Source organism: Balaenoptera physalus (genome assembly GCF_965194825.1).
Source record: "Balaenoptera physalus genome assembly, chromosome: 6".
Taxonomy (NCBI): domain Eukaryota; kingdom Metazoa; phylum Chordata; class Mammalia; order Artiodactyla; family Balaenopteridae; genus Balaenoptera; species Balaenoptera physalus.
In genome coordinates this window covers 90,974,657-91,035,604 of record NC_138885.1, presented here as the reverse complement: position 1 = coordinate 91,035,604, position 60,948 = coordinate 90,974,657, and the positions used below count along the sequence as shown (strand labels likewise).

Below are 60,948 nucleotides of genomic sequence, written 5' to 3'. Positions count from 1 at the left end.
CCCATAACCCAGAAGAGATGTGTAGACGAATGCTACGGAAAAAGAAAAGAAATGAGTTCCAGCTGGAGGACTGAGCAACAAGTTAGTATGCCAGAGTCTTGTTTGTTATGAGAATTAACCAACTAAGAACTCTTACCTATTGGGGAATCAGGGTAGAACTATCAGTTTGTCTAACTGGTTTGCATGAAGAGAAATTAATGCACGTTTCCATGTAAAGCAGTCAATTTCTTCCTTCCACATTTACTTACTGTCCTATAGATATGCCCCAGAGAAGTGCATATTTTTGGCTGGTGAGAAGGTAATGAGTTACTTGTAAGTCATTATTATAAAGAAGCTATTACTCCAGAATCATATTCAGGAAGGATTCCTCATCTGCAATCAAGGCACACCATTGCCTGATTAAGCCTTGGGAGGAGTTGGTGCACCCTGATGTAGGAGGGAGGGTGCGGCTCGGATACGGCTTTAGACTGCAATGTATTTCTGACTGCAAAACAAAATGGCATGAGCTGTGAAGGACCAAGCGAAGCAGAGAGATCGGCTCTCTAGGGCTGACCCGTGAGCCCAGCCAACAACCAGCCATAAGCTCCCTTTTGCTTTGTCTTTGAACAACCTCATCGTTCCCTTAGCTGTGTGTCCAACAAAGGTGGTCCAGCTCTTGAACCTCTGGTGTGGAGGTGTGAGATCCGGGACGTTTCATGCGGGAAGAAGTGGCTTCTGTGGACGTGCTCTAGGGAGGCACCCAGGTAGAAGCCTCTTCGGGCATCCCACTGAGCCCCTAGAGGCTCTTACCGTGCCCCCTACCCGCCCTGCTCTCAGCCTGCTGCTGATTCTGCATTTGCCATCCATTCACTTCAACTCGTGGGAAGGCGGGCCCTTCAGAAGAGATGCCGAAAGTAGGAGAACAGCTGTGAGGGGAATCCCTCAATGTCGGGCATGCCCTTGCCCCAGAAGATGAATTCCTGGATGGGTGTCAGGCAAACAGGCAGAGACACATCTCATACTACACTCTTTCGAATAAAAATATCGTTTTATTTAAAATTTTATAAACCCAGCTGTGGTTAATTTTATGTGTCATCTTGACTGGGCCATGGGGTGCCTAAGACCCTGACTAACGTACCAGCCTTGTGATAGCATTGCTCATTTTGTTGAAATGTTCAGTATGACACAAATGGTACAGACACAAATGATAACCTGATTCATTCTCTTACTACATCCTTGGGAGTGTTATAAAGAGTCAGAGAGGATGACTTCGCCAAAGCAAAAAAAATCTGCGGTTGTAACTGGAAATAGATGATAAGACACGTGACTCACATGTTAATTTCTAGTAAACCATATTGCATCCTGAGAAACACTCACTTTCATGTAAAACAGAATCTTTTGCTTTCTGTATCTTTGTGGACATCTGAAAGAGTTTCTAGTTGTCATTTCGAGAATTTTTTGAGGCACATGAGGTAGGTGTCATTACTAAAATCTCACTAGATTTCTCATTTGAGTTTTGTCAGTGATACGTTATCATTCAGACAATATATATGCCATCAAAAGATACTATGGGGCTTCCCTGGTGGCGCAGTGGTTAAGAATCCACCTGCCAATGCAGGGGACAGGGGTTCAAGCCCTGGTCCGGGAAGACCCCACATGCCGCGTAGCAACTAAGCCCCGGGCACCACAACTACTGAAGCCCGCGCACCTAGAGCCCGTGCTCTGCAAAAAGAGAAGTCACCGCAATGAGAAGCCCACGCACCGCAGTGAAGAGTGGCCCCACCTCGCCGCAACGAGAGAAAGCCTGCGCACAGCAATGAAGACCCAACGCTGGCAAAAATAAATTAAAAAAAAAAAATACTATGGCCAGAGTGACTTAATAAAAACTACAGCATCCCGTGGCCCAATGTTACATAGTGTATTATCCAAAAAACCCCACAGCCTAGCATCCAAAGGTAATTAAAGAGCCATTCACATCTTTAATTGTGTTTTTCAAAGAACTTTTATCATCCACTTATTGAATGGTTTTACTTTATGATCTAGTTCACAACCTTTAGAAACCTTCCTGAGGGTCTTTCTTCCTCTCCAGTTTTCTCAAACACCAAGAAATGAGGAGATTCTCATTCTTTTAACTTACTCCTCACCTTCTCACCAGCTCTCTTCTCTGTCTGTGTCTCAGCCCCCATGGCCCTGGTCTCCTCCCCACTTCCTCGTACATTTCTGGTCCTATTTTTCTCCTGTTCATTTACCCAATTCTGACTCTTAGAACCTGGAACCTGGGCTGGCCAAGAAAGAAGACTATTTGTAAAGTAGGGGAGAGTAAGAAGTTGAGAGGACAAAACTGTAAGTCTTTTTCAAGATGAAATCTTAAAATGCTGATCTTTATTTTCTCTCATTATCACACTTAGAGGTAGCACTTCACGTCAGCCAGGGACAAGAGCCATATTAGCTGTCGCTTCAAGATCCTGGGTATGTTTCTTTTTTTCCTTTTTCTTCTTTAATTGAAGTATAGTTGACTTACAATGTTATATTAGTTTCAGGTGTACAACATAGTGATTCAATATTTTGATAGATTATACTCCATTTAAAGTTATTACAAAATAATGGCCACATTTCCCTGTTATACAATATATCCTTGTTGCTTATCTATTTTATACATAGTAGTTTGTATCTGCTAATCCCCTACCACTATCTTACCCCTCCCCCTTCCCTCTCCCCACTGGTAACCACTAGTTTGTTCTCTATATTTGTGAGTTTGTTTCTGTTTTGTTATATTCACTCATTTGTTTTACTTTTTAGATTTCACGTGTAAATAATAACATAAAGTATTTGTGTTTCTCTGTCTGACTTATTTCACTAAGTACAATAACCCTCTATGGTACATGTTGCTGCAAATGGCAGAATTTCATTCTTTTTTATGGCTGAGTAATAGTCCACTGTATATGTGTGTGTGTGTGTGTGTGTGTGTGTCTCCCCACATCCTCTTTATCCATTCATCTTTTGATGGGCACTTAGGTTGCTTCTATATCTTGGCTATTGTAAATAATGCTGCTCTGAACATTGAAACATTGAGGTGTGAGGTATGTTTCTTTTATCCATAGTTGCCTGCACAGTAGCCCTGGATTGCCCATCAGAAGAAAGCTGGCACATCTCTGAGACTTTGCCAAGCTCCATCCAAACTCTCTTGTGTGTTTGCTCATCCTTTTCAGTGATCCAAGACACTTGGACCCCTCCTCCTATATACAGATGGTGTCAGGCATTGACAACCAGAGGCTGTGTGACAGAATGGAAAAAAAGCCTCTATGCTGGTGCAGGGTTGGACCCCTGTTGTATATACTACTGGCTCATTTTATCTCCCAGGACAACCTTATGGTATGGGCAGGGGCAAGTATGAATATTACTCTTCTCATTTAATAGCCCAGCAGGCTTGGCATTTCTGTTAAATGTTGGTGAGTGCTTCAAAGCAGTAGGGAGAGTTGTTCAGACTAACTGTAATTTTATTAACTCACATTAAGCATCCTGGATAGTTTTTCCATTTTTATACTAAAAAAAGTCTATATTTAGATATGAAGTAAACATCTCTTTTTTTTCCACTAGAAATCACACACTGCATCTTTCACAAAGAAAAATATTGAATTTATAAGCATACTTATACTGTAATCATTTCCTGTGATTACTTTTCATTTTTATGCTAATATAACTAGAATTTATGTAGTGCATTATTTTTCCATAGTGCGTGTATTCTGATAGATACAGAAAAAGGAAAAGCACCCAAAAACATATTCTGAGAAGAGCCATAAATATACATTTTCATCATCCTTATTAGAAAAACATTCTTTATTCTCTCTTCTCTCTCTCGCCTCATTAGAAACAATCTGTAATATTTATATACATTACATAGATTTATAAATAGATGTATTTATAGAAATAAAGTAGATATGGACCTCAGTACACTAAAGAACAAGTCATTCATAGATTTCTGTGACTCTCCTACATTTACAGCCTGTTCAGATACATGACCTGACGTTTCCTTGGTCTGTGAGGTTTTGGGAGACCATTATGCAGATTATGAACTCACCTCTTGGTGAACTGATTGCTCTGATTGACACAAATTATCTTTGGGCAACAATACGTGTATAAGGGGGGTGCTTAAAGGCATGACCCTTGACAGCCCAAGGAATATACCTGAGATGAAAAAGGAAGAGACCTGGCCATAACAGCTCAGATGTCCATACTATGAACATTGGCCAAACAAGGTTTCTAGAGACACCCCATGTCTTATGAGATGGTGGCGGGGCGGGGGTAGGGGAAGGACAAACTAAATGGTAGGTCTGCGTCACACTGAGGAGGTGGGATTTAACACCCAGTTGCTTGACATTGTTTTCTCCACTTAAAGTTTTAATTTAATAATCAGCTTTGAGTTTCTTTTTCTGACCAGGAAAAACAAATCAAGCTTGAAATCTGTGGAAGTGTTTGCTTTCCTCATGACAGAAGCCCAGCAGCCTTCCTGTTCTAGGTACATTTATGGAGAGCAGCCACCTCAGGGAGCTGAGTTTGTCTCCATTTTTTAAGGGACTGAGTAAAGATAGATATGATAGAGAAAAAGAAAATGATTATTTTGGGTTATTAAAACCCAGTGAATTTTGAAAATTGTGTGTCAGTGGCTATCAGTCAGAATTTTTTTAAAAAATCTGAATTATGCAGAGCAATATTTCCTAAAATGTGTTCCCTAGGATAATGATCTGATAAAATATTCTGGGCAAATAAAACCTTCCATATTTTCTCCCTCTCTTAGAGATTCACAAAAAATTACATTAATACATTAAATGCTAAGAAAACTTCTTGGAAAAGAAGAACAAAGTTGGAGGTCTCATACTTCCTGAGTTCAAAACATACTACAAAGCAACAACAATCAAGACAGTTGTGGTACTAGCATAAAGACAGACGTCTGTACCAACAGAACAGAATAGAGAGCTCAGAAATAAACCCTTGCGTATAAATGGGCAAATAGTGTTTGACAGTGGTACCAGGACCATTCAGTGGGGGAAAGGACAGTCTTTTCAACATACGGTATTGGGAAAACTAGACATCCACATGTGAAGAATGAGGTTGGACTCTTAACTTACACCATACACAAAAATTAACTCAAAATACATTAATGATCTAAATAGAGAACCTAAAACTATAACACTCTTAGAAGAAAATATATGGGAAAATCTTCGTAACATTGGATTTGACAATGATTTCTGAGTTTGTCTCCATTTTTTAAGGGACTGAGTAAAGATAGATATGATAGATATGATAGAGAATCAGACCAAGACTGATAAGGATTTCTGAAAAGAGAACTCAGATTGTGCCGTGTTTGAGACACCAGCAGGGTCGCCCCTGCCATTGTTCCAGTCATGGGCGTTGGCCTTCCCTGGACTCTTCTGACCTCATGGGCCTGTGTCCATCCTGAAGCCCCCCAGGACAGAAGCCCATGCTGCAGAGCTGCTGCCTAATTGCTTGCTTTCTTGCATTGTTCCCCAAAGCTCATGCCAGTTTCCTTTCTTGAGGGGTCCATCCCCCTGCATCTCCCGGTCTTTGCACAGTGTTGATTCACAGCAAAGTGCTTCAGCATCTGGAAGGCGGATCATAGTACCTTGTACTCGCTGTAAAGTGATGGCACCGTGTGGCTGGGCAGAGGAAGACTGTGCTAGCATTGCGCTGCCTTTGTGCGGCGTTGCAGAGACCTGCATGGTCTGTCAGAGCACCTGGGGACTGAGAGTTTGGCTGGGCAACCTGCCAGAGCGAGTCACCACAGCAGGGACATGGTGACCTATACAGAGTGCCATCCAGGGTGGCCATCGAATGGAAGTCACAGCCAAACTTCAGGATGTCTTAATGCCAGGGAGATACTTGGGGCGTGTAGACAGCAGAGGAGTGGGTTATCCACTGATTGAGCCAAGGCAGCCACTGCCCATTCCCGAGTCCTAGATCAACACCCAATGCCAGCCGGGTGCCCCGCAGCCAGTGGACAAGGGCTAAGAGACCGGGCAGCAGGCAGACAGGTCTGAGCCCTTGACGCCCAGCTCTGAGGTCCTCCTTTCTCCTGCCACTCGGAGGTAACACACCCTCCTTCTGTTCTCCCGGACCAGGAGTAGGACATCTGAAAGAATAGCACTTGCCTGATAAAGATTGATTTATCTAAAGAGTCTAAATATTTAAATGATTGGATGAGACAGTGTTGACTAGGCTGGAATTTCATGTCGTCCTCCTTTTACAGTGGGACAGGGGCTTATAAGAGAGACTGAATCAGCTCTAGGAGATAAAAAAACCATTTTTTCCTTACCTGCATTTGTGGAATTGGTCCCAACTTCACCCTCATTCCATATCCTCCCTCTAGCCATCATGTAGCATGAGTGGAAACTGGAAAAGCTGAGGGTTGGGGGACTTGGCCGAGAGCAAACATCTGGTTGGTGGTGAAACTTGGACTTGAACCCAGTTCCTCTCATCCAAGTCTAGTCTCCGGAGGTTCCCTCAAAGGCCATGAACATGCTGACGCTGATCTGGGAAGAAATGTTCACCCAAGTGTCAAGTTCCTCAGAAGCTACCCTGCGGGTTTACAGGCAAGTGAAATATTAAGGAATGGCTCCCAGGAGAAAGCAGGAAAGGAACAGGGGAAGCAGGATGGGATGGGAGGGAAGCCAAGCAGGGCCATGACTTCAGAGGCAAGCCCAGCCTCAGCCTGATCATATGTAAATTACCCCTCAGACGTTGTCCACCTCTAAGGAAGGGATCTAGGCTTTCACACTCAAGCAGCAGTCAGGCATGCCCAGGCACTTCTGGTTTTCTGTACGTGAACCCAAAGAAACTCCAGAAGCCCAAGGGCAGTCCCCTGAAGAAGGCTGCTGGTGGACGTGGTCAGAAGCCAAGCCCAGAAGGGGTGGTGTTGGTAAAGAACAAATAAGAGGGGGCTGAGGAGATCTGGGATGACCATGGGAGCCCCCGACAGTGCTCTCTGTCTCTCTGTCTCTCTTTGTTGTTTAAGGCTACCAGCCATCCTTTCTTGGGAAGAATAGTCCTTTATTCCAAGGTTACATTCTTCCTGCTTTTTTGTTATTAGTGTTGCTCCTTTTAGGAAAACCTAGTGATTATGGATAATAAGACACTGTATTATTGTTTTAATGTCTTACTTGGGCAATAAAAGTTGGCCACTGTCTCTTGGTTTCCCAACTTATTTTTGACATATTACTGGTCCATGAAACCCCAGAGTCTGGGAACCACTGCAATAGTCCATGTCACTTTTCTTTTTCAGTTAGTTTCCAAAGTACTTCCTAATCATCTCTGTGTGATTCAAAACAGGCAACTAAAACAATAAAGAGTTTGGAATCCAGCTCAGTAATAATTGTGTAAACACTGCTTTTCCTCCCAGGAGGGCCTCTGCAATCATCAGCAGTATGCGCTTTCCCATGTAACTTGAAGGCAGGGGGGTGAGGGGAAAACTGACCCCAAAGGAGTGTCACAAAAGCCACCTTTGCCTCACCTCTCCATGAATCCTAGGCTGCACAAGTCTGGCTGAGGTCATAGGTGGGAGAGAATCCTGCAATCTCATCAAGAAATCCCTAGAAAATCCCCAGATGTGAGTGTGTGTGGGGGTAGCCATGTGCTGTAGGAGACCCGGAGAACGGTGAGGAAGGATAATTGTGATCAGAATGCAGTTAAATGTGAAAATTAGGAGTCAGTCGGTCTGTGCCTGTTCCTGCTCAAAGAAATAAGTTGCATCACCTAATATTCTTCCCAGTGACAAATTCTAAGAGCTGAAAGGTTTTTTTTTTTCTTTCCCTCTACTTTACCAAGAATGACTGAGTTTTCCATTTGGATAAAGCTTCATGCGTTTCTCATCTGCCAGCTGAAAATTGCAAACAAGAAAATTCTGTTCTTTGGAGCAGTTCCTGGAGCAGAGGAATAGTTTCAGTTGATCAAAAGAATTTATAGTGTCTGATGCTTTTTACTTTGAACTTTAAGAATCAAAGATTTATTTTTGTAAAAGAGTTTGGTTGATTTTTCAGTTCAATTATATACTACTGACTCTTGAAAAATGCATGACAATCAATAAAGGTATTCTAATGGTCTCATTTTAATGAGTAATAATCAATATTTCTATTTTGATTCCATATGATCTTATAAAAATTTTTATTTTAAAACTATGGTTTGGGATATAATTATATGTCTAAGATTGATTTAATGAATTATTATTATATTCAACTAATATTTATTTGTACCAAGTATGTGCTGGGCACAGTTCTAGGTGCTGGGATGCAGCAGTGAACAAAACCGTTAAAGCCGTAGTAATTGCCAAAGAGTTAAGCTAGCATTTCCTGTGAAATTGCCTTTGAAATAAAGTATTTTCATGGGGGCAATCCAATGTTATATGATGCAGGAATTGAAAGTTACCAACAAATATAGAATTGCTATTATTTTGTCCCTAGAGTAAAAAAGAAAGTTCCCCCCAAGGCAGAAAAGATCACATTTTAATACAGGTGAAATCTTCTCTCAAAATAAGTAATGCATGTAAATAGAAAATAATTTTTGAAGTTCAGAAGTTCCCACGTCTTTAAGATTTAAATATGTTAGGAGTCAGGAGAAAACCTGGATTTCATTAGCCAGATGAGGACAGGGAAATCATGTCGAGAAAAGCCCTGATTTCCTTCCTGGAGACCAAGGTGACTTGTGGATTATCTAGATAATTGTCTTAATTCTCAACCTTGAAAGATGACCTGAGAGATAAGCTAGATCACGTGAAACTTATTTAGTGTCATTCAGTTCTCTGGATTTGTTAACAATGTAAGGAGATTTACCGTTAACTGCATCAAATCACCAAACCAGGGGTTGTGAATCTGTTGAAGTATGTCGTGCTGAAATCTACAAAATCCCCAAAGAATTCCTTGTCAAGGATTCTGGGTGGACAAGTGATCAAGAGAGAACAGGCAGGCTCCTTTCAATGAATGACACTCTGGAATATGATCTATAGCTTGCTACGTCACACTGATGATGCCTCTTTTTCCTCTCTAAATATATATTTAATCTGTTGTACTATTTTGCCACATGATGCCAGTAAAGGGTCTTTCCATTAAATTTTGGAGAGGGCCAAATTCAGTCTATAGAGGCCTTTCTAAATAAATATGGAGTTCTATAAGAATAATAATGCTTCTCTAACCTAAAGGGATCTGCTCATGAGTGATTAAAAAAAAAGCCTCACAGTTATTTGTTATTTGTTAAATTCCTTCTTGGGTCCTAAAATTTAACTTAACAATAGTATTCGCTGTACATTTTCCATATACCAGACATTTCCCCAAGTACTTTACATGCATTATCTCATTTAATCTCCATAAAATCCTATAATGTAAGTACTCCTGTTTTACAGAAATAATGGAGGATTCGGAGAGGTTAAACAAATTCCCCAAAGTCACCTAGATAGTAAGGAGAAGAGTCAGGACTGGAACATGTCCACTTGATACCACACTGATGCTACCAGAAAATGATGTCAAATTCCAGGATCATAAGCCAATTCCTGGTAACTTGTAGAAAGTGATGGGAATCTCTTCTCCTAGAGTCGTTTCCCCCTTCCATCCCACCCATGTAGCATTACGATGCATTGTGCCTACAGTGTGAATTTCTCAGTTGAGTAAACACTCACCTAGCCAGCTGGATCCCACACCTAGCAGCTTCCTCAAAGGAATAAACACTCGCTATTTATAACATTAATTACCCTGTGCAGTACAATTCTTTGAGGAAAATGTATGATGTGTGCTCAAAAAAGCATTTTTTCCCCACACAATCTTGTTAATCAAAAGAGTTGGCAAGAGATCATAAGAACATCATAAGCCTTGCACAGAATGTAAGAAAAATAAAAATACAACTGAATTTAAAGAGGGTGTGTTCATTTCAGAGATTGTTTTCGCTTCTTAATGATCATTCTTCCTTCAAGATCAAGAGGCTGTGTGTCTGATGAGGATAGTCCTATTCTGTCTCCAAAGGTTACTCTTTAGTTCAACCTTCCAAGTGACCCTATAATTAGAAAATAACATTGTGAGACAAGAAAGAAGCACACATATCATTTTAAAGTTTTGCATACCTGTGTGTTTAGAAGGGTTTTTTTTTTTCTTTTAAGAGTAGAGATTCAGAAGTAAACTTAGAATTTCTGAGGCAAGTCGTTTTTAGAATTTAAATATTTTTGAGAGAAAATTGAGTTCAGTATTAAGACAGATTCATAAAAGAGAAAGCAAAATTGAATCCTTGTTTTTCAACTCACTCAAGATTCAAAATACCTAAATATTTATAAACTACAGCTGATATTTCTATAGGCAGTCATCTTCAAATTTTAAAAATATGTAGATTTAGAGAATAATACATTATTCAATAATAACTTGCAGGTAAGCACTGGCCTACTTCAAATACATTCAAATTTTCCAGCAAAGATACTTGTATCTAAAATTTAAACCAGTAAATGTATACTGTTTTAAAAAAATAATCCCTGGGCTAATGATTAGTGCTCACAAGTGTGAGCACAAAGTGGCTGCCAACTACCTGTGACCTCAACTGTATCACTTAACTCCTCAGAGCTTCATATGTGTCATTTCTAAAGTGACGAGCTAGATCTAGTGGGTCACAATCCACTATCAGGCTGAGAAATCAAGTTATGTGTCAAAAGTAGTGATAAAAAAACATTAAAATCAAAGAGTAGAAAGTATCTGCATCATGCAGAGGAGGAAAAAGTATTATTTTATGTAACTTTTGTTTCAGATACACACACATGTGTGGTGTACTGGGTTATGATGTAAAATGTAATTTATTCTGTATGTCACCGTCAAAAAAGTTTGAGAAATGCTGAGGGAGATAACTTCCAGGGTGCCCTCTAGTTCTGACATTCTTGACATTCTTTAGGCTTGTTGTGTAAGTGATAGGGTGGCAGAGATTGCAAACAAATTGTCAACCCTAATTAATGCTCCCTTCCATATCACAAAGTTGTGGCTGTGCACCCAGGGACTATAATTCCTAGCTCCTGTTCCAACCAGGTGAGACCACACGACTTGTTCTTGCCAGTGAAGTGTAAACAGAGTGATAACATCACTTCCAGGTTGAAGGCGAAGGAGCCCGTGAGTTTTCTCACGCTTTTCTTCCCTTTCTGCTTTGGCTCAACACAAACATATCAACCTTGGGAATGCTGTGTTGAATGAAGATGGTGGAGCCAGAAGATGGAAGGAGACTGGTGCTTCAAACACTGCTTGGAGAACAGCCCTTACCTTTCAGGGACACCTGTTTCAGTCTTCACATGAGCAAGGAATAAAATTCTATTGATTTGAGGGCCGTTATACATGTTGAGCGTCTGCTTGTCAGGAGAATGTTACTCTCACTAATCCAGAGACATCCAGCGGCTGGAGGTACTGAATTACTGGTATAGTTTCCTTATGCTGCATGTCAAAGGCCTAATAGAATATGTGTTCAGTCATTTTGTGTTTTCATAACCCTTTTGACCAAAACTGTCTGGACACAGTTTCCTCTAACCATCAGAAAGTTAGAGGATAGACAGAATAGCCTTCTTCTGCTGAGACAGCCTCTTAACAGCAATTAGAAAAATAATTAGGAAAATAAAAGATAATATATTCCATCATCTAAAGAAAATCATAGTAGGTTTAGTTGAAAACAACATTTCGTTTGTCTTTTTTTAAAGTAATGTTTTCTGTTTCTTTGATCCTTCATAGTTTACAAAGCACTTGTATGTATAAGATACATCACTTGATTCTGTCAACGATCCTGGTGGTAGGAAAGCAAGAACGAATTGCCCCATTTTACAGATGAGAAAATAAAGGCTTTGTGAAATTAAGTGATTTAAGGTTTGTACCAAGAGTAGCGGAGCCAGCACCTCAATGCCACAACTTTAAAGTCCAAATCCTTTTCTCCTCTGAGGTCATAAAGGGCTGGGTCTTGTTTGTTTCCTGCGCCAGCCTGGAACGTAATAAAGATCTCATACTGCTTCCCCTGGTTTGGTCTCAAATACCTCCTGTCTTTGCAGTAGGAAGAAGCCTCTTTTTTTTTTACATCCAACAAGGGGCATTGACAGCAGACCTGAGAGCTGAGTCATTTAAGGTCGTGTTAGAAAGCAAAAAGCGGAGTGGTGCACATTTTGCTGATTAATAAGAGTAGTTTTTGGATTTAATGACATTTAAACATTTTTGCACAGTTTTCCAGGGAATTCAAAACTCCTTTGGAATTACAAAATTTGTTTTAAGCCGCATAATGACAATATACACAGCATTGTTAAGCATTAAATGAAATAAAAAATATCCACAGCTATTTTTGCATGTTTAAATATAGGATGGTGTAAAACAGAACAAAATGCGCCCAGATTTTCTGGGGAAAAAAAAGTTCTTATCAATGAAGCGCCAAGTCGTAAGCAGATGAACGGGCTCTGTTTTACTTGCTTTCTGTAGCCTTGTTTACACTTACTGAGGTAGCTGTTGAGGAAAAACAGAAGAGCTTTTGATTTTACCAGTTGAAAGAACTTTTCCAGAAATCACAAAAATATTAAACACTCAGCCCCACATAACTATTTCAGAAATGGTATTTTTGTAGCTATGTATAAATAAAACCATTTCCAAAGAAGAGGTCTCTGTAGGAAATTTCAGACCAGTGTTTCCATTATTAAATATGTCTATGAGCTGAAAAGTTTCCTAGATCCAAACCTGGCCTGTCTAGTTATTTTTGGACCCAGTGGAGTCTCAAGCTTGCAGGGAAACGTCTGCAGTGTTCTGCTGTGTCACAGGGTGACTGTAGCACAACCCAGAGACCATCTTCTGAGGAGTGGGGAGCGGCACAACTGGGCTTCCACTTGGGGCACGTCTTGTTGGGGAAGAACCAGAACAGTCTCTGGATCCATTCTTGAGAGTGTGATCCGAAGTTCACCTGAAAATGTAACAGCTAGAGTTGGAGGTAACTCAGCCCACTGCCACAGGAGAGTCTGAGGCGTCTGAAAATGGTGGCTGGGAGCTTGGCACTTATTGCAAATGTTTTATAACTGGGACGTCTCTCAAACTGGTTCATAAGGAAACATGCCTTTCATTGTAGAGCAATCTAGTTTGGTGATCAGTGCAATACATGTAAAAACCAAATGTTCTGCTCTGTTTTTAGATTAGCTCAACTGATAAAGCATTCTAAAAATCAGTTATTTTGTGTGTGTGTCTGCGTGTATGCATGTCTGTGCACGTTAATAGTTTCTTCCAAAGATCAGGGTGGGAGAGGCACATTCTTTGGTTTAATGCCTTGATGTCTACAATGTTTCCATTTTGGAGACTGAGTTCATGTGGGCTGGGCATCCTCTAAGAGACTCCTTCTTGAATCCCGAATTAAAAGAAATTACCAATCCAATAAACATATGTTAATTACCTTCACATTCAATAATTAAGGAGGTGGAAAATACCACTACTCTGAAACCATCCTATACGCACCGATAAAAGATTCAGACTCCTGGTCATAGCACATGCAAAATACAGCTCCCAGCATGGTGCACAGTTTAATGAACACCTCGACTGGAGCTGACTACATCAGGAAAGGCTCACATCAGACAGCAGTGTTTACCAGAGTACATTACATGTTCATTGCAATGATTAGAGGAAAATGGTTTTCTAGACATGCATTTGCTACAGGAAAAAAAAAAAAGCCAACATTAGCTTCTCCCTCTGTACCAGTCTTTATATTTTCCTATTAACGTGAGCAGGAAAAAGAAGTCTTATCAGTAATTTTGAGGGGAGAAGGAAAAACATATTCTATTCAGCAAGGATTCTGAACTTAAGAGAACCATGATGGATGTAGTATGCAGATGGGTTGATTGTTCGTTCACTAAAAACAATTGTGGGATGCGTCCCAGGCCAAAGGCAACATGAGAGGGGCTAAAGAGATCTAAACATAAATTTCTAAATTCCTGCCTTTCAAGAATTTACAATTTAGAAAATGAAACAGAAGAGACCACGAACATCTCTAAAATCAGGCCCAATGTGAGATGCTTGGTGTTATAGGAGCAAAAAAAAGAGGGAGGAATAATTCTGGGGATGGGGGAGATTTTAAGACAGATGTAGCAGCTGAGCTGGGCTTGGAAGGATGAGTGGGATTTCAGCTGGAGAATTACAGGGAGGGCAGAAAGACGTTCTGTCTACAGAGGAAGAGGGAACAAAAGCACTGTAGGGGAGGAGGTGGGGTGTGCTGGGGACCGGTGGGTAACATCATGAATGGAATCTGTGCCTGGGGAGGTGCAGTGGGAGACAGGCGTGGCAGGGAACAGGAACAATGATAAAATTCCTTTAAAAGTACTTTATAGAGTCAGGGTGTTGCCACTGCCTCCAGGGAAATTGCATTCTGCACCTTACACACCAGCCGAATTAAGGACATAATTGGTTGTTTTAAGTCCAATTATATTTAACTCAGTTGAAGGTAAGGATTATGGATTTTGATATTACTTATGATGGGGTGTGCATAATAAGGCCTTTGATAGAGGCTAAAACAATGATGTAAAGCAGAGTGTTCTGCCCCTCGGCTAGGCAACAAGAAAGAGATGACAAAAAATGAGAAATGAGCCAATTAAATTACGCAAAAACATCATGCTTGCAAAGAAACCGAAAAAATAAAATCAGTCTTTGGGGTTGTACTTCAAAGTCTAATTTTCTTTCCCCTTTAACTTCCTCTTACTTCATTAGGATTTTTTTTTCTAAACCATTTAGTAATTGGATTATGCTCAGAAAAAAAAAAAAAGGGAAAAATGAATCCAGTGACTAATCTTAGGAAGGAATTGGGGTGACAGATTTGATTCAGTATTTGTTATTTCTAATATCAGTTTCTTTGCTGGGAGAGGGTGATTCTTGTGTCCCTCCCTCTCAGAAGATAATTCTAAAGATTACATTCTGTTCCTGATAAATAAAGATAACAAACACAGATCTAACCATATGCAGCCCAAGTGAAAGAAGAGAGGGGTAAATTATCTCATATTCTTAAGAGGTGTAAACAAATGTCTTAGAAGATTCAGTTTCAAGTGATACTTTTTTTTTAAAGGCAGGGTATTTTAACAAAGGGAGCAACCCCAGACTCATTGATTGAAACCTGTACACAAGAGTCAATCCTGTAAAAATTACTTTCCCAATTTTTCTTATGTGATACCTCGTTGAATATTATGTTGAAGGTGGTGGATACATGTTTGTTAAATAAATGAAGGGATTTCACTTAAAGAAATGGCATATAATTTGGATAAGTTATCTAAAGTTTAATTGGGTTTGACTTATGACCTAAAAATTGGAGGTCTTAGAGAGATCTTAGAAGGGGAAGAAGTACAAAATGAAAAGAAAACGGTGGTGGTGGTATTTTACCTGTCTTCTTCAGTCATTCTTATTTTACAAAATAGCTTTATTATTTATTTTCCTCATTATTTAAGTATGCATGCTCAATGCAGCCCTTCAATAAAGTTCATTCCATTCTAGAAGCATTTCACTCACCCTGCATTGCAAGAGCATCTTTTTCCACTTTGCAGGAGGCTTCTTAATGACACACAACCACCCATATAACGGAAATTTCAGTCCTTTGCTGTGACTCAATAAATTCACTGATGATTAATTTTAGCCCAGAGAGAGCTAATTTTTCATTGAAACAAAATTTCAAATCAATATATTAAATTTCTTTCTTAAGAACCACATGGATTAAAAATTAAAGGGCAAATTAATGATCTTTGTTGACCCACCTCCTAGAGTAACAGAAATAAAAACAAAAATAAACAAATGGAACTTAATTAAACTTAAAAGCTTTTGTGCAACAAAGGAAACCATAAATGAGACAAAAAGACAACCCTGAGAATGGGAGAAAATATTTGCAAATGAAACAACAGACAAAGGATTAATCTCCAAAATATACAAACAGTTCATGGAGCTCAGTATCAAAAAAACAAATAATCCAATTAAAAAATGGGTAGAAGACCTAAATAGACATTTCAGCAAGGTAGACATACAGGTGGCCAAGAGGCACATGAAAAGATGCTCAACATCACTAATTATTAGAGAAATGCAAATCAAAACTGTAACTGGGCATACACCCTGAGAAAACCATAATTCAAAAGGAGACATGCACCACAATGTTCATTGCAGCACTATTTACAATAGCCAGGACATGGAACCAACCTAAATGTCCATCGACAGATGAATGGATAAAGTAGATGTGGCACATATATACAATGGAATATTACTCAGCCGTAAAAAGAAAAGAAATTGAGTTATTTGTAGTGGATGGACTACTATAGTAGTGGATGGACCTAGAGTCTGTCATACAGAGTGAAGTAAGTCAGAAAGAGAAAAACAAATACCGTATGCTAACACATATATATGGAATCTAAAAAAAAAAAAAAGGTACTGATGAACCTAGTTGCAGGGCAGGAGTAAAGAGGTAGACGTAGAGAATGGACTTGATGACATGGGGTGGGAGGGGGAAGCTGGGGCGAAGTGAGAGTAGCATCAACATATATACGCTACCGAATGTAAAATAGTTGGCTGGTAGGAAGCAGCAGCATAGCACAGGGAGATCGGCTCGGTGCTTTGCGATGACCTAGCGGGGTGGGATAGGGAGGATGGGAGGGAGGCTCAAGAGGGAGGGGATATGGGGACATGGGTATGCATATGGCTGATTCGCTTTGTTGTGCAACAGAAACTAACACGGTATTGTGACGCAATTATACTCCAATAAAGATCTATTAAAAAAAAAAGCCCACTCCTTGCTAGCATGTATCAATCCTCAAGATTCTTAAATATTGAGGCATGCGATAAAACCAACTGAGTTTATCGAAACAGAAAATTAATAGCCTCTCAACCACAAGCATTTAAAATTTTCTGAGTGGTTTAAAATGATGTACACGTTTAAAAATTCTCATAATAAATATGTTCAGAGACCGTCACCTCATCTGGTCTCTGCCATCCCTCATGGTTGAAGGAGGCAGGTGACGGTGTCTTTGGAACTTTAGAATAGCGGAGAGCATGTGAATGGCAGTGGCACAGCCGCAGCAGGCAGCGTGCTTGTGAAGGTCTCTCTGTCTGAACCATCTGCCTAAGTGGTTTCCTACAGTCCACAAAATGCATACATGCGTGGTGTCTACATCAGATAATTTTATATCTTGTGGCTTACATGAGGTCTGGAAATGGTGGGCAATCTGGAAAAGCGACAAATCGTTCAAATGCTGGAAGAAAGATGGCAAAGGCAGAGCTATTGCACAGTCTGTTGGTTTTAGAAATGAGGGTGAGTGTCTCTACAGGGTGAGGTTGTAGGAGTGTCTGCTTAAAGGCTGGAGCCTCAGGAAATCCAAGTCACATTTCTTTCTCCTGCTCTTTTTAATCCCTTCCTGACCCTTCCTAGACAAACGTTCGTGATGTGAACATTTTCCCGTGACCATTATTTCACCCACATTTTGAGTGCTCTCCACTAAGAATTAGCTACCCTCTCTGCTAGGGAACAATGGAAGCCAATGAACTGTGGTCATATCCTTGTAAATCTCTGAGAAGATGCGGATGCCTGATGTGCAGAGAACTCTCATGTATAACATGTTCTTTTCTTCCTCTAGCAATCCTATGAAACAATTAGGGTAGGAATTCTTTTTCCTTGGTAATTACTTTGTTGGTAAATGTTGGAGCTGAGACCCAAACCCAGGTCTTCTGATTACAAACTCATTGGTATACTAACAGGGACCTCTGCTGCTCACACCCCCCTCCACCCTAGCGCCTACTATCATGTCAGGCACATCAGTAAACTTGTTCATTTATTTCAAGTTAATTCTTTAAAGGAAATTATCTTGTTTCTTCTCTTGAATAATAGTAAGAGATCTTGAGGATAGGTACTATTTTATTTAGATTCCCAGAAAGAACAAGAAGGTCCACTCAAGAGGCTTAAGGATAGATTTTAACAAAATTCTCTTTACAGAGATGTGGGCAGGGTAAAAAAACTCCAACAGGGGATGGTGAGGCACTCAGGAATTAGCAGGAATCCGCATCCTCCCCAAGCCTGAAGGGGAAGGGGCGTGCTCTTACTGGAGCAGAGTGCAAAGCGAGTCCTTGAGAAGGAACCATCTAAGAGAAGCTGAGGACATAAAGAAAGGAGCCTGGAGGAACCTGGGGGAAAGCAATCACTGCCTACACCCTTGGACTGACAGAGGCTTGGGAGTGTGGGGCAGGAAATAAATACTCTAGCATCTGTCTCCTCCTGCCCATTGACCTACTGTTATTGCCTCTAATTGGATGAATCTACCAAGGCCAGGGGCCGAGTGAAACTGTCCAAGAAGTCAGCCTCCTGGGACTCAGAACGGGGAAGAGATAGTAGACAGTAGATCTGGAGAGGCAAACAAAGAGCCCTAACACAGGAAGATAAATAAATACTTGGCAACTGGAATGTTTTCTTTATTCCCTTCACTTTTATACCATAATTTACCATAGACCTCCTTCCTCCTTCTTTTCCTTACAATCAAGATGCCCGTTACTTACTTTTGTGTTTTTCTGTAGGAAACACAACTCCGCACAATGTATATATGTACATGTACACGTGCGTGCACGCACACACAATTAAAAGGCATAAAGCATATTTTTCTCTTTTGCTCAGTAGAGCCAATTTAATGAATGAGTAGGGTCTGTGGAATGGTCTTGTGAGACAGCTTTATTTTCTTACACCACAATATTCTAAAACTGCTTTACTTGCTCTCCTTTTTCCATCACTCAAAAATACCTAAGGCAGACACCATCATTTTTTCCAGTCACTTCCACATGTTAATAAACAGTGCTATTCTCAGGTATTAAAAAGTCCAGCTTCATCTAGATCAAAATCTCTCATGTCTCATGCAATCTAAAGCTTTGCCTCTGCTGCCAATACCTTCACCTGATCCTTGGTTGAATCCCTGCAGAGGAATGGAGGACACAGGGGTCCTCTTTTGTCTTTTTGGTCTGAGTTATCTGGCTCTGTGTGGCAGAGGTCTAAGTGATGGTTTTCTGTCCTGGGGTTCTTTGGTGACCTTCTTCTCTCAGAGCCTTCCACTATACCCTTCCTGGTTGCCCATGGCTTACCCTCCAGCACCACCGTATCTCACATGGAGGGGCGCAGTGCAGTGACTCACAGTTTCTGCTTCTGGCAGTACACTTCTCACAGGTTCGGGGATGAGGTCATCCCAGGACAGACCATACTGGGCTACCTGTTGTGATGGCCACTCTTCTCCATGTGAAGCACCAGGAATATTTGCCTTGACACACTCTGGAAGTATAGACTACTTCTACTGTAGCCCTCTGTGCTCACAATCCTCACTTCAGACTTAAATTTAAGTGAAAAGGGGGTGTGGGTCTATGCCCTTCAAACCTCATGGACCCACATCAAGCCCCCTGAGAAGTATTCTTAAATCCCCTTCTCCTTTGAAGGTGGCTGGGGAAAGCACAGCCCTCTGACAAATCTCTCCTAAAATACTTCTTTACTAACTTTCTCCTCACTCTTACCTTTGAGACTGAGGCAGAAGAGCCTAGAAGTCATACACACATGGTTTGGAACCTTCATGAGGATATGTGAGCACTTAACAGCTATTGCTCTCAGCCTCAATTCATACACTAGAAAAGCTGAATTTAGATTCCTGTTACAATCTTAGTATTGTGTAAATAGGAGAAAGTAAATTCCATAATCTCGCCCCTACAGCAACGTTATCATCTTAAGTATTCTATTCCTACTCTTTTTCCTACTCCAGGCCTATTTTATGTAGTTGTAAACTCAATATTGCGACCTTTTCCCTAGGTTTTATTACCTTTTTGGTTACAAGCACTTTTCATATACCTATATGGCTCATCTAATAATTTAACAATCCTTAATTGAGTACCAATCATGTAAAGGCACTGTGCAACCACCAAGAATATGGTAGGGAAGAAAACAGACATTACAGGTTGGTTACATTCTATAAGGGCAGTTAGGCATTAAAGAGATAATCACAAAAAAGTATGATGAGTTGTATGATCATTTAACATGTATAACTAATATTTTATCAAGTGGATAGGCCATATTTACTTAATTATTTCCCTATTGTTTCATTTTCTGAGCAATGTCATAATAATGTAAATAGTATTTTCCATATTCTGAACCATTGTATTAGGCTAGATTCCAACAAAGATTAGGCACAGTGTATTTTTTACTTAGCTTGAATTGAAATGCTTGTGTTTTGAGGCTCCTCAAGCAATTTGACAACATCCATATAAAGCACTTAGAACAACGTTGGGCGTATGGTAATCACCCAATACACACTAGATACTATTACTATCATTACTATTCTTTGAGATAAGTAGAATTATCTTGAGACGTTGTGACTCTTTTTATGAAGAAAATATATCTCATGGTTCCCTTAAATATAGCATGGGATATATATGCACATATCCCATGAAAACAGAGCAAAAATTGCAGGAAATAGAAGTAAAATCAGACATTTCATTTAAATCTCTTTGGTATCCTTAGACTTCTAGGCTAGTGCTTTTCCCCCTGACTACTCTAATTTCTCTTTGCTCCAGAGCTAAGCTGATGGCATTCTAGAGTTCAAGATAAGGATCAGAAAATTAAGTTCTTCAGTTCATGATCATCATCTGAATTTCTACCAGTTCCTTCTATGTTATCTACCACTTCTTTTTTTTTTTTTTTTTTAATTAATTTATTTATTTTTGGCTGTGTTGGGTCTTCGTTTCTATGCGAGGGCTTTCTCTAGTTGCAGCAAGCGGGGGCCACTCTTCATCGCGGTGCGCGGGCCTCTCACTATCGCGGCCTCCCTTGTTGCGGAGCACAGGCTCCAGACGCGCAGGCTCAGTAGTTGTGGCTCACGGGCCCAGTTGCTCCGCGGCATGTGGGATCTTCCCAGACCAGGGATCGAACCCGTGTCCCCTGCATTGGCAGGCGGACTCTCAACCACTGCACCACCAGGGAAGCCCTCTACCACTTCTTTATGAGGTTTTTGAGAGAATATTTGTAAAGCACAAAATAGAAAAACATGCCTGCCACTGGAAGCAATATCCATATTTTTGCACATAACTCATTCACGCTTGCGTCATTTATTATTGAGTTTATACTCTGCATATGGATGATCTGAAAATGTGAGCTATAAAATATATCTCTCTCTTATCTCAGTTTCTCCACTGAAGCCACAGTGCTCTTTTAAAAATACAAATTTGACCATTTCAATCCCATGATTAAAGTGTGTCTTCAATGACACACTTCAGGTGAAATTCAAATGCAGTCCAAGATTTAATGTGCTAAGTTGTCTGATAAAAACCTAGGAACTGGGAATAGGAAGGCATAAGAGAGAAGTAAAAATATTCTAAAAGTCATATTCTACTGAAGCAGGAGAGAAACAGAAGGGAAAGAGAACTTATCAATGAGGAAACAGTGTACCATGTTGGTGAAAAGAGTATTTTGTTTTCAAATAATAAAAGAATTAGGTGAGTAATGATGAGAAAAGGATAAAAGAAGTAGCAATTAAATGGAGTAGAAAAATATTATGAACTCACCAGGGAAAAAATGTAATGAAAAGCAATTTGATCAAATCAGAAAAACAGGAGAAAAAGGAAAAGAGATAATATAAAATAAATATAAGATGGAATAAAATCAATTACATTAGTGATGACAGTAAATGGGCAATAAACCTAATTCTCCCATAAAAGACAGAGACTATTAAATTAGGGCTAAAACAAAACTCAGTGATGTACTGATTACAAGAGAATCACTTACAATGAAGGATAAAAATAAAGGACTAGGGGAAGAAATAGCAGGCAATTGAAAAAGAAAAGAAAAGAAAAAAAACCCCAGAAAAGATAAAAAGGAAAGCAAGAAAGTACAAGGATAATATTAATATCAGACGAGCTGGAATTTAAGGTTAAAAGTGCTAACTAGGACAAAGATGCAAATTATACAATGATAAAAGTCACAATCTGTGAAGAATTTAAAATACTTATAAACTCATATGCACCAAACAACCTAAAAAATAGATAAAGGAAAATCTATTGGGAATTCAATGAAAACAATAAAAATTATAATAGGAGATTTTAATACATTTCTTTCAAAATTGGGTGTATCTAGGACAAAGCCCTCAGATTTTGCTCATATTTCTTCTTCTGTCCAGAATGTCTTTATCCTAACTCATCACCGGGAGATTGATGCTCACCTTTAAATTTTATCTTGGAATCATATTTTCCATGAAACTTTTCAATTACTCCTCTCTCCTGATAGACTTTACCATTCTCCTTTGGATTCCAATGAATTCCTTACATACATGTACCTAATACAGTTCTCTGAGAGAATTCACTGGGGTATTGTTTTGATTTACTAATAAAGGGGTTTCCACCCCCACCATGGACTTCACTGAATTTCTTCTTCTGAACCCTGATCTTCCTCTGGCCAAGTCACCAAACATGGCCCCACCACACCCAAGGGGTGGGAAAGAGCAATTGGGAAAAATAATCCAATTTACCACAGTGTAGTACCAATAAAGTAGAAATGTTCATCATAGTATGTGTTCACTGAGAGGCTGAAGACTGCCTCCAAAGGCATAAGAGAGCTTCTGAAAGTTCTTCTGCTCCAAGAGGATCATGCAAGTGATTGACAGGCTTATAACACCTGGATGAGGAGGACCCAACAGAGTGTGGACTGAAGACATAACTTGTCTTATTAATGCCAGATGGAGGTGTGGCCATGCCTGAGAAACCAAGCAATTGATTAGTCACCTTGGCAGATGCTAGCACAGAGTAGAGAGTGGCTGCCAATCAGATCCCTCTTCCTCCTCTCACTATACCAGCTATGTTAGTTCATGAGAAATCAGAACTTCATGACCTGGAGAAGAAAAAGAGGGAAAGGGAAAATCTGGAAGTAGACCTCGAAACAACTGATTTTATCTGGAGATGACTAAATTAAGGAACATGCCATCAGACAGACAGAAGCTGAATGAAGTTAGCCAAAAATAAATTGCATTTGTTCTCATCCAAGTTAGTGACTTGAAAATATCACACCTGCCACACAAGTTTATACCCTTGGCATGGTGCCTGGTAGGTAGTAGATGCTCAAGGAATGATTATTTATTTGAATGAAAGATCAAATTATAATTGAATAATTAAATTCTAAAGGTTATTTGTTATTGGAATTTGGATAAATCATTTGTCTTTTTAGACTTTAAAGATTTGCTTTTATTTGTTTATTTTTTTGCTTTTCACTTTAAAGAGAATGGTTTGAGACAGTATATTCATCTAGATGTTTGACGTGATTGAGATATGGTTATTTTGAAACTAATGCATGTAAAAGAGAGACCAGAGGACTATTTCCTCAGTAAAATCCATATCCGTTGATGACCGTCTTAGATCTGTTCTCAAGACTCATTCATTGTTACTCGAGATAGAGCCTTAGTACCTTGGAATCCATTTTATTCTTCTCTATGAAGTTAAGAATGAAGTAAAATAGAAACAGTAAAACGATCTCCTACCACATCTTCAGAGGCTTAGTTATACACATGAGCAAACACAGAAGTACTTATCTTTGAAGTTGAACTAACAATTTAAATTTCCTGATGACTTGTGAGGTTGAACACCATTTCATATGTTTATTGGCCATTTGGATATCTTTGTTTGTGAAGTCAATAACCAGTGTTTATACTGAGTTTTCTGTTTTCTTTCTTCTTGATTTGTAGGAGGTTGTTTTTTCTTTGTCCTTTTAAATGTTCTAGATTCAAGTTCTTTATGTTAATGATACTTTCAGAAGTTCTATATCTTGTTCTATAAACAGAAGTTCTATATTTTAATAAAGTCTAATTTATCCATCTTTCTTTTATGCTCAGCACAATTTTTGTCCTGTTTAAGAAATTTTGCCTACTCCAAGGACACAAAGTGCTCTCCTATGTTTTTTGTACTCTCCTTTTAAAGTTAGTTTTCAAATACTTAATTTTCCACACTGGTCCTGTTGTCACCTTTTCTCCTTCTTGTACTCTTGTGGTGCAAGAAAGATGGCTCTATTACACTTCCAGTTTTATAAGCTTGGAATCTGTGTGTATTCTAAATCAACACCATCACTAATTATTGAATCTGTATGTGTAGAGTGTTGCACAAGAGTGACATTTGACTTTAAATTTTGGGTGTGAGTTTAAATTTTTCTCTTCTTTGAGAAAAACCCTTGAATTCTTAGCAATTCTCTTCCCTCCCAGTGTGCCGAGATTTTTATGTGCTTTTATAGTTTATTGTTCATCCAGAATGCCTATCCAAATCCAAAGAACACAAAACCACACTGAGCTGAAGCCATGTTTTCCTTAAGGTAACTGAGGAAGCAAAAGTACAGAAGGATACTAACTCCAACCCAATGAAACTAGGCTCCAGGCCGATTTTAGCTCTGAATGTGCCTTTCCTCATAACCATAAAAAAAAAAAAAAAAAAAAGTAACGATCTTGTTACTGTTAAAAAAGAACGGGAACATCAAATTTGTTATTGGGTAAGATATCACCTGGTATAAGCTCCATCAAGGGCTTAAAGTGTTACCTTTATTTCGACTTCATGGTTTTAGATATAAGCTATATTTTAGGGTTTTTACAAATTATTTTATACTTGGGAGAAGATATTATGAATGCTGGTCTCTGGGATGAATCATTATGGGGGACAAAAATAAGTAGTTTCTCTGTGAAACTCTTCCAGAATTTCATTTTGTTTCAACAATTTGACAAAATATTATATCAGAAAAATAAAGCCATTATTTAAGCATCATTTTGAAACTGCTATAAGATTAATGAACAAGTTTTATGTCCTCTGCCAAACTTCATTTTCTCTACAAAATGGAAAACTCTAGGAAACTAGAGTATAAAAAGAAATATAACTGGCATTAAACTTGAGAAGGCCTGCAAATCAAGCAAAGTCTGTTTAGAAAGCTTTTACTCTCTCATTTTGGTCTGTTATTATAGGAGCCCGACACTAGTTCCACAAATGGCATTACAGTCTCAGTGTACAGCCATAACTATGAAATATGCCTACTTAAAAAAAAACACACACACAACTAATGCTTTCTTCCTACTACAACATTCTGATTTAGAATGAATTTTGTTCTTTGAGGTCTAGGAATAAAAACCCAGATTCTCTTTTAAGATTCAGCATGTCACTTCTGTCAATCAATTATTTATCCTCTGCACATTGAGCGCTTACTTTGTGTCAGGAACTGTACTAAGTATTGAGATTATTAAGATGAATGAGCTATGGTCTCTGTCCTTCAGGATTTTACAGTGGGGAGAAAGATAAGTAAATTGACAACTATATTACATGATGCAAAGTATTATGGAGAGGAATCACAGGGTATAAGTACCATCAAAATTCAACATGGCATTCAGAGAAGACTTCTCAAAGGAGGTGGTATGTGTGCTGACAATTGGTAGATGAGTTTGATTTTGCTAATTGAAGATGAGAGTAAACTAAAAATAAAACACACAAAAAGAGCCACACATAAATGGTATTACACTTCAAATAATGATAAAGAAGAATCCTTGTGGGAAATGGTAGGAAGGAAGCTACAAAGTTAGGTGAGGAAGAGATCATAGGCTGTTTAAGCTTAAGGACTTAAACTTCTGGAAATAAAGTGCAGAGAATAAAACGCTGCAGAGAAGAAGAAAAGTGGAAGAGGACAAAAATGTTATTGGATTTGGCAGCACAGAGATCATTGGAGAGTAAATCAAGGTCATTTCAGTTGGATAATGGATAAGGTTAATGGATTGCCATGGGCAAGAATCAATGAGAAGTGCAGACACTGCAGGATACTTCCTTCTAGAACCTTGATTGGAGGACCAGAAATGAAATGAAGTTTGGTTGGCTTGTTGTGGTTGTTAGTTTGTTGCTTTTTTTTTTTTTTAACTTTAGATTGGACAGAATTTTAGACTTCAGAGAATTTCCAATAGTGCAAATAATTCCTGTATACTCCTCACCTATGTTTCCTAAATGCTAATATTTTATCACATTTTACACATTTGCTTTCTCTCTCTCTCTTCCTCCCTCTCATTATATTTTTTATTGAACTGGTTGGGAGTGAATCACAGACATGGTGCTACTTTACATCTCATTCTTCAGTGTATTTACTAAAAAACAAGGATATTCTTTTACCTAACTACAACACAGTGATCAAAATCAGGAAATTAATGTGTATGCAGTATTATTGCCTAATCTATAGACCTTATTTAGATTTTGACAATTGTTCTAATAATGTCCTCTATTGCTAAAGAAAATCACAGCTCATGTGTTGCATTTAGTTGTCATGTCTCTTAGTCTCCTTTAATCTGGAATAGTTCATCAGTCTTTCTTCATACTTCATGAAGAATTTGCATTTTTGGAGAGAATAGGCCAGTTATTTTGTAGGATGTCTCTTGATTTGGCTCAGTCTATGTTTCCTCCTGAATATATTCTGGTAATGCGTTTATGGCAGGAATTCTGTAGAAATGATGCTGTGTCTTTCTCAGTGCATCATATCTGGAGGTGTATGTTGTTGATTGGTCCTAGTACTTTTCAATCATTTGGCCAATTCAATCATTTGGTCAATGTGATGGTATTTGCTAGATTTCCTCACTGTAAACTTACTGTTTTTCTCTTGTAATTCTTGTAATTAATAAGAATCTTCTGGGCGATATTTTGAGACTATGTAAATGTCTCGTTTTTCTTCAATTTTTTTACCCCAGCTATAGCATCTGTTGGTGATTTCCTGACTCAATTATTGTTATATTGGTTGCAAGATGCTAATTTTCTAAATTCATCATTCCTTCTACATTCATTAACTGGCTTCATAGTCTAAGTAAGAACTTTCCCTTCTCCATTTTTTAAATTTCTTATTCATTCATGTCACTGTGGACCCGTGGATTCTTATTCATTCAAAGAGTTAAAATAATTTACTACGGTTTGTTTTTAAAGACACATGAGCATGTTTATAGGCATAGGAAAAAGAGCCAGGGGAGATATAGGAGAGAGAGTGCATGATTGATGTAGCAAAGCAACTAATTCACTTTTATTCTGCAACTCTGTTAGACTAGGCTGGGTACTAAGGATGCAAAGATGAGTAAAATAGGGCCACATCCCAAAAGGAGGTCATATATTGGAAGAGAGGGTTAGGGAGGGGCAGCCCACTGTGAAAGGGAACAGAATCATTTACCAGTGTGATTTGTAAGAGCTGCAGACATGAAAGCAGAGCTGTGCGTGTCACTAAGGGGAGAATAATTAATTTGGGTGGGTTGGTGAAGACTTCCCAAAGAAATGACCTTTGAGACAGATTTCAGCAGATCAGTTGGATGGGGGGAGCAGGGAAGGAATAATAAAGAAGAGTGGAAAAGACATTCCAGACAGAAGTGACAGCCATGGAAATGTGGAAATGGCTTGTTAATTTCATCTAAAAGTTTGAGAAAATAAAAATTTTACAGTGAGCTGACACCAAAGGCTGCAAGGTTATGTGGTCACTTCAGGTTTAGGCTAAACTTGTTCAATTTGTGGATTGAGAGTCAGAGGATGTAAACACTTTGGTTCAGAACAGATCTTGACTTTTAAGAGAAATCTCTCAAGGACCAAGCCTCAGAGATAAATACCTTCTGTCAACCTCCAACATGACCACAATTATCAAAACGAACTCTATGCCCACTTTGAGGAGTTAGTTGCCAGATCTGTGTTGGTTCATTCAGGGAATCCCATGGGAATGTAGTGTATTCCTTAAAACATTTGCTTTTAACTTCCGAAAATGTACTCACAAACCTTTTCCATGAGCAGAAAATGAATCTGACTGCGATGTTAATGATTTAGCTTTATTTATTTCATCCACACTAACAAGAAGCAAATGTAAATCAGAATGCCAAAAGTTTGGTTTATTTCAGATTTTACCTTAATTCCAAAAATGCAGAAATATCGTTAAATTTTTAATAGATTAATATTTGGTATCTGAAAAAGCCGCTGTGAGAGTTTTTGTGTTTTGTTTTTATTTTTGTTTTTAAATAATGCAGAGACAGATTAACATGGTTTTAAAAACCTGGAAGCAAAAAAAAAAAAAAAAAAAAGGAATGCATCCATTACCCCATTATCCAGGACACATAATACTCCCAAAGAAATTTAAACTAAAAGATTCTAAATCTTAGATTTCATTTTAGCAAAGGCCGTCTAGCTGCAAATGTAGGTCACATAGTTTTGGCGTCCTGTGTGGGTTTCCAGCTGTCTGCTGAACACAGAAAACAGAAGAATACGTGTTCCATTGCACAGCACACTTTAGAGAGGATTTCACGTTAAAGCCTAAAGTTACTCAGTTATTGAAATTTATTTTTCTTCAACATTCTCACTTCTGGTTTTTCCTTCTTTCTCAGGTCAGGATTTTTAGGTGGTAAAGAAAGTATAACATTTTCTTTCTTTCTTTGCCATCTGTGGACTTCAGTTTTCTACTACATTGAATTATAAATAAACTCAATCATGGTATTAACCTAATTAGCACAACAAAAACTGGTCTGTGATAGTTCAGGCTATTCCCAATGCAAATACAGAAAAGCTAACATGCCAATGGATTCATTCAACTTTTTGGGAAGGAGGATAAGTAAGGTAGAGCCATGCCCACTATGGTTTATGAGCTAGATTTATACGTGGAGACTGACCAAATATGGCAGAAAATGATAAATGTCAAGTGAGTGCCACAGACAACAAATATCACAGAAAGCCAAAAGAGGACACAATTTGGGACAAGGGCGAAAGAAAAAGAAGTGTGTGAAATTCTTAACCCATGTCATTGTTCCACCAAATTGCTATAGCTGAAGAGCTCCCTCGCTCTGTCAGTAAACAATCTGTGATCATCTATCAGGTCAGTGAAATAAAATGCCACCGATATATATTGACCTTTTTATTTTAAGGAACAAAATCTAGCTAGAATTAGCTTAAATTAAAAGTGGACAAGTTATAAAAATCAAAGGTGTCTCATAGAACTCAAGTGCCAGAATGCATCCTGATCTCTGGAAGGGTTGGGCCAAGCAGCTGGAAGGTCATCACAACCTCTCTCCGTCTCTCATCCATCTTTTTATCATACTGCAGACTGACATTTACCACTTCTCCAGGCTTTGTGGTAAAATATGGCTGCCCACAGCTCTCAAGGTTACATGCTGCCTTGGAATTCTACTTCCATTTCTCAGAAGAGAGACTCTGACTAGGTCAGCTAGGAGAAAGGTGTCCATCAGCCAGAGCCATGGGCAGTCACAGAGTAAGACAAGATGGTGGTGGCCATGGGAGTGGGTGTGGGGCAGTGGCAGTTCTCAAAGAAGGAAGAGTCTCTGTGAGCTGGAACAGTACCCAAAATGTGTCTCGACAAACACCTAGTCTGTGTATGTGTCTATCTGCCCTCACGTAGAAGAGGAAGGTGCTGGGGTAAGATTAGTTTAGAGATGACCCCTGTGAGGGAAGACACTGCAGAAGGGAATTAAAAGTGCTGGAGGAATCTAAGGAGTGGGAGAATCTAATGACTGGAGGTTTAGAAAAGTCCTCCTAGAGATGGAGATGGGCCTTGACATGGGTAGACTGCAAAGGCAGAGATACGCATAGCAGAGGGGGATGAGAACAAAAAGAGGTGGGTACCATGAGCAGAGGGAACACTGAGAACAGAGAGGCCTGGAGGCAAGAGCACCATGTTCTGCGAGAATGAGAGGGAAACCCTGGTAATCCTCATGGTTAGGTGTGCCTGCAAATGATGAAACAAAGCAAAAGAACAGACAGCAAAATAACCGTGGCTTAAGCAAGATAGAAGTTTATTTTTCTCTCATATAAAGGAGTCCAGGGACTTCCCTGGTGGCGCAGTGGTTAATAATCCGCCTGCCAATGCAGGGGACACGGGTTCGAGCCCTGGTCCGGGAAGATTCCACATGCCGCGGAGCAAGCAAGCCCATGTGCCACAACTACTGAGCCTGCACTCGAGAGCCCACGAGCCACAACTACTGAGCCCTCATGCCACAAGGAGTCCAAAGGTTGAGAGTTCAGGGTTGTTTGGATGACTCTGAGCATCAAAGACCCAAGCTCTTTCTATCATGTTGTGCTGCCATCCTTAGTATGTGGTTCCTATCTACAGTCCAAGAGGGTAGCCCAAGTTCCAGCCATCATATCTACATTCTGCCTAACTGTACGGAAGAAATGAAAAAGGGCAAACTCCCTACCATTTAAGGGTACTTCCCACACGATGCACACAACATTTCTGCTTATATCCCACTTGCCAGAACTTTGTCAAATGGATATGTCTAATGGCAAGCAAGCTGGCAAATGTAGTAGCCCTGTGCCCATATAAAAAAATAAGAGGGCTCTTTCTAAGGCAAAAGGTAAGAATAAATATTGGGAGATAAGCAGCCTCTTCCACTCTTACTTTGCCAAAAATGTAGGCTCTATATGAGGGATGAGATTAGAAAGTTAGGTTAGAAGTCCTTGAATGTTAGGCCAAGGAAGTTGTCTAATGTTGTTGACAATGGGCAACCATTAAAGATTTTAGAACAGGCAAGTGACATGATCAGATTTATACTTTAAGAAGATGCCTACTCAACTGATTATAAAACAAGGCAGGAACTATTAAGTGCCATTTGAGAGTTACTCCTGATTTAGGATCTATAGGCTACGTTGGAGGTGGAAGAGGCAAAAGGTGGGGGATTGGGTATGGGGAGAGAATGGTTAGGAGATTACATTAGTCTAGAGTCTAGACAAGAATTAATAGCATCAGGGCTTTCCTGGTGGTGCAGTGGTTAAGAATCCACCTGGCAACGCAGGGGACACGGGTTCGAACCCTGGTCTGGGAAGATCCCACATGCCGCAGAGCAACTAAGCCCATGTGCCACAACTACTGAAGCCCACGTGCCTAGAACCCCCTTGCCACAACTAGAGAAAGCCCGCGAACAGCAACGAAGATCCAACACAGCCAAAAATAAATAAAAATAAAATAAATAAATTTATTTTAAAAAAAATTAATAGCATCAGAATTGGGCCTGCAGCAATGAGAAGAGGGGATAACAGAGGGACAGGGAGAGGAAAAAGGCAATTCCAAAGTTTTGAGCCTCAGGGATTGAGGACTGATGGCGTCCTTAATAGAAACAAGGAAGTCAGGAGGAAGAGCTGGTTGGAATGCAAAAGGGGAAGACCATTGGTTTGGCACCATGTCCTGTGGTTAGGGCATCCATTCAAGGTTGTCCAGTGGGATGGTTGGAAAATGAAAAGATGTAACCGAGAGTCTCCAGGACAACTCTTGGTGATTCTAGGATTCTATGGTGTCACATCGCCAGCACTTAAATAGCAAAGTGTGGCCGAGGAGTTATGATGCCACTGATTCATAGCCTGTTCTTGCATCGCTCTGGGAAGCTAAGAAGGCAATAAACCTCCATCACTCTTTAGTATTGCAATCTCCAATTATTCCAGGTACTCTGGACACATTTAGCATGGGTAAATGAGACTTGGGTGTACTGATACTGCTATATTTCCAGAAAAATGTCAGTAAAACCTCAAATGTAATTTTTGACCTAGGTTTTAAGTGGAGGAGATTAATGTCGAGGTGAACACTAAAGGCTTTTCAGAGAAATTCTTATTTCAGGGTTTTTGAATTTGTTTATAAATCAACTATTCATTCATTCAATACATATTTACTGAGCACTGCTATGACATACTAAATGCAGGGTTTATAAGGGTGGTTAAGGCAGACACAGTCCCTGCCTTAGTCTAGATCAAAGGTTGGCAAAATATAGCCCATGGGCCAAATCTGGCCTGCCGCCCGTTTCTGTTTGCTCGCAAGCTAAGAATGGTTTTTGCATTTCTCAATGGTTTAAAAAAAAAAAATCAAAAGAAGTGCAGTAATTTGTGATACACGGAAATTACAAGAAATTCTAATTTTAGTGTTCATAAATGAAGTTTTATTTTGACAGCCATACCCATTCATTTACATATTGTTTCTGGTTGCTTTCACTCTAGAAGGGCAGAACTCAATAGAGACTGCTTGGATCGCAAAGCCTAAAATATTTACTATCTGGAGCAAAATATTTACTATTACACAAAAAGTTTGCCAACCCCTGGTCTAGAGAGAATTAATCAAACACATGATCATACAAGTAAATATATATTTAAACAAAGTGGGTAGGTTTTCCTAATGTCTGGTTTTACCCTGGTACTTTTTCTCACTACCATTCACTCCTTGAATATCAAGGCCCATGGTACATAGTCTCCAAAAGATGGCCCTCACTGAATTGTGCTTCCCAGGATTCAGAGTCTTGTATCATCCTCTCACCTTAAACCTGGCTAACCTGTAACTTGCCTGTAACCAGGAGGATATGGCAGAAGTTACATGATGTGGCTTCTAAACTAGGTCCGAAGAAGCCTTACATTTTGTCTCTTGGAAGGCTCATTCTGAGATAAACCAGCCATTGACCTGAGTCCATCATGCTGTAGGAAGCCTGAGCTAGCCATGTGTAGAGGCCATGTGGGGAGAGAAATGCCTGGACAATCTCCAGTGTTCCAGGCAGCCCCAGCCAGGAAATAGACATGCGGGTGAAGAAGCCCTTTTGGATGTCCCACCCAGTCAAGTCTTCGATGATCAGCCCCAGCTGACATTCTACTGCAACCCCATGAAGGACCCCAAATGAGAACTATCCTGCTGAGACCCATCAACCCTGAGAACCATTGGAGGTAATAATAAATTTGTTTTAAGCCATAGGTTTGGGGATGACTTGTTATACAGCAGCAGAAACAAGGCCCTGACCTTTACTTCTGAAGGGACATTGGAAGGGGCAAGGTGGGTGAATTCCACGTGTTGATGTTTAGATGGGACTTGACAAAGCCTTAGGGACGGACAGGTGATCTTCTGGCTTATCCTCTGGGCTATGCAGGCTTATCCTGGAATGGAGATAAAAGTCTGCAGGTGAGACTGATCACCTGTAGTTTCATTGGTCTGACTGCACTAGTTATTAATATATGGAAATATTTTCATACCAGTTGGGAAATAATATGAGTAACTGCAGTATATACAGTAAAACTAAATAAATAATATGCATCTCAGCACGTGTGGTTTAATCATTGAAATCCCATGCACTGTAGAAGTGAGACTTGTTTTTCTGGTTTTGGCACTCAGAATGCAGATCAGTGGAACTTGCTACGCACATTAGGTTGTTTATTTCAGGTGTTGAAAGGTTGCCTCCAGTTTCTAAAGTTGTTGTTGCTGATTTTATGTTAGCTTTATTGAAGTGTAATTGACATACAAAACTGTAAGATGCTTACAATGTACATTGTGATGATTTGATATACACATATATTGTGAAAGGACTCCCCCCATCTAGTTAATGAGCACATCCCTCACTCCAGTTCCTAAAGTCTTGATGGGGGAGGCAGCACCACAGAGCTGAGCTGAGGCGGACCTATTCTGCAAGCCCCCAAAGGAATGTCTAACTCTGCCCAAGGGGAAAAGCAGGGTCCAGGTTCAGGTAGAGGTTGAAGAGGCTTCTGGGGGTGGTTGCACAGACTGGAATTTGTGTGGGCAATCCCTCTGGTGGTTTTCATAACCTTTGTTTTCTTTGGCATCATATCCTTTGGTTGGGGGCAGCTACCCCTGAACAGGTCTGCCTAGAACCCTATTTAATGGCCAGGAAACTGTGTACCCCAATATGTGACAGTGTGAGTCATCTCTGTCACCTCCTCTTCCCTGCACCTGGTCTCTGAGCAGAGGAACCAGCCCATTCCCTTATTCCTTCTATGGATGCCACTCTCTCATGCACCAGGGCAGACGTGCAGAGCCAGTCCCAGCATAAGCCCTACCCACCTCTGGGTAATGTGAGTGGCAAGCTTTTGCCTACTTGTCAATTAACTGCCATTTGTGTGTTCTTTTCGTTTATCTCTTCTATTCATTTTGTTCTCCTTTCTCTGTGTGTTGCATCTTCTAACTGCTCCCCTCTTCCTCTCCTCCTCCTATCTACCCCTCCATCTGACTTGTCTACCCCTGGTAGCATGAGAGAGGCTGGAAAGAGGCCTGGAGAGCAATGGACACAGCTAAGCTGAGATGGGGGCAGCTGCACGAACCATCGCTCAGGTGCTCACAGGCTCTCTAGTCACCTAATGCTTACCACCGCAATGGGGAAGTCGTTGAAAGAGTTTGATGCAATTACCGATGTCAAACCATGACTCATTCCAGGATATAATTCAGAGAGCATCTTAATTTGGGTTTCTCTCCAAAGCAGAGCCTATGACGAGGACTTGGGTACAGGTAGGCTGTTTGGAAGGTGATCCCAGAAAGCAGGAAGGAAGGAGTGGGAAGAATGAGATGGGGAAGGAAGAGAAGCCAGCAAATGGGATGTTATTGTGCTGGTTTTCACTCTGGACAACTGAGACCTGATCCTGCTGGGGGACGCTTTGAGAAACCACATAGAACACACCTCAGAGTTGTCTTCCCTAAGGATGGGCATCTGGAGCACTGATTACCATTGACACCTGTTTAACCATTGTCTGAGTTTGTCTCTGGGGTGTTCACTCCTGGGCACTTCCAGGGCAAGGGCTGGGTGAGCCCTTGTGGCTTCAGGGAAAGCTCCGAGGCAGACAAAAGGAGGAGATGAGCAGGCTCCTGTGACGGGGCGCTGACAGTGTGCACGGGAAGCAGCCACCTCAGCTGCAGCTGAAATCAGAGAGGGGCCCGGGGAGGTGGCACGCGGAGCACAGAGACTCTTCCTTAGATAGCGACAGCTGCGGCAAACACATACGCGCGCCATCACTTGCTGTAACCCAACAAATGCTTTGGGAATTGTTAGAATGGTTTAACAAATGGGTTTTGCTACAACTTAGGTTTCATGGTAAATAGTTTTATACTCCAGTTTAGATAATGTAGGCAATAAAAGAGAATCTGTTCTTCATTTTTTTAAAAAATTTATTTATTTTGGCTGTGTTGGGTCTTCGTTTCTGTGCGCGGGCTTTCTCTAGTTGTGGCAAGCGGGGGCCACTCTTGATCGCGATGCGCGATGCGTGGGCCTCTCACTATCGTGGCCTCTCTTGTTGCAGAGCACAGGCTCCAGACGCGCAGGCTCAGTAGTTGTGGCTCACGGGCCTAGTTGCTCCGCGGCATGTGGGATCTTCCCAGACCAGGGCTCGAACCCATGTCCCCTGCATTGGCAGGCAGATTCTCAACCACTGTGCCACCAGGGAAGCCCTGTTCTTAATTTTTGACTTATATATCAGTTTATATACTAGTGAATACTAGCATCGGATTGTCAAATATTTGTTGTACCAGCCCTGTCTGTGTGTTGCTGTTCCCTCCCAGGGCTCCCTGGTGCTAGTCAAGTATGGTACTTAGCTGTCTCCTGATGCTGACTCCAGATTTCTTCTTTACTTGGTCCCCAGCATCTCTCCTTAGGTGACAGCATCACCTCTGCTCTCCACCCCCATCCTCACAACCTGCCCTTTTAATTCACACAAGCCTCTATTGGAAGTCGAAAAACTGAACATTAAATGATTCTTGCTCTTGTCACTCCCTTTATAAAAGTTCTACTTGTCCTTGAGTAAGTGGATGTGTCTGATTAGGAAAAAGGTCATATATAAGTTGTGGAGGGAAGAAAACACATTTCAAGTTATTACCGTACTGCGCTGAAACTTATGATAAGTGCCGTGTAGGAAAAGTAGTGACTATTATGAAGAAGTATAATGAGGACGATGCGGTGGGAAATCAAGGAATGCCTCTGAAGAAGTGACTTTTAAACTCAAATCTAAGGGATGAGAAGAGAAAACAGACAAGAGATTTGAGGAAGAGAAAACAGCATGTGTGAAGGCCCTGTGGCATGTAATAAAGGATCTGAAAGAAAGCCAGGAAGTGTGGGTAAATATCGCAAATGTGACACACGCACTTACTTTGCTTGCTCCTGAGATTCCACTAAATGATAATAAAGGGACATCCCAGCATGACAGCTGCTCATCAGATGTAGAAGTCTGGGCAAGGGAAGGGAAATGTCTTTAAGAAGATAAAAATTGACATGCATTTCATTGTTCGGAAGTATGGAGAAGATGTTCACACACCTGAGGGGGAGTTTAGGGTTGATGTAGTGATAAGAAAATCAAGCCAATGGAAAAAAAAAAAAAACAATTATCTAGGAAAAGTAAAAGTTATTCAGGAAAGGAAGAATAATCTTTGATACTGTATGGCTTAGCAAAAATGTTTACATAGCCCAAATAATGTAAACACAGGGTATTGATCTAGCCACAGTGATCAAGTAACTATGTTGGAAAGACAAGCAATGGGGAGGGTGGTGTCGAGGGAGGGTCTGGAGGGGAGGGTAAGAGAACTAATTCTCATCTTGCATAGTAAGAACTCAACAGGATATGTTAAAAACAAAAATAAAAAGTAGCCTAAAAAGCATGGTATTTAGGGCTTCCCTGGTGGCGCAGTGGTTAAGAATCTGCCTGCCAATGCAGGGGACGTGGGTTCGAGCCCTGGTCTGGGAAGATCCCCATGTGCCGCGGAGCAACTAAGCCCGTGCACCACAACTACTGAGCCTGCGTGCCACAACTACTGAGCCTGCGTGCCACAACTACTGAAGCTTGCATGCCACAACTACTGAAGCTCGTGCGCCTAGAGCCCGTGCTCCACAACAAGAGAAGCCACCGCCATGAGAAGCCCGTGCACCGCAACAAAGAGGAGCCCCCACTCGCCACAACTAGAGAAAGCCCACACGTAGCAACGAAGACCCAACGCAGCCAAAAATAAATTAAAAAAAAAAAAAGCATGGTATTTCGAGATGTGGGGACAAAATCCCAGAGAATCAGCTGAAATTATTGCAAGCATGTGCCTTGGGGAAGTGGAAGCTGGGGTGACGGGGTGCTCTGTGACATCTCCTCAAATGGGGGCGTAACTGTAAGCAAGCAACTTCAAAATCACAGGTAGTAACTCTAAAATTATTCCACTGAAAATCCATTCAGATTAACGTTGAACGTAATGTTGCAGATTGGCAAGGACATTCATTTCAGGCTGAGTGCCTGTGGAAACTATGCCGGCAAGCCCCATCGTGGCCTTGCATCCAACGATCCCATTTTCTTCAACTAAGTGTCTATTTCAAACGCATGTCATCTGTTTACTGTTAATACATACTAATACAGCCATCCATGGATCAACAGCCAAGCCCATCTAGAAAGGATACATTATACTTGTACAATTTGTATATGCTTTTTCAGATGCAGATACGTTTCAGTTCCAAAACATCTTCTGAGCGACATATCACAGTGAAAATAAAATGACAGTAAATTTAACTCTGCTGGGGGAAAAACGTATCAAACCTTACATTACTTAAAAATCAATGCTCTTTTTCTGTCTCTTGCTTTATTCATGTTTCAAGTGAAGACATTTGCAGTGATCCTAGCTCCCATCCCCTACATAGACACTACCATGTACTTTCAGGTCATCTGGCAATTTTTCCTTGCTGGGGTTGAAAATTTTCCTAATATTTGCTAACAAAATTTGGGTGTCATTTTCTTTCCATAACAGTCCTTTTCATTTCCCTAGGGATGGAAAGAGACTCTGAGATGTTCTGATAACAGTTTAAAAAGAAAAAAAAAGTGAGTGAAATAACTCCCTCCAAGCTCCGTCCTCTCTGTCCTTGATTCTGCATCCTAGTAACTTGATTTGCTGACTCATAAAGCAGCCAAACATGTTACAAAAACAAGCAGTAGTTTGTGTGTCTGGGATTTAAAATCAAAGCCCACAAGTGATCAGAATAAGATGAATGGAGTTTGCTCATGCTTGGTAATCATTTTTGGTTTAATTTACTTTGCATTCATATCTGGAGCAGTTTCCAAATGTTGACAGGGGGTGGGGCAGGCAGAGAGAGTGGATGGTTGGAATCTCCTGGTGTTTTGTAACGGACAATCCTTTCTATTCCAGGGGCCCAAAACTATTTGCTTGGCTCTTTGTAACCCTTTCCTCACCAAACCTCCAGACTAATATGAGACACATCTATCTCATTCAGCATTCGGATTTAGCAGGTGTTAATATCCCACATTTGCTTCATATCCCACATTTGCTTAATATTTGCACAGGTGTTAATATCCCACATTTGCTTATATCTTTTATATTAGAATATCAGAGATATTGCTGAAGCCCACTTTGTCTCCCTCCATGGTCCCATTTGGTCTCTGTTTTTTCTCCAGAGGTAAATCACTGTCCTGAGGCTTAAGTATAGCTTTCTCATCCATGTTTTACATGTTTACTATATATGTACGTATCTATAAAAAACATGTGGGCTTCCCTGGTGGCGCAGTGGTTGAGAATCTGCCTGTCAATGCAGGGGACACGGGTTCGAGCCCTGGTCTGGGAAGATCCCACATGCCACGGAGCAACTGGGCCCGTGAGCCACAACTACTGAGACTGCGCGTCTGGAGCCTGTGCTCCGCAACAAGAGAGGCCGCGATAGTGAGAGGCCCACGCACCGCGATGAAGAGTGGCCCCCACTCGCCGCAACTGGAGAAAGCCCTCACACAGAAACGAAGACCCAACACAGCCAAAAATAAACATAATAAATAAATAATAAATAAAAAAATTAAAAAAAAAATGTACTATAGTCTGGAGCATATGAAAACGTGTCATAAATGGTTTTATGCTCTACATTTCATTCTGCAATTTGCTTTTTGTAAATCAACATTTCGTTTTTGATGTTTATACACATTGATACTGGTAGCCCTGGTTTATTCATTTTCATTACTATACAGTCCTCTGATGGATGGAAACACCACAATCTATTTACCCATTCCCTTTTAGATGAACATTTAGGTTCTTTTTGTCTTGTAACAAACACTTCTGCAGTGAAAGTGATAGATCCCTTTAATAGACCAATTCTTCACTGATCCCTGCAACCGAATCCTTTGTCAGGTGAATTTGCAGTTACTCCCCCAGGGTGTATTTTTCTGTTTGGCCATGTGACTTGCACTGGCCAGTGGAACGTTAGCAGGCACGAGTGACCAGAGGCTTGGGAGGTACCTATGCGACTGGGTTGGTGCTCTTGGGTCCCTGCTGTAGCCGTGAGAATAACATGCCTTGATTACTCACGAGACCCAGGAGGCGGATCCACGTGGGTCAGAGCTGGGCTTCCTGGCTGAGCCCAGCCTATAGCAGCTGACCCCAGGATGGGTGGGTACTACCCCAGCTAACACAAATAGAGCCACCTAGCTCAGCTAACATCCGGCCAACCTATAGATCCACGAGCTCAAGAAATGTTTTTTCTTGAGTGCCATTGAAATGCTGTGGTTGTTTGTTATGCTATAATATCTAACTAATATGATAAATATCCTTGTAAGTGAAAGGAAAGTTCCAAGATTTTACCTAGAAATGGAATTGCTCTGTTACAAGGAATGTGAATTTTCTTTCCTTTTTATTTTATTTTATTTTATTTATTTATTTTTGGCTGTGTTGGGTCTTCGTTTCTGTGTGAGGGGTTTCTCTAGTTGCAGCAAGCGGGGGCCACTCTTCATCGCGGTGCACAGGCCTCTCACTGTCGCGGCCTCTCTTGTTGCGGAGCACAAGCTCCAGACGCGCAGTCTCAGTAGTTGTGGCTCACGGGCCTAGTTGCTCCGCGGCATGTGGGATCTTCCCAGACCAGGGCTCGAACCCATGTCCCCTGCATTAGCAGGCAGATTCTCAACCACTGCGCCACCAGGGAAGCCCGTGAATTTTCTTTTTCTCTCTTTTTTTTTAACATCTTTATTGGAGTATAATTGCTTTACAATGGTGTGCTAGTTTCTGCTTTATAGTGAGTTTTCAATTGCACTAGATGTTCTTAAATTCCAAGGGATTAGACTCATTTACACTGGTGAACCAGTGGTATATCCTGTTTTCCTACATTCTTACTAGCACTGGCTATTTTGTGTATCTTTTCCATTTCTTTCCACATTTCCCTACTTTCTAGGGAGGTTTACGGTCCCACCTGAGCCTGCTCTTCCGTCATCCCAGCTCAGGCTCCAGACAGGTGAGTCTGGAAGCCACCTTGGAAGTGGATTCCAAGCTGCTCCATCCACCAGCCGCTCTAGTCACTCCCTGTCGAGCGAGCTGGCCCAGCTGAGGCCCCAGATACTGTGGAGCAGGGAAGAGCTCTCTCTCCTTTGCCCTGTCTGAATTCCCAATGCAGAGAATCCATGAGCAGAATAAAATGGTTGTTGCTTCACACCGTTAAGTTTTGGGGTGGCTTGTTATGCTGCAGTACGTATAAGGAACACTGGTTCATCTTTCCTGGTGTGGGACCCTTTTAGCCCCATGACAGGGGAGGGGTTGACCGCTCCCCCCACCCCCCAGGCCCCCGCTGCCTCTGGCTGCATGTGTACGGGGATCGTAGCTCCTGACTCACTGTTCTGAATTGCTGTTTCATTTCTCATCCAAGAAAAGTTATGGTTTTGGTTTGAACCATGTCTTTTAAATATTCTTTTCTCTCTTTGCTGTATGCCTGCAGTAGAGGTGCCAGGTTTCAATCCAAACTTCCAATGCTGTCTTGCCTGGTTTGCACTTCTAGTAAAAGATCTCATCAAACATGTATCCAATTCAAGATCCTGGATCACAGTCATACTTAGCTCGTTCATTTATTCCAGAGGTTAGTTAGCACCTACTGTGTGTAAGCACTTTTCTAGACACACTAGAGGATACCAAGAAAAGTTAGACATGATCCCTGCTCTCAAAGAGCTTATAGTCTGGTAGGGAGGACAAGATAAACATAAATAACTATAATAGCATGTAGACCCCTAAACTGTATGAGTAAAATGATGGAGTTACAGGAAAAGTCCTATGACTCAAAGATGACAAATAAACCAAAATAAACCAAGTTGGTGGTAGCAGAGGAGCCAGACTCAGCCATCTGCTGCCATGCGTCTGTGTTTCCTTGAGAGCACCACCAGCCATGCATTCGCCTCCACTCTGTCTATTACCAGCCCATAGATGACCCTTACATTGGTATCTCTGGTCTGGACTCCACACAAATCTCTCTCTTGCAACTTTGCTGCCTCTGGGTGAACTCCCGACCTTCTCCCAGGTGTGTGGATGTGAACTCTCGGGTTTGACTTTCACCTTTCCTCTTGCTTTCTCCTCCATCTAGGAAGTTCTCGCAGCCTATCAAATGTTCTCTCAGACTGTCTCTGGTGTGTATTTATCTACTTATGACCACCATCCCAGTGCAGGCTCTTAACAGCTTGCACGTGTATTACTGCACAATTTATATTTAGCATCTCTAAGGCTAAGCGTTCACATTTCCCATCCATACTTCACTCTCGGGCTAGATTCGTCTTCTTAAATGACACTTTTATTATGTTCCTTCTCTGGCTTCCAACCCTTCAAAACTTCCCTATTTTCTATTGTATCTCATTTAAACTCCTTGGCTGGACCCCAATACCTTCCTTAAATCAGCCACACTTTCAGTAGGGCATTTCCTTAGTAATATTGGACCATCTCCTCTTTGTCCTGAGTACTTATTCTCATATTCACAACTTTTTCCAATGCTGCCCATTGTTTGGAAGGCCCTTGCTCACTATTATTACTTCTTGAGCATTTTGCTTCAATCAGTTCATATTATAACATACTCCTGATCCTTTAAAATTTTCAAATGAAAAACTTCTAAAAGAAGTGAGGGTGCTGTCATGTGGGGAAATGTTGAAGGGTGGCCAGCGAGGAGGAGCATGAGGGAACTGTCAGGGACTGTCCAACAGAACCTTGGAAGGAGGTCGGGCTGGTGTTATTGTCTCCAATTCCTAGAGCAATTGAGATTCAGGGAAATTGATATTTTCAAGGTCACAAAGCTGTCCAGTGTCCAGATGAGGCTTAAAGCCCACATCTTCTCACTCTGAACCCAGAAAGATTTCTATACCATAGCAGAGTTAGACACTGTGTGTATAGCCAATGGATAGAAGTTTCCTAAAGATAGACCTCTGCTCAAATGAGAAATAACTTTAACAATAAAAGTTATATAAAGGCAAATGAGCGACTTCATTTTAAAAATGAGTTCTGCACATTAGAAGCAAAGATAGGATGATGGAGAGTGGTCCTGTTTGGAAGAGAGGAGATGAGACTTCTGGCACCCCTTTGAAGGATGAAAGTCTGTCATTCCCAGCTTGTTTGTAAGTGCTGCTTTTATCTGGCTCAGTGAAGTGGAAAAGGAAGGGAAGAGGGATGGGAGCTATTGTTTACCTAATAAGTATTATAGGTAACTTCCTAAGGGATTTACATTTTTGTTTAGTCATTGCAGCAGCCTAGTGGATTAGGTTTTTATCATCATTCCAAATTTGAAAAAAAAACTTCAGGGTTAAGAGAGGCTAATAAATCTACCCAAGACCACATAACTGATCAGTGGAGAAAATGGGATTCAAGTCAAGTAGAGGGATGGAGGGGAGTGAGGTCAGGTATTTATCTCTCCAGTTCCCTCTGTGTGGGGTGTCTCCAAGGCCAGCTGCTTCTCCGGGCCAAAGGGTTCCTGTCAGGCACTTTCCCCAAGGTTCATTTTCTGTTTATCACATTGTGCTGCACATGGCGGGACCTAGAAATGCTTATTATCTGATTACCTAATGAAAGGATCAAATGAATAGACAAAGAAAAAGATGCTTTGAGAATTAAGCCAGTGTACTAGCAGGTCAAAATTGTATTGCTTTTGATCAAAGTTTGCTGCATGACTTATAGAGCAAGAGTAGATGTCAACGAATATTTAACACAACATATAGGATTTAACAACAACAAAGTATAATCATAAGAGACATTTAGATTCATTATTGTAAAAATATTCTTGACCCAACATGGAGATATCTAAAGTAGCTTTAACTCTAAGTACAATGTAACTGGAGTTTGCAGTGACACAGATACATGTATATCTGTGTTAAAGAGCCAGCAACTCCTCTTTCCTGGTATTATTGTGGACTAGATAGTTCTTAAATTACTTTCAAGAAACTCTGGTTTGAGTACAGATATGTGGAACAAATTAAGAGATAATGTCAAACGTCTGCTCTTCAAGTGTCTCCATGTATTTATGTTCACTCATCTGGAGGCGTCCGGAGGCGTCTGGAGGCATCCGCAGGCATCTGCCTTCAATCATGGCAGTGGGCCGCTTTGGATGTGGAGTGCTGGAGAGGTGCGCCTGGCCAGGTGGTTTGATCTACCACGATTGCTTTTCCACTTGGAAAATACGGTATCCAAAATAGCGAGCCTGAGGGACGTGGTGTTTTGATTGAAAATCCACTCATCGAAACTGATGCGTGCTTGAAAAACGACCCATGTGTGACTTGAAGTTATTTTGTGCTTAAAACCAGTTCTTATGATTCTCTGGCTGGATATCATCAACTGATGGTTCTCCTAGGAGACCCAAACTGGGGGGAATTTTGTTATGGTCATATGAGGGGGAGATGGGGTGGAGGGGAGAAGAATCTCTGCCTGTGTTATGGTGTTGGAGCAGAAAGAGTGGTGGCCAACGTAATAACTTCGCAAGTAAAATGTTCTTTATGGTTTCCAAGTTTGAATTCCATGTATCAAGCCAGATTCAAGTCCCTGTTCCGTAAAGAATATAAGCTACTCTAGATGAATTTTAGCACAAAATTGATTATGTGGTTAACTTTAAGAGAACTAGCATTTCAGTCTGACTTCTGACTGAGGGATTTTAGTTTTTACTCTTTTAGTGTAGGTGCCAGGAAAAGTGTGTGTGTGTATTGTGTGTTAATGTAACCCTAGATATTTAAAATCCTAATAGTGAATATTTGAATACCCATCACTGTCTGCTGATAATAAGTACCAGACTGGTTTTCTAAATAATCCCTTTGGTTTGTGACTTTTGAAATAATCATGGAATTTGGAAAGTAGGCAATCAAAGTCTATGAAATTAAAACAAAATAGGCCATATAGTCAGCAGACAGAAGAATAAAGTTTCCTTGAAATCTAATTGAGGGAGGGAAAAATTGGGCTCAAAGACATCTTAAGTATGTCATTAAGCTAGAAATTAAATGTGGGGGCTGGGGTTGTAGTGCTATGCTGATACCTTCTGTTTACCCCTCCAGATCCACTCTCTATCCCTTTCTGCCCTGCTCTGTGCCTCAGGAGTCTGACCTGCTTTGAACATATTAACAGCTTCCGTTGCCTCTGGCTTCCGTTTGGGTGAGGTCGATGGGAAGTACTGGAAGGAGGTATTTATTCTGCTAGTTCTCTCTTTGTGGGGCCCCCCAAACTGATGGGAGGTCTAAGCTCCCGTCAGGAGGCCCTCTCCACACAGCCCACCCTGTATCACTAATCTTTTCCTCCCCTGCCTCTTCAGGCCTAGGCGTGGTGACTCCCAAAGATGCTAGCCTGGGTACAAATGAGGCACTATCCCTTGTGCTTTTGCTACCCTTGTTAATAGCCCCTTTCTTAAACTCTCCTCAAATTATCTATTTCTTTTTGCTTATGTCCTCTGCTGCTTGCATAGTTTTAACCCTTGAACCATCAAAATAAACAGAAAGGAAAGGAGGAAGGAAGGAAGGAAGGAAGGAGGGAAGGAAGGAGGGAGAAACCTGTGATTTGTGGTGTCTTTGTGAAGTTGCTAAAGGAAGAGACAACTGTGAATGTCAGTGCCTTTGACAATTTCAAAGGGCAGAGGAAAAGCTATGGAAGAGCCACTGAGGAAGTGTCAGCGTGTCTTAGAGGTGCTTGTAGACTTGATTGCAGTAAACAATGGAGTGGTAAGTGCTGGTCACTTGATAATTGTCCTCCCCAAAATCAGCTTGTTCTGGAGGTGGATGCTATTGGATTTCTCTCAGGCTCTGTGCTTGTTCAATACCTGTTTGTCACACAACTTGGAGGTTTATTGGTCAGTAGGGTCCTGGGTTTAGTTTTTTGCCCTTTTAATTATTGAGACAATAGTTTTTCTTTTCTGGCTAAATTGGATGTCCAGGATTTGAACCCAACAGAGCAGAGATTTACTAAATAATCCTGGAGGCAATGCATCCTTCTGGAAGGCCTTACCTAAGAGAAAAGATCTTTTTGTTTCTTTCCTGTTGGAACAGAAGATCTGTGAGGTCAATTGGGTATGTCCATTAAAACATGGACAAAGCTGAGGAAAACAAAATCCATTTAATAAGCCATCTGTTTGGAGGTCAAATCTTAGTAACAACATACTTCAAATCTGTGTTTTTGACAACCGTTTCATAGGCAATTTATAGAATGGTGTAGGCTAGGTAATTCGGTCTTTAAAGCATTCAACAAACTATCTAGGGCCCATTTGGTGCAAGGCCTCATACCAGGCAAAAGAGACCCAGTGTTGGCCAAGGTAGGCAAGATTCCTGCCCTCAAAGGGATTGTATGCTGGCTGCACATGCATGGCTGAGCAAAAGTCATTGCCCCTACATGTCATGTGACGTGAATAACAAAGTCTTTTATTATATCTTACCCTCAAGTTCAACAGGTCATAGAGGATTGATCAAATACAGTTTTTTCAATATTCTTCCATATGAGAGGCTTCAACATGTCCCTTCTTGCTTCCTGAGCTTTATATTTTTGCCATGAAGCACTTTCACCTTTTAAACGGTTTCTGCACCAATAGCAACCTCAGGGAAACCCAGTTGTACACTCAGCATCAGATACTTTTTACCCCTCTCTGGACTTCATGCTTGGGGCATGAGGATGTTTGAGGCTTCTTTTCTCTAGGTGAATATTTGGTTTGTGAATCCTTTTGACTACAATACTAGGTAGCTAAGTAGCCAGGAAGGGCAATAACTTTCCAGTTTTCAACGAACAAGATGAGCCCACAAGCCATATCTTGTAGGAGTTCTCCAGTATAGCTTTTCTTTGACCAGAGAGGCATTCTGCTTTGCCTTCAAAGGACTTTTATAAGCCAGATGTTCAACCCATATTGTATTTTGTGACTTTGGAAGGAAATCTGAGCACCTGGACAAATGCTAGGAGGAGGGAAAAGTTTCAAGAATGACAACAAAATGCCCAACTTACACAGTCTATTGTAAGCACAGGGGGCCCCAGTGTCTGATGAGTCCTCCACTGTGAGATCAAACAAAGCAGGAAAAACTTCCTTTGTTTTTGTCGCTAACGAGATATTTCTGTACAGCTGGAGTCTTTTAAAAGATCTCAAAGAAACCGCACTTTATGAAAATGCTATATGTGCAATATCTGTACTTAAAACAAAAATAAAAACAAAAACCAAGCAAGATCCCATTATCTTAAAGACACTGAAAATACATCTTCTAATTTAGGAGTGAATCACAGTCTGGATGAAGCCCTAGTATTGTTCTGAACAGTTCAATCTAACTGTTTTGTGAATATAACCAAACCTTATGGTCACCATCAGCTGGAAGAGAAAATTTTAAGCATGCACAGTGTTTTGTCCACTCCACACTTCTCTTTTCTTTCCCCTTTATGACCTTGTTTTCTGTAAGTCTATATTGTTTTTTTTTTTTTTGGTTGCATTGGGTCTTTGTTGCTGCACGGGGCTTTCTCTAGTTGCGGTGAGCGGGGGCTACTCTTCGTTAAGGCGCGCAGGCTTCTCATTGCAGTGGCTTCTCTTGTTGCGGAGCATGGGCTCTAAGCGCGTGGGCTTCAATAACTGTGGCACTCAGGCTCAGTAGTTGTGGCACACAGACTTAGCTGCTCTGCGGCATGTGGGATCTTCCTGGACCAGGGAACCCATGTCCCCTGCATTGGCAGGTGGATATTTATTTATTGGGTTGCGTTGGGTCTTCATTGCTGCGCGGGCTTTCTCTAGTTGCGGCAAGCAGGGGCTACTCTTCGTTGCGGTGCGCGGGCTTCTCATTGCGGTGGCTTCTCTTGTTGTGGAGTACGGGCCCTAGAGTGCACGGGCCTCCATAGTTGTGGCACACGGGCTTAGCTGCTCCGCAGCATGTGGGATCTTCCCCGACCAGGGCTTGAACCCATGTCCCCTGCATTGGCAGGCGGATTCTTAACCACTGCGCCACCAGCTAAGTTCCAACTGTAAGTCTTTCTATTAAAAATTGAATTCAGGAAAAACTTGCACAATGAGATGTAAATGACTGGGTAGTTAGACTTCCACAGAGTATGTTCACTTTAGCTGGATGCAAAGGAATAAATCTCTACCCGGGATGTAGGATGTCACGAAAGCAGGAGGAGGGAAATGAGGGGACATTGATTCTTTCTCACCATCTGGCAGACTCACAGGATTGATAGATGTTACACCCAACTAGCACGGCCCACATATGTGGGTGGGGATAATGGCGATGGTGGGAAGAGTGGAGTGAAGCTGCAGTTGTCATATACGGTAGTTTTTTTAAAAAAAGTGTGCTTCCCAGTCCTTGTGGGATGGAACACCAAGTCTTATGTCTGACCTAGCTATTTTAGAAAAAAGAAAAATGGAGTTGAGAACTTCCCAACTCTGCTTCCTATTTCCAGGCTGTGTCTGCGTGTATATATACCATAATTTAGCAAGTCTGGCTCATTTGTTTCTCCTTTTGAGTAGAAAAGAATGTCTGTCCACGGATGTCAGAGAAAAAGATGCTGAGAGACAGATGAAAACAGATGGCATATAGTTACAATCACGGATTCTACAGCCAGACTGTCTGGGTTCAAATCTTAACTCTTCAGTTATTAGCTGTGTGACCTTGGGCAAGTTAATTAACTTTTCTGTGCTTTAGTTTCTTCACCTGTAAAATGGGGAAAATACTAGCACTGGCCTCATGCCGATGTTGTGAGTTATTTATGTGAAGTATTTAGAACATTGCCTGACACATAGGAAGCCTTGTATAAGTGGTAATAATAATAATAATAGTTTTTAAGTTATTATAATAATATTATTAATGATGACCTCTTAGATTTCAGACCCCAACATTTCAATCACTCTTTCTCTTAGATCCCCAACCCCCCAGCCCCAGTCTCCTTCTGCTGTATTCCCCTGGCAAAACCCCTGGCAACACTGGAGGAACCTAGCTACCCCACTCCTGATGCTATAGCCAGGAGTCTGGGCTACCGAGCACTGCCAAAGAAAGTGTCACAGTGCAGCAGACTGCTGTCACCACACAGTTATGGGCACCAATCTCAACGGGGCTCCTGACACCACCCAGAAATTCTATTTCTCATCCTCATTTTCCACAAGAACTATATTAAACCTTGCCCGGTCCCTTCCAGTCTCCAGCTCTCCATCTCCTTCATTCACTCTCAACTGATAACCTTGCTTCCCATTTCATAGGAAAAGAGATGTGAGAATGAAATTCCCCTCTGTCTCCAAATCTACAGAAATGCCCTTCTCCTCCAGTGTGCTTTGCAGCCCCTCTCCACCACTTTCTAGGGCTCGCTCCCTCTCTCATCCTTCTTTCCCTCATATTTTCAGTATGTCTTTCTCAACTAGTTTCTTCTACCCACATCTAGATAAGCTCAAGGCTCTTACTACATATACACAGACACACCCCTTTTCTTAATTCTGACTACCCTTCAGTCAAGACCCAAGCAACCACACCCTTCTTGTTCATAACCAAACTTCTGCTCTTCCATTATCCATAAAGATGTACCTTATCTTTGGGCTTCCAGGTCACTGAAACTTCTCTTGCCTAAGTTCCTGACGTCCTACATGTCGTGAGATCTTCAGGATATTTTTCAGTAGTTGTTTTGCTCTCTTCTTGCAAAAATTCCCTCCTCTTGCCTTCTAGTTACAATCGTCTGATTCTTCTTCTACGTCACTGACTGCTTCTTCTTACATGTCTTTACAATGTTTCCCTTTCTACTCATTCCTTCAATATCTCTAGTCCCAAGGGATCTTCTCTTGACTGTCTGATCTTCTTCCTTCAAACTCAATGGATAATGTTCTCTCCCTTTAGTTTTAGGTACCAGCTAAATGCTGATGGCCCCAAAAGCTACGACACTAGTGCAAGCTCTCCTCTTAAGTTCATAGCCCGTACACCCAATTGCCTGTTAGAGGTCTCTGTTTGGATGTTTGGATGTCTCTAATGCCATACATTTAACACACCAAAACAGAACAGATCAACTTTTCTCCTAAATCCACTTTCTCTCTTTCTTTTTTTCCAGATCAGAATTTATTATCTCAGGGAATGGCACCATCATTCACCCAGTGCCCATATCAGAAATTTGAGGAAGTTAACTTTAAATCCTCCATCTCCTTCATTCTTTACTTATCGATTACCTTTTATCTTCCTTCCCGTCTCCTAGATGTCCCTTGAATCCATTCACTTCTCTCAATTCACTTCTTTCTGCCTTACCTGGCCTTTCTTTCTCACCTGAATTACAACACTGCCTCATACTTGGTCTTCCCTTCTGTGTCCTATACTCTAACCTTGAGATCTTTGAATATTCAAACTTGATCATGGGAGTTGCTTAAAATCCTTCATTAATTTTTCATGGCCTTTAGGATGAGTTCAAACTCCTCTAAAGGGCCTCTGCTTGGGGCCCTCCAGGCTCTGGCCCCTCACAGTTACTCTAGCCTCCTCTCTTCAATTTCCCCTTGGCCTCTGCCATCCAGGTGTATAGACTTTCTTGGGCTCTGCAGAGACGCCTTGTTCACTCTTACCTCTGGGTTTCCCTGGATGCTGTTCCTTCTGCCTTGAACACACTCCTTTACCCTATGAATTTTTTCTGGCATGTATTTTTATAATCCTTCGAGAGTCTAACCACTAGACCATTTCTCCCCCTCACATCTGTACCAATTTTTAAACCGGTGCCTGGTATATAGGAGGTACTCAAAAACCATTGATTGCCTGAGAAATGAATAAACAAACTTAAGAATTCTGGTATTGCATCTTTTCAATTGTCTCTGATATCTCACAGCTTATCAGAAGTCCCATCTATTCCCCTATTCCCATCTCAAAATCCAACTTCTCTACCAACCCTCCACGATTTTCTACACTTTTAAATTTACTTAAATTTTTTTTAATCCTCCTTGTAGCCCAGAATTTGCAAATTACCAGTTTATGGATCAAATATGGCAGATCATATGTTTTGTTTTGGTCTACACAGTATCGTAAAACTTGAATTAGTTGCCAACCTTTAAAATTCAGGAGGTTTACATAACAATTCAGCTTCTCTTGAAAACAAATTGGAAAAATCAAGATCTCACACTATACCAGCATTCCCACATGGTCATAACTAGTTCGAGTTGGGTAACAGTCACTCTAAAAAGTGGGGAGTTTCCAGTTTACCTTAATCATACCAAGCCCACTTCATCACTAGATTCCTTTGTGGTGCCTGCAGTACCTGTAGGCATCTAGTTTGCAACACCTGGTATGAATTTGCTCCCTAACAGTAGATTTCCCAGGCAAGAAACTCAATCTCAGTCATGTTTGTAGAGTTCCCCAAAGTGCGCAGGAATGCATAGGATTTCTGTGCTGGAGTGGTTCCCAGAGAATGGGGTCAACATTGTCATCATTTCTTGCCCAGTGTGGGTCCCCTGCTGTCTGGGTGTGCTGCTGCCATGCCGGGGGGGTGAGGGGTAGGCTCAGAGATGTTGTCTCACAGGGGTCCTTTCCATGGCACTGAAGACTCAGTGATAGAGGCCCTAGTCATAGCACTTAGATTTCCAGTTTCCATAAGCATCCCATAGCCTCCCACCATCCGGCCCATCACTCTCTCCTGGGTCCTACATATAAGTAGGGTGCATCTCTGCCTCTCTTGAGAAGCTCTCAACTACTATCCTCTTTCAGTTTTGAGGAAGCTGCCTCCTGGGTTTGGGCCAGGCCCCCAGTCTAACCCAGAACACCAGCCCCAACTCTTCCACCGCTGGCATCATCTGGTTTCACCCCTTTCATTCCTGCCAAGAACACGAAGGATGTTTTCTGCCCCTGTGGAAGTTCTGGAAGGGAAATCCAAGCCTTTCAGAGACACAATAATGGCACTGTGCTAGCATATGTTTTACTCTTCCCTGGTGAACTTATCACGGCAAAACAGTAACAAAAGAAGACACCCATCAGCATTTTTCTCAACATCTCACCCTCTTCTATCAGTTATTTCAGGTTCCTTGTATTATCTTCCCCACTGGACTGCCAGTTGCTCAAGGATGAGACTTCTTTTATTCATCATTTTTATCCCTAATACTTAGCATAGGTTCTGCCATATACTATTTGCTCAATAAATATTATTTCAATAAATGAATGAATTATAGGTCAGTATACCGAGCCTCTGAGTCTGATAAGTAAGCGATCAATATTTAAGGGAATACAAACCCTAAAGCAGTTATCTTCAAAGACCACTTGTCAAAAATAGCCTGGCTCTGTAGAAATCAGAGGATCTACGGAGACAAACAGTTCAATTTATCCCATTCAAAGTAAATCCCCCCTTCAAACATTCATTGGTGATAACTAGAGATTCCATTTCTGAGTAATTATTTCTCTTTCAGGGAGTCAAGGTCAGGATATTTTCAAAGCTATAATCCTGACTTAGCCACACTGATTTCTGTCATTTAAGATTATCCTTGAAATAGTGAACGCACGTTTCTTACCCTGGGGTTAAAATTCATTTGAAAGTCTAGCCATTCTTTGTTTGCTCCGGATGAAAGTTCACATTTCTCTGTAACACAAGTTACATGAACAGGTAAATTAAAACAAGTTTTGCACTGTGGTTTCCCATTAATCATGATTATCAATTCATGAATTCCTGATAAGCCTGTTTGGTTAAATCTGATCTTTCACCTCCATGTTTAGAAGTTGAATTAAGGATAATTGCATGCATTATGCCACTTGTGACAGTATTTGAGCTGATTAGCTCGTGGAGGACTGATTAGGTGAAGGCTATAGTAGTATAAAAGTGTGCATTATAATAGGCTATGTAGATGAGCTCATAGTGATATTGTATATGACATGAAACCAAAAGAACAGATTTTTATTCAAATTAGAGACGCATCAGGGTGCATGACAGTCATTGAATGACTATGCAAATTCAGCCCCACATTTTTATCAACTGCCCATCATGACTCCTTTGCTCTCTGCTGAAGAAAAGGAGAAAGCATAAATAGAAAGTTCTGGCAGGTGGCATAAAAATGCACAACAAAGAACACAGCCCAAAGCGCTCTCGTGTGAATCCACAACAAGGGATACACTTGTTTCTACTGCCGAGCCCATGTATTTTGATAAAGGTCTTTGAGAACCCCACCAGACCATCCCACAGCAGGTAAAGCTTCTTGTCTCATTTTCAAGCAACACCTCCCACTCCCACACGCTTTCCTTCTTATTAGCTTTTGAAGTGTGGCGAGATCTTGCTCAGTGCTGGTGTTCCAGTTTGCTTTATGCTTTTCCTTTTGACTTGTTCATCATTGATAATTTCATCATAGTTGCTTCTGGCAGCCTCCGTGTGCGTATCCTTCTTCGTTTCTGCATGGTGCAATTACCTGATGTGATCTGGGATTCTAATTTTCCTAGAGAGCATAAAGCATCAGCAGTAGCTACTCTGAAAAGTAATAAAACAAACACGAATATTCCCTACCCCACCTCCTCTTGACAAGCCTTCCATTTGGCTGCATATTTTAAAATGTCTCTTCTTCAGCACAGGAAAGAAAGCAAAATGTAATGTTCTGCTGTGATGGTGACTGGGGACTTTTGAATTATCTCAACTAGCCAACTCATGACGTTTAGAAAGGATGTGATTTTCTTGGAAAATCATTGTGAGAACTTTCAGCAAAAAATTACCAAATCTTACAGAAAGGTGGCCTAATAAAAATATTAACTGGGCTTTCTCTTTTTTGACCACATATACTTATTTTTTAGTTGTTTTTTTCTAAAAACATGTATTTTCTAACTTGTATCTTTTCTTATGCTACAAGTGAAAACATTATGAAAATATGCAGCTTAATAAAAACATTTGGGAGACAGGTCAAAAAGTGTAGTTATCATGTGACTTTCAAAGGTGGCCCTTTGATTTTTCTACAGGGATCATATATGGGCTGAGGGTACAGCCTAGGTTGAGAGGTGAATGATGTAGTTTAGCCCGACTGTTGGTTTAGCTCATATTATAGTGGGACATCCAGTTCAGTGCAATGCCCTGTGACCTCAGCTTTTCCATCTATAAAATAACAATAACACTTATCATGTGTATTAGGTAGAATAATGGCCCTCCCAAAGATGTCCATGCTCTAATCCCAGGAACCTGTGTATATCTTACCTTACAGGACAAAGGGGAATTTACAGATGTGATTAAGGATATGGACCTGGAGATGGAGAGAATACCCTGGATTATCTGGGCAGATCCAATCTAATCACATGAAAAAAAACCAGAAAATCTTTCCCAGATGGGTTAGATAGAGAGGTGAGTTGGAAGAAGAAGGAAGGATTCAGAGCATGACAAAGGCTCGAACTACCAGTTCCTGACTTTGAAGATGGAAGAAAGGGGCCAGGATCCAAGTAATGTGGGAGGCCCCTGGAAGCAGGGAATGGCTATTAGCTGACAGCCAGCAAGAAAACAGGGATCTCAATCCCCATTTCTTAGTCCCTGTTGCTGAGTTCTGCCTATCACACCAATAAGCAAGGAAATAGTTTCTCCTCTAGAACCTCCAGAAAGAGGTGTCAGCCTGCTGACACCTAGATTTCAACTCAGTAAAACCCTTGTTGGACTTCTGACTTACAGAGCTGTAAGAGAATACATCTGTGTTGTTTAAACCAGGGGTCCCCAACCCCTGTTCCCTGTTAGGAGCTGGGCCGCACAGCAGGAGGTGAGCGGTGGCCTGAGCGAGCGAAGCTTCATCTGCCGCTCTCCATCGCTCCCCATCGCTCACATTACTGCCCGAACCATCCCCCGCCACTGCCCCCCACCCCCTGTGGAAAAATTGTCTTCCATGAAACAGGTCCCTGGTGCCAAAAAGTTGGGGACTGCTGGTTTAAACCACTAAATGTGTGGTATTTGTTACAGCAGCAATTAGAAACGAACATACCATGTGATGAGGGATTAGGAAGGTCTCAGCCTTTTTATTTTTTCTTCCCCAGACTATTTCCCAGAGATGGAATATTCTGGGATTGCTCACTTAGCTACCCCCTGCCTGCTGAAGAGCATTCTGGGTCAGTTCGGGTTTTGGACCTTTGTGAGGAGGAAGTGAGTGAAAGGAGAGGAAAGAGGGAGGGTTAGAATACACCAAAGCCTCAGAAGAGGTTCTTGACCAAAAGACTCTTATAAAGAAAAGAGGCACTAAGTTCTCTATGGGGCTGGGTAGGCTACGTGTCAGCAAGTGCCTGGGGGCACTGTAGGAATGTGGAGGGGGTAGAGCTTGTCTAGGGAATGGCAGGGCCCAGGCCTGATAAGCTGCGAAGGAGAGGGGCAGGAGGGAAGAAGGGAGACAGAGAGAGAGACAGAGAGAGAGAGAGAGAGAGATGCAAGCGGAATTTTCCAGGGTGGAGAGTAAGAGACTGCCAGGAGATATAGGATTTTTAAGAGCTGTTAAGGATTTTGTGCTCATATCCCATACTATATTTTTCAGAAATATTGGTGAAGATTGGAATTCTGATTTGGACTATGTTTCCTCAAAAACAACTCCATTCTGGCCTGAGCCAAAAGTCCATGATGAACACGTTATAAGGACACAGGAAACAAGCGAAGTAAAAATTAACGAAATGTTCAGGCAAAGGAAGATACATAAAATCTAGATCAAACTGGCACTTCCCTTAACTTTTGATAGATTTCAACAGATGGATAAATAAGATAACTGAGACCAGCTTATTAGAAGGTTCTTCTTCTGTACCAGTAGCTTAATCTCCATGGATAGAACATTTTTATTTCAACAACTAAACCTCCAGCTTAAACTGATGTTTACTCAACATTAAACAGAATTAGAAGTAGACCAGTGTTCAAATTCCAGCTCCCCCTCTTACAAGCTGCGTGATACTGTTGGTGAAGTGAGTAACTTCGTAAGTCACAGTTACTACCTCACCTCTAAAATGGGATAATGATCCTTGTCTTTCAATGTTTTGTGAGAATTAGATACCACATCTGAAAAGTGCCTAGAAGTCTGGTACATGGTAATATGAATTTAATAAACAGCAGCCCCTGTTATGATTAGGCAAACTGGAGGATATTATTGTAATAGCTTAACCCAGGATATGAAAGAGGACAAGTGGATGACAGTTGGTAAGACTTAATAGCAATTTTCTTTGGAATTGTTGACATAAATAAATGCATGAGCCCTTGATTATACATTTTCCAACAACTTCAGTTAATTGTGGTTTCATTTCTCAAACTGTTCTCAACTCCAGGACCTCCGCAAGTGAAAAATAATTAGCATAAAATGCAGAGTAAATGAAAGCAATATAGAATCCAAGTGTTAGCTCCTCAGCATGTTACAATCATAAATAATATGTCCTTGCTTGGAATCAAACTTTCTTTTCTTGATTTTTTCCCCCTATTTATGAGAATTCAGATTAAAGCCAGGCTGCAATGCAGACCTTGGTCAAAATAGAGAGGTGTTAAAAGTCGGTATTTGGGGCTTCCCTGGTGGCGCAGTGGTTGAGAATCTGCCTGCCAATGCAGGGGACACGGGTTAGAGCCCTGGTCTGGGAAGATCCCACATGCCGCGGAGCAACTGGGCCTGTGAGCAACTACTGAGCCTGCGCGTCTGGAGCCTGTGCTCCTCAACAAGAGAGGCCGCGATAGTGAGAGGCCCGCGCACCGCGATGAAGAGTGGCCCCCGCTTGCCGCAACTAGAGGAAGCCCTCGCACAGAAACGAAGACCCAACACAGCCATAAATAAATTAATTAATTAATTAATTAAAAAAAAAAAAAAGTCGGTATTTGTCATTTTTTTCCCTCTAGCGTGATACTCAATCAACTATCCAAGGCCTGTCTCCAAGCTGTGGTTGGCTGCTTGCGGTGCTGGCTGCCCCCGCTGCCCTCTGCCCGTCTGTCACTCTTCTTTTCAGGATCCAGGAAACTCATCAGTTGAAGTCTGTTTAACAAGACTCCATTTCCTTCGAACATTGCCTGCACAGACACTTTCTCTTTTGTTTGAGTTGCTCTCATTTGTTCACTGTTTATACAATATATTAGTTAGCTATAGCCACAGTTATGCTGTGTAACAAACAACTTCAGAACCTCGAGGCCTTCAACAAAAATCATTATTCTTACACTCACATGAGTCTGCAGGTGGCTTGGGGTTCAGTTGCTCTAGGCTGGGAGGCTCTGCTTCAGCCTGCAAGTCTGTTGATCTCAGCTCTAGGCTGTGGTGGACTCCACATGCATCTCATCCTCCTTGGACTAGTGACGACACAGGGATTGTTCTTCTCATGATGAACAGTTGGTGTACAAGCCAAACCACACATGCACATTTCAAGTTTCTGCTCACAAACATTTACCAACCAAAGCAAGTCATGTGGCTAAGCCCAGGGTTGACGGGCTGAAGGAGAATACACCACCTCATTGGTTGAGCACTGCAAAGCGACGTGGCAAAAGGTAAGGGTGCATTAGGTTAAATCACGCTGATATTTGATCATTTTTCACTTAACCAAAAATGTCAGTTATACGTAGTTTGATCTTACGTTATTATTATCCAAGGGAATGGAGAATTGGAACAATGATCCAATCTACCACAGATGGCTAGTCAATAGACTTCTCTGGTTAACTCACTGACCTTCAACATTGAAGCTTTTAGTCTTTCACAGTAAGTATGAGGTTAGCTTTGGTTTTCATAGATACCCATTATCAGTGTGAGGAAGCTCCGGTCTATTTAGTTTGTTGATTGTTTTGACCATGAAGGGATGTTTTGGTCTCTTTAAGGTTACTTTACATACTCTGATAAATGAGTAATCAGTGTCAGGATTCAGTTCTTGATGAGAGATATTCGCCCCCTTTTTCCCCAATATTGGGAGTATCTCTCTTGCCTAAAACAGCTTTTCAATTTGTTGTAGCTAAAGTACTCCATTCTAAAATACATCTCTGAACCCTGACACTTTTTTAACTTTTAGAAAATATTCAGGTTAAGATGAATGTACACAGACTAAAAATTTCATTGATTGTAAGCCAGCCTGCTCGTGGCAAGCTATCTTAACAATTCTTTCCATCAAAAGCCCCTAACCTGAAACAAGTTTGCTACTCTGCAATTTTCCCATTTTAATTAACTCTCTTTAAATCTAATATCCACTGAGGAAATTTTAAATGAGTTCATTAATCCAAATACTCAACATCTTTTCCTCTCAACAACTGAAATAAGAAGTTAAAAAGAAAGTTCCTTTAAAAATTAGTTTTAAAAAAACAATAAAAATCCACACACTGTGCATTTTAAATGTTTTGGCTGAGTCTGAATTGCAATAATGAAATGAGAAAAATGTCCTTATAAATCTAATGTCCTTCACCTCATCGTCTTTCATCTTCTAATTTAGCATCTGTTGTCTAGTGTACTTGTGCTTCTTTGTGGTCTGTTCTTGGTTTAAGTATTTCATAGATAGAATTTGTCTCCTGACTCCTAATCCCCAATGATGGGAAATGTACCCTCTATAATTGAGAAAATAAACAGGACAACAAATACCTTATTGTGGTGAATTTTAACTTGAGATTCAGAGACCCTTTAAAAAAACTGAAGATTGCTATAGATCTTCTCCCTAGAAAAATGCACACATGTGCAAGTAAATAAAAGTTTGCATGCAATTTTAGTAAGTCTTCAAATGTGTGCAGAGAGTATAAAAGTCCAATAAGTCTTTGAGCCTGCAGTTAAATAAGCAAGTGTACTAGAAAAATTCCAAAGAAGTAGGAAATAAGAGTATTTTTTCACAGTTGGTTGTCATTTTTATGTCCAGTTTAGCCTCTTGTGTTCCAGACTACTCATTACTCTGGACATCCCTGATGCTTCAGAGACTTTAGTTTTCTGCAGGCAAATCCTAGAAATAATCCTGCCTCATAGCACAGCAGACAAGTGGTTAATGCTCTGGTGGACTGGAGAGAAAGAAAGCAATACAGACAGGGAAACAATATTTCATTTTGCCTAGAATCTCTTTTTTATTGAATTCCTTGCCCCTTTGTTCCCTTCTCTCCCAGCTAAGAGCTTCCTGTATTGTCTTGAGGATGGGAAAACACAAGCTGGGGGAAGGAGGAGGCTAATTTTTCAGCGAGGCTCTTCAATGCCAATGACTTGACAGATGGATTTGGAGGTTCACACAATCACTTTTTCCTTAATCATGCTGGCTACCACACGGTGCATAGACACAATTGGAAATGAAGGCTCATCCAGGAGGGATGTTTTTAAAGTACGTTTCTATGCACGGCTATGGAAAGTACAGACAGTTTGCAGAGCTATGAAGCAGCCTTGCATTCTCGGTATAGAGCCCTGCTCTAAAATGCTGCACGCACGCATGCACACATGTGCACACACACACACACACACACACATCCTCCTTCTAGTCAAGCGATCGTCTTATAAAGATCTGCTTTAAAAGAAAACACATCTTTATCTGAAAAATGCCACAAAGAAAGGAAAACTCATGCCATCCATCAATCTCTGGTAACTGGCATTCAGCTCACAGATAGACTCCCCCCTTTTAATTTTTAAATCACCTTATCAATCAAAGCACCGTATTGTTCTCAATCTCATTTTAGCTGTTCTGCGTTGATCCCATCTACTTGTCTCCTACTTGCTTCTTGGATTTTCTCCTATTGTCTGTGTCTTATAGAAATCATTCAGAGGCTTTCCGAGACACATGCTTAGAAGAAGGTATTCATTTTTCTTTAGTTAAATTTCCTTGGGAAACTGTGCGGCTCAGTGAAGTTCAGGCTATCAATCTCTGACTTTGGGTCATTGTGACAAAAGGGCGAGGCACTAGCAGTGAACCACAGCAAAAGCAGAGAGTTCAAGTTGAAGCTGCGGCAAACAAAACCTAGAGGCAATTCTCTGTGCCCTGGTGCCTGGAGTGTTGCAGAGAATGCCCCGGGAGATAAAACTTTATAGTGGCTCTGCCATCATAAATCCTGGGAGGAAATTAAACAGAAGAATACATAACTTTTAGTAAAACATCTCAGCCCGGTTCTGATCCCAGGTGACTCGCATCCCATACCCTTCATTTCAGAGTTTTCCTGAGCTGAGCTGTGTAGCTCTGGTCCCAGTCTATCTTGAAGAAAAATAAGGTGGTAGAATATAATTATTCTCTTTTGTGACATTAGACAGTAAACCCTGTACTACTGGTGGAATGGAGCATTTTTCCTTTTTTCCTGTTAGAGTAACTATCTTTCTTTCTGACACTTTTGAGGGCAAGCGAAGAGGAAAAGTTATTGGTGCTTTCTTTTTTCATCTAAAACTGTTTTATTTGAGGTAATATTTTGATCACCTTTTATGAGCTGCATTGTCCTTTCTAATCAGAAACCATTTATCTACACAATAGTAAAATCCTTGCCATATTTAGGAAAGCCAGGGCAAGGCAAGGGGAACGGGCAATAACGAGCAGGGCTGAGATGCTGGATGCAGTATTGTGAAATTCGGAGCACTTCTACAACCCACGAAACAACACTCCAGAGACCTGAATCACTTAACCACCCACACTGGTTGTGTCAGACTCATTCTCAGGACGCAGCCATATAGGAAGACAGTATTTACTGTTTTAAAATTATACTTATTCAAAAGGGAACTAAGCTGTTCCTAATGCCATGTGTGTTATTACATCTCATTTTCTCCCACTGGATGCAGAAAAATATGGAAACTATTATATTTGCAAGTTAAATATATTTAATATTTAAATCCTGAGATATTATATTTAAAAGCCTATTTAATTTGCTTATATTAATTCAATATGCATTGAGATTCTATCAGGTCATTGTAGATAGTTGTTAAGGAGGATGTAATGGTTAAAAAATATGTCTTGCTCTCAAGGAGCTTAAAATCTTGTATATAGTTTTAATAATATTCGTGACCAGGTTAATTCTGCAAGCCCCATTTTGCATAGTCATATTAGGAAATAAAAAATACGAATGTCAATTTGAAGATAGGTATATATCAGCATCCTTTCTTTAAATAAAACTTTGCCTGCATCATGTTGATTGTACTTTGATACAAGAATTACAACAGCTTGCTAGGGAGACGTGCCTCTGTCATGTTATCTAGTTTTCTCTCTGTTCGCTGTCCAAAATTCCAACTGGGGAAAGACTGAATTGTAAACAAACGGTTACAGAAAACTTTCAGAAGGGCATTCCTTCAGATCTTTTCTTCTGAGCTGGTGTTCTTGTCACTTGGTCTGTGCAGCACAGATCCGGCAGCCTGAATTACACTTGTAGCTCTTGCCACACTTGAATAGGCATACTTGAATATTGAATGGAAAATGCTGAGTGTTCAGGCTGGAATGAATGACTTCTTACATCCTGAAGCTACTTGTTAACTATCAATACATATACACTACAGGAAAAGACTTCCCTTCCCTTCCCCCCATCCCTATGGCCTGAGTCCCCCTGCAATGCCCATCTCCATGCCCTTAGCAGGGGCCTAGAGAAAGTCCTTTGAAATGTTTTATTTTTTTCCCTACTCTTTCCAAGAGTCAACCTTGGTGTTTTTGTAATCCAACCCTAGCAGTTGTTCTGTGTTTATGGGACAAGCTGCACAAGGGCGCAAATTTCAGCAGCATGAAAATCCAATTTCCCCAGTGTCCTCTGGCAGCCAGGGGTGTGGTAACATTACACTCATCATGGGATGACCTGCTGACTACTTTTAAAAACATTTATCAGCACCTGGCATGGAACTGCAGACTTCTGCGCACTTTGTCCCATTTAATTTTTATTTCAACCCAGGGACGTAGGCATAATAATATCATCATTTTATGGAGCGGGGTGAGGGTACTGAGTTCGAAGGAGATTGGATGACTTGGCCACATGAACACTTAAATCCGGATCTCCAGAGCCATTTAAATATAGCTCAACTTTGTCTCCCATTTATAACCTAAGAACAAAATTGAGTCTGAAATATGAAAAATCAGTCAACTACGTGCATTTGAATCCATAATAGGAAGGGAGCCAGGGGTGCACTTTTCCCTCAAGTTTTCTAAACAACGTAAAAAGAAACCTCATCTATTTTAGCCT

At 40.9% G+C, this 60,948-nt stretch overlaps 1 long non-coding RNA gene across 1 annotated transcript; it reads left to right on the top strand.

The window, feature by feature from the left end:
* Nucleotides 1-2,385: 2,385 nt before the first annotated feature.
* On the top strand, nucleotides 2,386-16,425 carry LOC309663428. The gene is made up of 2 exons (XR_014265263.1): nucleotides 2,386-2,448; nucleotides 6,365-16,425. It is a non-coding gene; the product is annotated as an uncharacterized lncRNA (long non-coding RNA).
* Nucleotides 16,426-60,948: the final 44,523 nt, after the last annotated feature.